The 60,585-nt window shown below is 44.2% G+C and overlaps 1 protein-coding gene across 1 annotated transcript; it reads right to left on the bottom strand.

Annotated features, from left to right (window-relative positions):
• Positions 1-12,562: 12,562 nt before the first annotated feature.
• F9 (coagulation factor IX) lies at positions 12,563-35,462 on the bottom strand. The gene is made up of 8 exons (XM_065556726.1): positions 35,331-35,462; positions 31,738-31,901; positions 31,376-31,400; positions 29,062-29,175; positions 25,942-26,070; positions 22,408-22,613; positions 17,439-17,556; positions 12,563-13,239 (listed from the first exon to the last, which is right to left on the bottom strand). The coding sequence occupies exons 1-8, from the start codon at positions 35,395-35,397 to the stop codon at positions 12,695-12,697; spliced, it is 1,368 nt and encodes a 455-aa protein (XP_065412798.1). The 5' UTR covers positions 35,398-35,462; the 3' UTR covers positions 12,563-12,694.
• Positions 35,463-60,585: the final 25,123 nt, after the last annotated feature.

The raw sequence follows: 60,585 nt of genomic DNA, 5'->3' as shown, positions 1-60,585 counted from the left end.
CTTCTGAGCTCACCAAAGCAAATGGGAGAGGAAAAAAGAATCCAAGCCAAGAGTTTGATCCTGCAAACGCTTTTAGACCGGCCAAGTGCTTGCTATCAGTCCCAGGGACTTTGTTGGTAATAAGGATTTCTGCTATGGCTGAAAATTTCAGATCAGTCTAAGCCCCATCCCTTGTATTAATTTCAGTGGAAAAAGTTCAGAACTTCTGAACACACACAATTCCCATTAAAATCAACTGGGACCAGGGCCGCCCAGAGGGGGGGCAAGTACGGCAATTTGCCCCAGGCCCCGGGCCCCGCAGGGGCCCCCATGAGTATGTCGGAGGCTCACCCCCGCCTCCATCTTCCCCCATACCCCGGCGCCTCAGCTGGTAAGGGGGCGGGGTGGCGAGCTGCGGCCGAGCGGCGGGAACTCAGGCCCCTGGAGACACCAGACCGCTGCAGCGCTGGACGCGGCGCGCTGAGGCTCCGGGAGAGGGGGTAAGCGGCATGGTAAGGGGCCGGGGCTGGGCACCCCCCCAACCCTATCCCCCACAGCCCTGACCCCCAGCTCCAAACCCAGCCCCTCTGAGCTGGGCACCCCCTGACCGCATTTCCCCACAGTCCTGAGCCCAGCCCCTGTGAGCCGAGCACCCCCCGACCCAGAGCCCAGCTCCCCACCCAGCCCTGGGCAACAGCATCAGCACCTCCAGGCAGCGACAGCCCATTGGCACCAACCATCACCATCACCCAGCGACAGCCCATTATGTAATTGCAAATGTATACATACCATTAAAGCATTTAATGTTTTAAAATAATGTATTTCGTGTATTTTCAAATTATTACAAATTAATTTTTGAATGTATTTCACTAGTTATTTTTTACATTTCCAAATACATGTTACTATAGTATTGCAACGTTTTTTATGGAAGGGGCCCCAGGCCACCTGAATTCTCTGGGCGGCTCTGTGTTTGTCCCGTCCCCCTGCCGAACCAATACAGACATCGAGATTATATGCCACTATAGTCATTGATGTATTCAAAAGCACCTTGAAGTATCTGCTTAGATCCTTGGTTTGCCAAACTGAACAGACTTCACCAATATTTGAAAATTAAAACAATGACATATTTCTTTTATACATTTCAGAAAGCAGCATAGAGCCTCCATAAGCTCAGAAGAAAATGATTCTGAACGCACCAGTCCTGTAATGTTGGATAGTATCAGCTCATCACCACAAAACAAGCCAAACCAAAGTATGTACAAGTTTGCAAGATCTTTCTGTGTGCATAATATTACACTGCAGTGTATTATATTCCAAACCAACAGCTGAAAAATATATCAGTTATTTAAACTAAGGCACTAAGTAACATATTTTCTTGCAGGTTGGTCTAGAATGTCACAATCTGTGGAAATCTGTGAAGGGCTTGAGGACTGGTCCAGCAACAATTACCTTTCTAATTGCTCAGACACAGAAGAAGAAGATGGGAGCCAGTTGTTTACTGATGCATATAAAAATGGTTTATTTCAAAGGCACTAAATAGTGTGTCTGAGGTTATCCACTGTAAGACTTCTCTTTTTGTTAAAATCTATATTTGCTTATGCCTTTTGTGTATTGGTGTATGCAGTGTTGTAGCCGGGGTGGGCCCAGGATATTAGAGACACAAGGTGGGCGAGGTCATATCTTTTATCTGTTGGTGACCTGAAGAAGAGTTCTGTGTAGCTTGAAAGCTTGTCTCTCTCACCAACAGAAGTTGGTCTAATAAAAGACATTATCTCACCCACCTTGTCTCTGTATATTGAATACATTTTGGTTAAGCTAGCTCTTGAAAATGCCCCCCTAAATGTTACATGTGCATATGAACCCTAAGTGGGATGTGGCAAACAAGACAAAGGATTTCTGGGGAAAATGGACACGGTTGTGCAGAAGGTGATAAAGAATGAAAAGTCATAATTGGAGCTGACTTTAATGGTCACTGGGGAGAGACAGTAAATGCTTCTAAATGTACCAGAGCAGCCATGGATTTGGCCGAAAGAACAAGGAAGGGGAAACTAGCTTACAGTGCACCCAGACGTGATTTGGTCTGAGTCATGAATGCACTTTTCACTAAGAAGGAAGAACATTTGATTATCTATAAGAGTGAAAGGCTGAGGGTGCAGGTAGGTTACTTCCTGATAAGCCAAGCTGAGCTGAAGAACATCAAAAACCTGTCAGGTCATCTTAAGGGGAAACATTGCAGCTCAGCATAGACTTGCTGGTTCTTGACTCTGGAAACGTATCATACATGAGAAGAAAATGAAAGTGTTGGAAAAGATCTCTTTAGAAGGGCTAAGAGAAAATATGACTCAATGGCAGAATCATATTGCAAGCAAAGCTCAAGAATGTGCAAAAGCAGGAGTCATTTTCTCCAGTTAGATCTGGTGGTGGAATGAGAAAGTTCGAGAGGGCGTCAAGGAGAAAAAAGTGGTTAAACAATGTCAAGCAACGCTCCAACAGCAGGATTTTCAAGAGTATGAAATGAAGACAGAGCTGGCAGCCACTGTGGCTAAAGCTGTGGAAGGCTGATAGGCCCATCTTGAAACAAAGCCGGTGAGAGAGAAATATACAGACTGGCAATAAGAGAAGTAAAGATATTGGTGAGATCAAGTCACTAGAGATGAACGTGGAAATATGTTAATAACGAGACCAAATTAAGGAATGGCAGAGAAATTACTTTGAAAGGCTTCTGAATGAAGAGAATCCAAGAGAACCATCCTGGTGATAAAATCACACCAGGATCTGATGGCACCAGTCCTTGAAGAAGTAGTTGAGGAAGCACTGGACAACATGAAAAATAAGAAAGCTCTTGGTCCTGTTGGCATACCATCAGAAGAATGAAAGCGCCTAGGGTGTAAACATGTCCCTGCTTGTCTCCTCTACTGGTCCCCAGTTTCAAACAATTTTGAGGGATTTTTTTTCCAAGCAGCACTGGGGTGGGAGGATTCAATCTGACCTCAGTAATTTTTTCCCTATTAATATTTGTTGTTATTGTGTGAGTGCTCGCCAAGGGGAACAGAGCACCGCCTGAGATCAGGACCGCTACCTGCATCAATATCTAAAGCACATTCGAGCGCTCTCTACAACTTGCAGCACTAGCGCCATAAATGTTCACTTGATGTACAGAAAAAAAATAAGACATGGAAGTCACAACAGTACCAGAAGAGAAAAGCATCATTTTTCTTCTAGATACTATCTGGATTCAGGAAGAAGAAGAAAAGTAGTTCTCAGCACCACTTAATTTGATTTTAATAGCAGGTTCTCAGTTGCTGCATGTATTACAGTAATTGTCTTTTGTAGATAAAAATGTGTTTATAGAAGTGTTAAGAAAGCAGGTTGCATGTGAATACTTATCTCCAACATTGTTGCATGATTGCTTATTATTATACATCAGCCAAGAAGGGTACCACTTTCCCCACAGCAGCCAGGAATAAAGACTGTTCAAAAATTAATTACACCGTGTTGTGGAACAGAGTTCTTGTGAAGTAATTTTTTTTTAATGTTAGTCTCCAGGAAAATATAAAGCCCTAGCAGACTGCAAGAAAAGAGGCTCGGAGGACCTGCTGGTTAAAAACGGGGATGTAATTCAACTTCTGCAGGAGGACGGGGAAGGGCAATGGTAAGTATTTTAGATTTCTTTTACCTTACCTCCAGGAACCTACAAGGTAACTATGCTCAATCCAATTTAACTCCGAATAGATCTGCTGTACCTTTGTTAGTGTGTGTACTCTACTGGAAATCTACAGAATTAGCCCAGGTCTGAACTGCAATCGTGGGGAGCTACTGCAGCTTGACTAGACGTTTAGATTAGTGAAGCCGCCTGAGTAATTACCCAGAGTTCTGTGGGGCAGGGGGACTCGTACAGTGTGCTTTGAAGTCCATGCTGTCGCGGCCTCGCTGCTCTGATATCTGAGCTAGCTAGATTAGAGCGAGCTCGGCTATGTCTACCTGAGCTGCAGCCACACCCACTGACTGCAGGATAGCCAGGCCCTTAGCCTCCTTACAAACGGTGTATTCCATTCTTCTTGACCTGGAAACTGTGATTGGGTTTCCCTTCCCTTCCCAGCTTGAATGAATCACGTTAAAATCAAACACGTTGCGAGAAAGACCTTTTTAAACACCTGATGTTTCTGTTTGAAGCCTTGGTTTGAAGGATGCTCTTTGCCTTTGTCCCCTCCCTGTCCTCTGCAGCTCAGCTCTGGGTCTTGTTCCTCTGGGGCAATTAATAATAGCACTTAGCAATTACAAGGCGTTTTTCTTCTTCAAATTGCTTTGCAAGCGTTAACCAATGAGCAGCGAGAGCGTCATCTTTTGGCTTTATTTAAAGCAGTGGCTTGCAAAGCCAGTCGGACGTGATGCCGATCACATCACTCCCGTGTGTACGGTTGGCTACGAAACCGATGTGCCTTAAGCATGTCAGCCCAATGAGCCATTGGCTCGGGGAGACTTTGAGTTGGTTTGCAAGGTAAGGATTAACAACTGACGTTCTGCTTTCAGCTGGGAATACCACCTGGGTAATTACCATAGCTGATGTCCTGCATGTCAAACTATTACACTCATTAGCTTGGAGGGCCCTCTTGTAATTTGACCTACGGTCTGGCTGCTTTTCCTTTTCAGGTTGATTTGTTACCTAGCTCTTGTCAGTCAGCCCTCAGAGCCCTCCCTTGAGTCCTGGTATGAAAGCAAGCTGCACCCTCATGCATCATTTCGTATATTTTCATGGGGTTGGAGATTGTGCTGTTATGAGAAATCTGAATTGTCGGGGCGCAGTGACTAGCTTCTAAGTGTGCAGACACAAATTGCCCATTAGAGGATTCCTGGCCCAAATCGTTGTGTTGTAAGGAAAGTTAAACTGAATGTTAGGAACATCAATATACAAAGCATCAAATCAGCGTTTTTTTTGAACAATCACCATTTCCCATGGTGGTTTTAGTGACACTGTGTCACGGAGACTGGCTACTGTCAATGTATGCTACAGATGGAGTTTCACCCCCGTGGGTGTGTATGTGATCATGGTGATCTCTAGTGGCTTGCAGTGAGTTCTAACAGCGTGACAGCTAATGGAGATGCTCCTTTATCTTCAGTGGGGATGGAGGTTGGGCGCAAAAGGTCTCGGCCTGTTTTATGGATGGGGAACTAAGACACAGAAAGATTAAGTCACTTGGCCAAGGTCACACAAGAAGTCAGTGGCAGAGCCTGGAGTTGGTCCCTGATCTGTTGGGTCTCAGTCCAGTGCCTTAACCACAAGACTGAACTGTGAGCTCCTGTTGTGACAGTGGATCTGTAACAGCTGGATATGTAGTATTAGACTTGAGGGGGGGGAAAGGTTAAAATGCCAAGTATGCATTGGACGAAATGACGCTGCGTTGCTCAGGATCAGTTGTGACATACAAGGCTAAATGATAGAGACATAGTCCGAACAAAGGATGGAAGCAAGGCACTCTCAAGTTCTCGTCCTGACTCTCACACTGCATCCCTCTGTGGCCTTAGACAAGTTGCATAAGCTCTCTTACCTATCTCACAGGGGAATCGTGAGGAGGAATGAATGGAAAAACTCTTACCTATTGTTAGCACACACTAGGTTTAATTTATCGTGTAATGAATTTCCAAACATGATTGAGACCATCAAAGCGCAGATCAGCTGATCAAGATGCCATATTTTGACACATTATTAAATAAACGATTTGACAGACATGGAAATATTAAGATCCAAATTTTCAAACACAGGTGCCTAATGCTTGTTGCCTCTATCCTATAAATGCTTATGTGCATGATTAGGCCCATTGAGTTCAATGGTGCCTAAATACTGATGGTGGGTGCTTTACTTTAGACACACAGATCTTTAAGCACATTCTTAAGTCCCATTGACTTGCTTTGCCGAATCAAGGCCACTGATTTGAATGTATTGTCTATGTTCTGTAACTTTTCAAAATGAATAATGAACATTGTGTGTAATAGGTCCCTTGCTGATATAAAGCTGTCCATGTTTTCCACTAATACATTTATCATTCAAAGGTTGGTGAAAAACCTGAACAGAAGAAAAGAAGGCTGGATTCCTGTCAACAGTTTGCAGATAGTAATCGGCGACTGTAGGTTTCGGACTGCCAAAGTCGCAGGTATCATACGATAAACATATATGAAATATTTTCAGAACTGGAATCAGATTTTTATAAACCATGGCTTGCATTTTATTTTGTGTATCAAATTTGGCTATGTAAAATTCAACAGAAAAAAGCAATTAATCATATGAAAGCCGTTCCTCCCCAAAGCTCACAAAAGTAGTACATGAAGCTGCTGCTCTATTTTGTTGACATTTTAAGAATTTGTTGTGATTTTTAAGACGAAGGCACTGGTAAAATAATGCCAAATATTTAAAAATGTAGATAATGCAAGAGCACTTGGTACTGTATGATGGGCGAAGAGATGGAGTACAGCCATTGAGGGATTTCCATGGCTGTTTTGTCTGCACATTGCTGCAAGTTTGGTCCCCTGGGTGAATATAATATCACCTAGGCAAAATCATGTCACTCTCTAAAAAGATATTCATGCCTGATCCAAAATCCTGAGAAGGGCGTCTTTCCATTGACTTTACTGGACTTTGGACCAGCCCGGATACAGCTTTGATAGGCCTCACCACTTTACTCACAGCTGACTGCTGGCTTTTCCTAGGAGACTGCCCTCTGTGTTGGGTTCTTTGTTGTGTAGGTCCTGCCTATTTCCCTTGAGCTCCTGCTTTGTTGTAGCTTTGCAACTCCTGGGCAGATGGTGCTGTCCTCCATTAAGGAATCTGGATCTTGAAGGTATCATGACAAGTACATACCAACCAATACTGTATTTGGCGACTAACCCACCATGCTGTGGACCAGTACTGGTTATGGCATTCACTTTAAATATGCCAGACCCAGCAAAGAGAGAGAGACTATACTCAAAAGGGAGCTTGCAGTAGCCAGACTAATCCAGTGGTCACCAGGTTCTTTTCATTCCTTTACATAACAATCATAGAATATCAGGGTTGGAAGGGACCTCAGGAGGCCATCTAGTCCAAAATGCCAGACTTGTAACCTGTCTGTAGTACAAGGTAAAGCAGATATTTCAAGTCCAGTCTTTCTATAGCCCAGACAAAGATGGAGAAAGGTTTATTAAGTACCTTACGAGCCTTACCCAGATATAAAATAGAAGATTTGGGAAAATCAGTTACTAGCCTGGGGGGCCGTTCGGAAGACTAATCCTTCACTCTCGTGAACTAGAGTTTGGTACAGCTCTGTAACTCACTGTAATTTCTGAAGCAAGCCCGTGCCTGCTTTTGGGAAGTCACTTTAATTCCTGTACTAAGGGGTACATTCTACCATATTGGAAATTCATGGCGGGATTTGCAAGTCGTCTGTGGATTTCTGCATTAAAGGGCAGCAAATCACTCTGTAGTGCTGGTGTTAATGTGCAGATCTCACAGTGAAAGGGGTTTCTAGACAGACATGTCCATAAAATACCAGCATTCAAGCACTTGCTTCCCCTTAGACTTAAACATGTGCTGTTGGGTTAAGGTGCCTTGTTCTAGCTATCAGATATTACATGGCCACATAAAAACGTTCCTCACTAAGGCTCTGAAGACCATTTCAATGTGTGCTGGAAGGTCAGTAGATAATCCAAACTACTATTCCACAATGGACCATCAAATAACATATTCTCTGAAAATCTCATCGGTAGCTAATATGCCAAAGGTCATGTAAGTCCTGTGAATCTTGCATCCATCTCCCGGCATGTCATCCCATGGCTTTCCAAATAAGAAAAAGGGGAAAATAAAGAAAATTTTAATTATATGTAATAATAAGGTTGTTTTTTTAAATAGTAATATGATTTTAAAGCTCTGTCCCTTTAAATAGCAGGAAACAGGGTAGAGTTATATCTGATTCCAAATGCCAGAGTATGTAACGGAAGTCTTTCCTATCAAATTCACATGCTCTTCTGTTGCTTAGGGACACTACATGGTTGTAAGACGCAGAGGTAGGATTTTCAGAAGTGTCAAGTGAGTGAAACTCAATGGGAACTGGGCTCCTAACTCCTCTAGATGCTTCTGAAAAATCCTACCACTGATCCGGAAATAATTCCATATAGGTGGAGACATTGCTGCCTGTATGGAACACCACTGAAGTGAACAGGGGGTGCGTGTTGCTGTAGGGGGTCTATCTGTGAGGACCTTCTTGCTAGTTTGAGGGCCTGTGTGTGAAAATAAATATATCCAGTTGTCTCCCTAGAGCAGGGGTAGGCAACCTATGGCACCGAAGGCGGCACGCGAGCTGATTTTCAGTGGCACTCACACGGCCCGGGTCCTGGCCACCGGTCTGGGGGCTCTGCATTTTAATTTAATTTTAAATGAAGCTTCTTAAACATTTTAAAAACCTTATTTACTTTACATAAACAATAGTTTAGTTATATATTACAGACTTATAGAAAGAGACCTTCTAAAAACTTTAAAATATATTACTGGCACGTGAAACCTTAAATGAGAGTGAATAAATGAAGGCTCGGCACAACACTTCTGAAAGGTTGCTGACCCCTGCCCTAGAGGCTGCAGACCTGATTTCCTTTTAACATACACTGTTCTCATACCAGTGTAGCTCTACTGGGGTCTCTCTTGATTTACACGGATGTTGGTGAGATCAGAACCAGGCCCTCCATATGTAAGGAAGCATGGCTGCACCCGTAATGTGTTGTATATATTCAAAGAAGAATACAAGTCTAAATGTCTCAATCATAGCATACATTGCATATTAAAATGGTTTGAATTTTCTGTCTTCTATAGTCTTGAATCTAAGCTTTGACTAATTTATGAGACTGATTAGTTCTGCAAATCTGACTGTACAATCTTAGACATTTTACATTTGGACCTTTGCACAATAAGTGTTACATTAGCTTAAGGATCTGGTTTAATGAGGGTGTTCATGTATATGGTATATGGTTTTCTCTGTCTGCAAATTTAAATGAGCTATATTGTATATGTACTTGTAAAAATGTGTTAAATCTATATTTAAAAAAATTTAAACATTGTTAAATACATTCATATGAGAACATTTAATTCTGTCTAACGAATGCTGAACTTTTACTTTACAAAAATAGTTTTCATTTTGTTGACTGTATTTTCTTTCTTCATAGCAGCCATAAAGCCCTTACACATATTTCGACATAAAATAATACAGATCGATATTATAAATGAACTGATTTGTTTAGTGGCGGATAAACTGGTGATAAGAGGGACAGAGGTCTCAGTGACAGTGCTATAATGCTAAATATAAATCCTTTGTCCTTAATCTTGAAATCTTCAGTGAGCATTGATCTGTATCACAAAGCTACCGTACAATTTGGCACATCTGAAACTTAGCCAAGAGGGTCCTAGGACTGGAAAAGTAAAGATATTGCAGTTCAGAGTGGAAGAATTTTTGGAAGAGTTGTTTGGAGAAGCTTGGATAGCCCTGGCCTGCAGTATGGAAACCCCTGATTCAGAAAAACACTGGAGCATATACTTGATTCCTATTGACTTCAATGGAATTAAGCACATGTTTAAGTTAAGCATGAGGTTAATGATTCCCTGAATTGGGGCCCATATCTGGCCCAAACTAGTGTCTATTAAAACAACAAGGAGTCCGGTGGCACCTTAAAGACTAACAGATTTATTTGGGCATAAGCTTTCGTGGGTAAAAAACCTCACGTCTTCAGATGCAACTTTACCCACGAAAGCTTATGCCCGAATAAATCTGTTAGTCTTTAAGGTGCCACCGGACTCCTTGTTGTTTTTGTGGATACAGACAAACACGGCTACCCCCTGATACTGATGTTTGCAGCATTTCATAGATGCAGCAGGCCAAAATTATAGTGACTGGTGCTTTTCAGAAACGATGCTAAAATTAGCTCAGTTTAGATAAATACAGCAGCTGCATTTAAAGAATAGCTGGAGGAAATATTTTGCTTTCTGCCATAGCGTGGAGCGATGGTTACCCCATATGAAGTATTCATTTGTTTCATCCGCTCCAGCATAGTTGTGTCATGCTGCTGTCAGTGACAAGAAGGTGGCAGTCAAGCTCCCTTTTGAACACTGCTGAAGGGGGAAGGGAGAAGCCAGCTAACAAGTTATTCAGCATCCCCTGAATGTGCCCTTTGATCCATGCCATGCCAGGATTGCTGTGGGATTACTGTATTGGGGGAGTAACACATGATGCTTTCCCAAGGCTCTTCACTATACAGCGTGCGGCAGAGACCTTGTGAAATGTGCACGAGCCATAAGCGTCCAAGCGATACAGTGGACATAAAGAAGTCTTATTGACCGTGGGTCCCATCCCCCGCTCATATTCTGCCTTCGTGAGGGAAGGAAGCCGGGATGGCGGATGGTCATGCAAATCAAGAAGTATTCCTTGGACAAGCATTTTCTGTCATGCTTTGGCCAACGCCCAAAGTAGAGCTGTGTGACAAAGCTTGTACGTCACCAGCATGTGCCGATCACCGTCCCGTAGGAGTGACAGCACAGCCTATGGAATTTTATAGAAATCACTGTTTTTCAGTGGAAACAAGGAGACAGGAGTTAGTGATGATCTTATTTAAACTTCCCCTCAACTATATTTATTTCATTTCCCTTGAATTTGGGAAATACAAGTGCATAGATAAACAAATATGCAATTAACCAAGTGAATCAGATCAAAATTTGCTACACCTCTGTAGAGGTCTCAGAAGGCTCTGTTTAGTTTAGCTCCATCAGTTCCTAAAGCAAATCCCTCTCTGCCTCCTATGGGAAGGGGGCACCCTGGATGGACTCATGAGGCCTTCTACATGACCCAGGAAAGCTACGGCCATTTCCGCTGTCCAGGGAGAAGAGAGCTGTGAAGGGACACCGTGGAGCTGAGGTGAGCAGGTCAGGAAGGTGGCCAGTTGATGTACAAACAACATGGGGTTGGTGGGTCCTGTAGCCCAAAGCAACACAAAGATAGGAGCAGCAGGTTGCATCCACCAATGTACCACCCACCATGGAATGGCTTTGCTACTGTTACGACTTAAGCCCTGTCCTCTCTGAGTGTGCAGTAGCGCCCTTTCACTGAATCAAGTATTAGTTTAGATATCTAAACTACCAAGAAAACGATGCAAAACCTCTGGATGCATTCATCCCACATCTCAACTCAGTGCGCGTTCTTTAGGCGATGGTTTTGCTACAACTGAAATGTGCTGCCACACCAAAGATTTCAGCCCTAATGATAGAGTTGTATTTAGTTCCTGTAACCATAAGCAACTAATACTTCCAGCAAAAATTGAATCCCATACTTAGAATGTGCATTACTTTATTAGACAGGTACTTGCACAACACAAGGCTTTGTTTTATTCTAACAGCCAGTGACTCGGCAGCATTTGTCTGCTTTTTCCAGTTAAGTAGCTAAGGATATTCTGAGAGCAATGAGGAGGTGAATCTGGAGGCTACAAAAGTGGGTGGAACTTGGTAAATTGTTACCCAAATGTTCACTTTCTCTTCTTGTGGCTGAGCGTACGATGCTTCAAAATTTCAGAGTTTAAAGGACAATATTTTTACCCCTTTTAGATATTCCATCGTCAGGTTTATCTATTAATGCTTTTAGTGTTAGAATTAACCAATGATGCCCAAAGCACAATAATGTCTTAATAATGTAAGTGCCTTGAGTCCGGGGAAGATCAAAGGGATATGACACAAGACTGGACAAAGGTGTTTATGTTGCATGAATAGATTGAGTGTATTGTGCAAGAGCCTGATTGATTCGAGAGGCAAAGCTATCATTCATTTGAATAGGAACAGCAACAGACCATACAGACCTAGTCCACTGCCCCCTGGAATAACTAGAGGACTCCTACTAGGGGGCTGTAAAGCCCAGATCCTCAGAGGCACCTAACTCCCATTGTTTTCAATAGGCGTTAGGTGCCTAAATACTTCTGAGACCCTGGGCCTTAGTGAATTAAAATGTTTTTAAGGTTAAAATCCCATTGAATACAAAGTCCAGATTACTTGCTTTCCCATTGGAATGACATCTATTCTCAAATACTTACAATCCTCCTTGTTCTATCATTTATGGGTATGAGCTTTAAAACTATCAGGCCAGTTCTTCCCATGGTATAAATAAATGTGCATGGGTCCATTGAAGTTAATGGAGTGACATCAGTCTACACTAGCAGAGGATCTGGTCGCTAGTTTTAATTAACTTTGAATAATACAATGAATGTTAAGTTATGGAGATAGAGGCTATACAATTATCTTTTCATAACCTTGAATCAAGTCTCGGCAGAAATCAGTATCACAAATCCTGCAGCTACTTTCACGTGAGTTTAATAGGTCTGTGCTTTCAGGTTATTTTACATCATGAGAACCAGTGTTACACGTTAATAAATCTCCTCTGCTACAAACAGGCGACACTCAGTGACTTCGAAGGTAGTGGCATGCTCATGAATGAGGGTAGAATTTGGCCATTTACAATGAATGCATTTTTTTCCTTTTTAACCACACGTACTCTCAACTCCCTGTGTAAATATTTATCTTCAAAGAGAAAAATTGATTCTATGAAAATTGTTTATTAAAATGCAACATTTTAAGAAAAACAAATTAGGGTTTTTTTACACTCACCAACATCTCCTAATCAGCCAATCCACAGAAAAGCAATAGAAAGGTTTAGCTCTATGTTGATTAACCTTTTGTTCTATCTTTTATCCACCTGACGTACCTTGATACTCTGGTGTAGATACCATATTTGCCCTTCAACGCACACTCTTCCCCCCAGCTGGTTATTCCAGTTAGAAACCAGGTACCTTCTATTTCTGTGGTATGAGGGCCCCCGCTGTCCCCTTCACAGGTATCTTTAGCCTCTGAATGGTAACCAGCACAGAACATATTCTGTAAGATAGAAAACGTGCTGCTTCTCATGCACGTTGCACGGTCAACGAATGGGACTTTCAGAACCTGTAGGACTGTGGCCACCCTTCCCCGGAACAGCTGGCTCCCCCAGCCACTCACAGTGCCAGTTCCATGTTTGAGGAGGCTGTTGGTGAATTCCCTGCTGGCGATGCAAATGGGGGTGACGTAGCTGTTGAACTCCAGCGGGGTCCCAAGCTCTAGCAGTGCTATGTCATTATGGTGCTTGTTTTGGCTGGCATTATAGGTGGGATGAGGAAAGATGTTCACCACTTGGCGATATTGCTCGGTACCGTCATTGACTTCCGTGTTGTGTTCCCCTGGTGAAATAAACGTGGTGCTTTTTACAATTACAAGCAACCTGTGGGTGACTAAATACACTATCAGGGTTAGTAACTACACATACAACTGATATTTTTACTGTCACTGAGGCTCAGCTGGGAGCCAAAATGTCATAAGTTCAAATCCCACCCTGGGAATTGGCTCAGACCCAGTGGTGATATTAGGTGTGCTGTCTGTCGGATGAGACAAGGTTCACTGTGCCTGTTACTGTATAATCTATTTGTTGCTATGTGTTTGTGTCACTGCAGTCTATTAACAGATCTGACTAAGGCCCTGTTCCTGCAAAGGGAGAGGTTGGCAAAAACTTGCCAACTGCAGAACTGAGGCCAAAGTGTGTGATGATCTCCTCATCTAGGGTCTGATCCTGCCCCCTTTTGAAAGTGACTTCACTGGAAGTAGGATCAGATCCCCTAGTGTCTGCCCTGCAAGGAGTAGGAAACCAAATCCCAGTGATAGCTCGTAAGTAGTTTCCTTATGCTATGTGAGAGAGTCCCGTGCTGCAGGATCAGGTTATGAGTTATGTCCCTTATGGTGCAAATGTAACCCATTGATGAGTGTGTGCTACAGGCTCCCTTCTGTGCCGATCCCGGGAGGCGATGAATTGGTACAGTCCCCAAATCCAGAGCCTTGGCTCTTTTCTTCAAGCTGCAGCAGCTCATACTTTGAGCTCTAGAGGTGCCTGATGCAATGACCAGCCTCTTGAGGTGACAGACCAGGGACTGCAATGAGCTGCTATGGTCTGAGATAATGCTCTATAGCTGAGGGCTCTAACAACTCATATCCTTTGTGGATCAGCACAGAGGGGAACCTGCAACACACACGCACCAGTGGGTTACACATACATCAAGTTTAGCTGCCCACGTTGAATGATGTATCAGACCAGAGACGGTGGCCGCCCAGCTAAAGATCCAATAATACTGTGTTAAAACCCCCCCCCAAAGCCCCCCAAACCAGTTGGGGCTAACCCTGGCCTCGTAGCCAAAATGTTCTGTTGGGAAATAGGGGGTGGTGATCCAAGTTTTGTAGCGGTTGGGATAACAGAAGTTGGGTGATTCTTTGCAGAGTTGTAAGGGGGAGCGTTGTCCTTGGATTTTACAGTCTCCCGAACCAAGAATATATTTATTAGCAAACAATACTCCAGACCCACAGCAGCCATTCTGTATCTTTGCCAGAAGGACCGCGCCCCCCATAGAGGTAGATGCAGGGAGTTGTTGCCAGCAACTGGACTATTAGGCCCTACAAAGGCAGTAGATACAAAGTCTCTGTTCCAAAGCCCGTCTTTCCCAGCTCCTGCAGATCCCCCTCCCGCAGCTTCCTACACTTTCCTCTGCTGAGGATAAAAATCAACTGCAGGGGCTTTGCTGCTTAGGGCTATTGCAGCTGATTTTTTGGCAGGCTTATCCTGTCCTTAAAAGACAAAAAAAGGGGGAATTTGTCAAGACTTCAGGTGTTTTGAGGCTGCACAGTGTTAAGATTGATCAGAGAAGTCCTTTCCTGCCCAAAGGAAAGTCTACCTGCCCAGGCAGCTTGCTAACTAGCTCTGCAAGGAAACCAGAAGCAAAATCACTTCCCCGCCTACTGGGACCAACATCCTAAATCTGCAGGTAACTCGGGTGGGATGGAGGGGAATCCTGAGACCTGATCAATAGCTTGTCACAAGCAACCCACTTCTCTTTTTTGTGGCCCAAAGTGGGTCGGGAACGTTTAGCCTCTGCCTCAATCTTCCTCCGAGCTTTGCTGCAGTCTCTAGAATCTGAGCTGTTCTGTCTGTTGTATTCGCAGTGCTTCTGCTTTTAACAGTTTATTGGCTTCCTGCTGAGCGTGCCACGAGAGAGCCTGAAGTCAGACCATCAGTCAGCTCTCTGTGTTCTTGTTAATGGTATTGTCTGACTGGCAGCTTTGCTCACTACCCTGTTTCTGAGCCACCCTCATTGGGTGTGGGTGTGGGTTGTTTTCAGTGCATTAGGATATGAGATAGAAATGAGGGAGTAGGGATTTCTTTTCAGATGACATTACGAAGCTGTAAAAATAAGACACATATGGGGGAGACTTTGAGGGGGTTTTTTTCCTATTGGTTTTTCTTATTGATATTGCTGCATAATTGTTGCGGGACAGCCTGAACATATACCCTATGTGGGGGGTAATTTTAACGCCTTTCTTTTTGTTTGCTAAATATTTCAAGGGGGCGCTATTGTGCTATATTTACAGCTAGGTGTTTGGCATGGATGGAGGGGAAAGTGCAAGGTGCTTGATGTGAAAACATCAAGTCACTGGGAAAACCTGCAACCCCAGATTTTTTTCCCCTCTTTACTTGGTACCTGTCAATAAAATCCACTCCAGTAAAACCCAGCTGTGCTCCTGAACAATCATCCTCTATCTCAGTCAGAGGGGTGTGAAACATTTGTGATGAAATTAGAACTGGATGAACTTGCAACAAAATGCAAACCCAGAAACAGACCCATTTCCAAGCGAAAAAATGGGCCCTTCTAACATGAAACTGTTTCCGCTGTATGAAGAGCGGAAGTTGTGTATTCGCAGTTGAACAGATACGCTCTATCACCCTTGTGAACTTTCAGGGAGGCAAAACTGGCTGAAAGTAAATGGTAGAAAATGTGGCACTCAACCTTCTGCAGACCCTAATCCTGTGCAGGGGCAACCTGTACTGCATGGAGCTCTGCTGAAATCAGTCCCGGGGGCTTTTTGTCTTAAGCCTTTTCGACAATCCCACTCTTAATGTCTGAGTTGCTCCAAATTAAGTGACAATTAGAAATATACCCAGATCACCTAACTTTTAGTCTGGGTGTGTTGCACGTTTCAATTGAATCGGTTTTTATTGGCGGCTGCTACTAACTAGATTTGTGTCCCATGTGCTCAGCAGTTATAATATGAAATAGACACTTCATAAACAACTTGAGGAACCTGACTTGTGAGCCATCACCTTTTGACCCTGGCCAAATCCCTGCCTTAGTTATGGGGCCCTGCGTTGAATTCTCTTCAGGTTTCCCATAGGCAATCAATGAAAGCCGAGTAGCTGGCCAGGACGGGGACAGCGGGATGAGGGGGGAAATAGCTTTGGTAAAGATGCAATGAAGTCATTTTGTGGATGTGTCAGTTTTGGCCTGTCTACACCTCACAGTTCCTCACATACAAGTTCAGTTCTCTACTTCAGTCCATAATTTCTACTTTCTGCAGAATTTCAGTCTTTACAGGATCCATTTCTGCTTCTGCTGCAGAATCATTTGGATCATTGATCCCTCAATTAACGTTCAGATCTGTGTGACGTTTGGCCAATGAACAGTTAGTTTTAGGAAAGTTTAAGGCCTGACAACCATGGAAGCAGAAATGCAGTTTTTAGCTGCCGGCAAGACACTAGTTGGTCAATGGAGCTGTGCGGCACACTGCCACCGATAGGCCTGTTTTAGTCCCATCCGCTTTATAGCCACAAACGCGGATATCCGCGGAGCATTTGTGTGGATGGGACGTGCATACAGATTTTGTATCCACGCAGGGCTCTATTTGTCAGGTATTTCATGTTCTGTGTCAGCTAAGGCTTCTGAGGGGAGACTTGTCATATTCTGACTGGTGGTTTTCTGGACTTTTGTTTCACTAAAGTGAGACCCCAAAACTCCTCCCTTTTAGGCCCTGGTTGTTGGGAGCCATGATCCTGGAGACAACACTAAAGCCACCTGAGCTTACTCTTCTAATTTACTATGGGCCCGATTTTCAGTTGGCGTAAACTGCTATAGCTCCATTGAAGTCCGTTGACTTTAATGGAGCTAAGCCAATTTATACTAGCTAAGGACCTGGCCCTACATCTTTGTTTTCTATAGTCAGTGGACACCTTAAAGCCTGTTACATTACAACTCTAGCTGTACCGTGGCACAGTTGTCTGGCCTGGACAGAGGCATCCATGTTCTCATACAGTTTGTACGTACAGCTGGAGTGGGATAATGTGACTATGAGGCTGTAACACAACTCTTGTTCCCTACCTGCCAAAAAACATGTTGTCCCATCAACCTAACAAACAAACCCTGCTGGAATATGGATGCTAGTCACAGGTCTAGGGGAAGCTTTGCCATGATAAACATGTTCATAAACTGGATATTTTAGTTAGCCCATTTTAGTTAGCATGCCTAACTGAATATCCACGAATGCATTCAGACTTCCTTTTGCTTACCTGCCACGACAGTAATCTGTGCTCCAGGCTCAATGCAGTGCGCTGCTGTTACGATCCATTTTTCATTGACAATAGACCCTCCGCAGAATCCTACTCCATTTCTACTCTGCAAATGAACCTACGGAGAAAGAAATCCAAGCCTTGTGTCTCACACAAACCAGTAATGAAGAGAAATCAAACATCATAGGTCTATTAAGGGAGCGGACAAAGGGTGAGGAACAGCCACTGCTAAATGGTACATGCAAAATTGACACCGTGAAAGCAACCACCCACTTTCCCGCATGTTCAAAGACAATTTCTGAGGAGTTCCTGAGCATCCTTCCTCCCCTCTTGAGGTATTCCTGTCCCGTCCTGCTGGTTTGACCACATTTCACAGGACAACCTTACCAATGGCTAAATACCATCTCCCATCCCTCCTCTGGCTAGGTCATGACAAGGGGAAACCAATCTAACACCACGTGAAGTTCAACTCCCCTCACAGTCATTCCAGACAGACTCCTGAACAGGTTATATTGGACACCAGTGAGAATAGTGGCAATGGACCAGCTCCTCTGCTAGCCTAAGGCAGGTAGGTGCTGCGCCAGTGGTAGCCAGCGGACACAGGCCTACATGTTTTACATTCCAAAACTTCATTTCAAATTAAATATGCAAACTTATTAGGCACAATTAATTTAGAAGAGGGATTTCCCAACCATGTTGTTCCTTAAATACCACACGATCGCTACTAGAGACCAGCTTCCTTCTGTAAGTGTACCTGCTGCCTCTTAGCCCCGAGAAGCAGAATGTTAAGCAGGAGAGATCAATACTTATGACTAAGAGAAAGAAGCCTGCATACTACAAGAGGTTTGCACCAAAGAGGATCTGCTCTACAATTAAAGATCAATACTTTGTATCTTGCAGGTCTCTGTTAATAAGGCACAGGATCTATTTGTACAGATGAAAGATAAATGTCCCTGTTAATTCCAACCATGTTTTAGTTTGGCAAGAGATATCTCTAATTAAGTTAATTGTAGACTTGAAGGTACCTAGCCACTGGAGGGCAGCTATAGATTGAAAATTACAACACTAAACCAGCTACTTAAATATCAGGCTGCAAAAGTATGAACATAATTTAAAAAAAGTATTTGCTACTGATTTGAGATGTGACCCAAACTAATCTCCAGATCCAACTGTCCCCAAGAGCTGAGACAGTTTAGATGAAGGTCTGAATTCTGTGTCTTGGGCCCATGTCCATTAGCAATGTCTTAGATTTCAAGTGACGTTAGAGGCCTTCTCTAACATTAATCAGGCTGTTTGTGCCAGTCCATCACGGAAGTTACAGCACCATAAATTCTTGCCCAGAGCTGGTGTAGCGGTGCATGTTGTTAGTCGTTCTGGGCTACCTTTTCCCTGTGTCCTTGTCTGTCTCAAGTAGACCAGCCCAGGTGTGGGGTTTTCTGCCCAAAGTTATCCATTGCAGCCACTAGAGAGGCTTCTCCTTCAGCTGCCAGGGGCACTGCCTTTCTTGTGCTCTCCAGCTATCTTCCTGCATGGAGTGATTCGCTCACTCTTTAGAAACCATTCCTCACCAAGAACTCTGCACAGAAACGTGTGAGCGTGTTGGAGAGAAGAGAATATTGACCAGAGAAAGCTTGGGGTGGTGGGGCGGGGAGGAAGAAGTGGAGGAGAGAGAGTAAGGGGGAGAAAAATAGGTGGATCCAGAAGGCAACTCCACACTTGAGAGGGTGGGGAAGAATGCCCCAAGGAGTAAATGGAATGGGGACACAGAAGGGGGAGATAGCTTTTAAAGAACCCAAATGGAACACCGGACCACTCAGAAACACACTGCAGGAGGTAGCAGACCTTCTGACCATTGCCAACTCTTCCAGGGTAGCAGGTCTACTAGCTACTTCCCCACATGATGGTGATAAAAACTGGGAACGGGGAGGCACCCATGTTTAGGGTGGCAGGAGAGTTGCATGGCTTGGTAAAGGCCTCTCTAGAGTTGGATAAGCATCAGAATTTGAAGGGTTTTTTCCAGTCCTGTGTGGTTTCCCCCTTACTCTTCTTAAAGGTGTATCCTACCGTGGTGTCTCCTGTGTATGATTTTATGTCACTGAGATGAATCATTGTGTAGTGGTGTATCATCACCATGCAACATATGGAGCTGGAGAATGTAGGGCTTTGAGCATCTCTGGGCTGGTAGTCGGAGCAAGACTGCAAGCTTGGTCATTCCTGGAGACGATGGGTCTGTTTTTTTCCCTTGATTGCACCTAAATGGCCCTGACATCTGTCAATTTTGGATTCCAATGAAGAAGCTAGTGTCAGCTTGTTTGTGACCATCTTTGCTCATATAAACACAATTGTTTTGCTGTCATCCTTAAGAGGTGAGGCAAATGGTCACTTCTGCCTGCTGCTAACCTTCTAACTTAAACCCCCTTCACGTCTCGGGTTCTTCACCAAAGGTGTCTCTGCCTCTTACTGAGCTCTCGTTTTCGCTACCTGGCTTCCTAGAAACGCCTTCTTAAGAATGTCATTGTTCCTCTGTTTGAGACAGGGTTAAAATACCTCCACTTGATCTGCCTGAGTGAAGATTTTATATCCCGTTTTGTGCAGCTTCTAGTCATTGGTCTTGCAATTGATACCGGCGGTGCTGGAGCTCAAGATATCAAAAGATTGTACCTCATACTGATTTTATTATTTCATTGTTTAGCTCTCTCAGCCATCGCTGGATGCATCAACCTCATCAAAGCCAGGATAACTGTGGAAGTCTTTGAAAAAGGTTCCATTTAGTAACAGTTTCTTCTGCACCTCTCTTCTGTTGCTCCTTGTTTTTACAACTGTTTACACAGCAGTTGGTGGGTGGAGTTTTATTTGTATTTCCCTGGTCCAGACGTCACAATATTTCTGTTTTATTACATCCCTGTTGGTTTGGATGGAGATGGTTGTGATGTCACTGTGATGTTGCAGTCTATATGATTTTATGAAAGTATGCTGATGAGTGTGAATATAATGTAACTAAAATATGCTTCATGCAAAAGGTCTCTTGTAAGGTATCATTACAAAGCTTATAATCAACTAAGTATGGTCATCCTATTTGTATAAATGTATCACTCTTGTATCTGAAACTAGAACTATGAAATATAACTCTGAGGGCCTATTGTAATTATGCAAAGTGTGGGCCATTAATGGTGGTTTGGAATCTTGATGGCTCCCATCAATCAGGACAATTGACTGTGGATGGCTCTGTTGGCAAGCAGGCCTTTCTGTGAGTCAGGCTGGGAGGAATGAAGGCTTGGGGTCTTACAGTGACATGTGATCATGTCACCTGAACTGGAATCCATCTTTAAACTGGTGTTTTTCCATTGAGAAGGAGGGTGGGAACCCAGAGGGACAAAGGATTCCCGCCTTACGCAAAAGATATATAAGTGGGTGGAACAGAACAAATTGGGCAGCCATCAGGAGAAATCCCCTAGCTACCACCTGAGCTGGAACAAGTGCTGTACCAGGGGAAAGGATTGTGCCCAGACTAGGAAGGCGTCCAGTCTGTGAAAGAAAGTTATTGAAACATCTCTGAGGGTGAGATTTTATCTATATTCAGTTTTATTACTGTACTAGGCTTACACTTGCGTGTTTTATTTTATTTTGCTTGGTAATTCACTTTGTTCTGTCTGTTACTACTTGGAACCACTTACATCCTACTTTCTGTATTTAATAAAATCACTTTTTACTTATTAATTAACCCAGAGTATGTATTAATACTTGGTGGGGGGGCAAACAGCTGTGCATCTCTCTCTCTCAGTGTTATAGAGGGCGAACAATTTATGAGTTTACCCTGCATAAGCTTTATACAGGGTAAAACGGATTTATTTGGGGTTTGGACCCCATTGGGAGTTGGGCATCTGAGTGTTAAAGACAGGAACATTTCTTAAGTGGCTTTCAATTAAGTCTGCAGCTTTGGGGCATGTGGTTCAGACCCTGGGTCAGGGTTGGAGCAGACGGGCGTGTCTGGCTCAACAAGACAGGGTTCTGGAGTCCCAAGCTGGCAGGGAAAGCAGGGGCAGACGTAGTCTTGGCACATCAGTTGGCAGCCCCCAGGGGGTTTCTGTTATCCAACCCGTCACAGTCACAATATCTGTTTGTGACTTCTGGTGAGGAATAAACAGATGGAGTAGATAAGACTCCTTCAAATATATATAGGACCAGTTTGTCTGTTGATGTAAATTATCATAGCTTCATTGACGCCAGTGGAAGTGCACTGACTTACACCCGCTGAGGATCTGGCCCAATCTGTGTTCTCATATAGGTGTTCCATGGTAAGAGAGGGTGAGTAAAGAACATATTTAGATGATGCCATATGTGTGAATGGCACTCGCCAGACAAAATGAAGTCTCTGACCCAAATCTAAGACCCAATCTTGCAAGTCTTGGCAGACCCTTCTGGAGCCCCCTCAAGTCAGTGGGTTTCTGCCTGGGTGCAGGGGTCTGCCCATGTGGCTCAAACTGCAGGATCAGAACCTTAAATTGTAAATTCTGATTCATTCAGTGACAGTATCATGAAAAGCGGCCCACAGTTTAGTCTGAAGTATTAAAACATGGCTCTGTCTCTTCTTCATTGTGAAGTTGTGCCCCAAAATGTCAACATGTCTCCATAAATTTTGCTTGATTGGAAAAGTCTTCCCCTTTGGCTGCTTGTAGTGAAGTGCTTGGCGCGCTCATGTATTATTGTGCCAGCAGCCAAAACTGGTTGGATTGTCCCATTTGGACAAAGATGCAGTCACTCTGTCTCCTAGCAAGTTCCCAGTGTGGCCCTGAATGGGGCAAAGTATGTTGCTACAGCATAGATAATGTACATGGGCCAAAAGACTCTGAGATTTGAGGTGTGTGACACTGGCTTCAAAGAGCATATAGAAGAAATCCTTCTGTGTACAAAATGACATGAGAGCAATCAAGTTTAGCAGGATAACAAACAGGAATCAAAAATCCAGTACCTGCCAAGGAACTTCACCTTTCCCGCTTTCCACTCCACCAACGACTCGTGTAACTTGCTTAATGATGGGTGTGATTTGTGTGGTATTGTCTGTTGCTTCGTCGTGATCATCGGTAGAATTGTAGTACCACTTGTCAAAGGTGTTCATGGCTCGGGTGTTCTTGCTTTTGGATTCGGGAGCTGTAATCCTCCCACATGGAAACGGCACTGTGAGAAGAATGCAGCTTCATAAGGTAGCACTTCAGCTGGCCATGCATCATATTAAGTGTTATTACAAATGAAGTGGCAAAACTGGAGCTAAATGTTTCACGCATCTCATCGGCAGGATGATGAAGGAGCTCCAGGGGAGTGGGCTGATTTAAGTGGTTCATGTTTGTTTGTATTAATTTATGGAGATGTAAGTCGCTCTCATAGTCAAATAAACACAACAATAAACTCCATCCGAAGGTCAGAAATAGGAGCTCCTTGGTAGTGCAAGCACAAAGCTTTACCAGGTTTTAGAAATCAATTTTGAGGACTTTAAAATGGAAAAAAAAATCTGTGTGTACGTACACATGGGGATGTGATTAACTCAGGCCTTTACTCAGCATGGTACTGGCATATGCCTAACTTTAAGCATCAGAATAGTTCCATTGACCCAAGGGGTCTACTTGCATGGTTAAAGTTAGCATGTGCTGAAGAATCTGGCTGAATTGGGGCCTCACATGGCATAACTCTGTTGTAAAGTCCGTGTCATCAAACTAACAGTTTAATTAAATGTATTACAATTATTAAAATAAAAATTGGCCATGGTTCCCGGCCAATGGGAGCTGCAGAGCTGGGTCTTGGGGCATGGGGCAGTGTGCAGAGCCCCTTGGTTACCCCTACATGTAGGAGCCAGAGGGGGGACATGCTTCCAGGAGCCGTGTTTAGCCATGGCAGACAGGGAGCCTGCCTTAGCTCTGCTGTGCTGCCGACCGGAGTTTTAACGGCCTGGTCAGCGGTGCTGACTGGAGCCGCCATGGTCCCTTTTCGACCGGGCGTTCCGGTCGAAAACCGGACACCTGACAACCCTGCCTGCTATGAAGCTTTCCAATGAGCCCTGCCTCACAGTCAGAGACTGTGGACCACGCTGTGAACGGGAAGCCTACAAGCATTTCACTTATGCTGTCGACCCATGGTGGTGGCCACATGCAACCAGGCTTCCTGGAGATCGCCACTCTGCATCCTCTGTGTCTAGCTGGTTCTGCCTGCTCCCCCTTCCAACCCTGTTGTTCCTGTAGCAATGGCAGCTTATACTCTTTACCTGGATTACTAGCTAACTGCCAGGAGTCCTGACTCCCAACAATTGTTGCTGCCAAAGAGATGGTGGGGGATCTCGAATAGGAGGGGCAATGCCCAGGGAACAGTCTCTCTCTGGAGATGGTATCCACATTCTGAATAAGTTTGAGAGCCTTAGTAGACGAGGGGAAGGGACATTAATTGTGCCCTATAGTGTCAGATCCCTTCAAACCAGCTGATTTTGGACTCTTGCTTGACATCTGGTTCTACTCAGTAAAGTAGTAATGCAAGTACGACATTTCTTACCCAACAGATCTGCTCCTTGTTTGTATCTGCTCCTTGTTTGTATCAAACTTGGTTACTTTCATGACAAAAGGAATTGCTTACTATTTCTTGCTCCTGTTTGCTCTTCACTGTTCCTGTCTTCCACTCTACCAAACAACCCACATAATTCCCAGTTACAGGTTCTATTCCATCTTTTGCATGAGAGTCAGAATTCTTTTAGCAAAGTTCCTATCAGTTATACCTGTGCAAATCAGCTTGAAAACAATAGGGCCACAGAGAAACGGCTGATTTTGTCCGGCAAAAACCTCTATCACTGATAGCGATGCACAAGAAGGAAGCTTATTTTCTTCTGCGGTGTTCAGCTTGCTTACCAAAATGACGGCTGTACATGTGCCTGAGATATTCATGGTAGGCAGGTTGCAATAAATCAAACACTTAAAAAGGTATTGAGGAGTTTGGGAAAGCCTACTGGGTGGTTTGGAAGATCAGAATTAGAAAACCAAGAAAATCAACTCTCCTGTTGCACATATAGAGAGAGAGATTTCTCCCACTGCGCTTGCTTATTATAACTGACATTTCTATAGCAACTAACTACAGTGCAGTATAAATACAGCATGTGTCTGAGCTAGAAGAGCATGGAAATTATACATGCATATGTAAATATTTTACAACCGATGAAGGTGAGAAGACTATTAAAAAGCTGTTGATAGATTAGTAAACGCATTTTAGAGTTTTGAAAAACAAGTTGGCATTTCTAAGCACTTTCAATGCAGATAGTTAACTGTTATTTTCAATGGCCACATCTCACTTACTTTATATGAGGTCATATCTTTTACTACACCAAGTTCTGTTGGTGAAAGAGACAAGCTTTGGAGTCACATAGAGCTCTTCTTCAGGTTCACCAACAGAACTTGATCCAATAAAAGATATGACCTCACCCAGCTTGTCTCTCTAATATGCTGTGCCCAACATGACTACGACCCCATTGCAAACGGAGTTAACTGTTCTTTTCAATGGCCACTTACTTCTCACTTATTTTATATGCACAGCCTAGTAATATGGTCAAATCTGGGAGATGTAACAAGATAAAGTTGTTTCATGATGTTTTTCAAAGTAAAGTTTCTTTCTAAAGTTGCAACCGTGAAAATCCATGTATTTCCTTTTAACCTCCTTAATAGTAGATTTAGGTTGCATATTTTAGCATCAACTGCATGTCTTTTTCTGACTGTCAAGTGGTGGAATAGAAATAGTACCCAAAAGCAGCACGAGCTTGGCATGTCTCCAGTGAAGACTTCTCAAAGAACTTGTAGGACAATTCCCCATGATGTTCAAAGATGGGATCTAGCCCTGTTCTGTACCATCTATGGGATGTAGCCCATTCTGACTGGTTGTAGACTTTCTCCGTCCTGTCTACTGTAATCAAAAAGCCCATTGCATCCCAAATATGAAGAACGTGGGATCAACAATGTCATAGCTCTTGCTTGCAAGAACTCATATGACATGTATACCGGTGGGCATGGGAGCAGCTGGACACATGGCTTTTCCCTCTAGAAAGTTAGGGGTCTCGGCAGAGAATGTTGTAAGGGGGTCATACTGGCGCATTGACAGAGGAAAAGTAGACATGACCTATAGATGGCCACCTGAAACAAGCAGTGATCCCAATGCCTACTCTTAAGCATCCCATTCCTGCTCTGTAGAGTGGTGGCCTTAGTGTGGCTCTATTTTTTCTCTGTCTTGTTTGGGGAAGGGGTTTATGCCACTAACTGCGTGCATGGCCCTTACCTGCCACAAAATGTCCATGGCTATTGCTAACCTGCTCTACTACACATTTCACGACATGCTTTATGAAACAAGCAGGCTGAGAGCTCCAAAGCCACCAAGGGGATCTAGAGGCACTTGTCCCATTCATTTCAATGCCATTGTGTGCCTAAATACTCCCGGAAGCTTTTGAAATCTAAGCCCAAATCTTTAAATCATTTTAGAACTTGACCTGCAGGGTCACAGGATTTTCCATCTCCATTCAGTTTATAGCCAACTGCACAGGAGCAAACAACTTTGCGGGGTGGGTCATTGGTGCAAAAATGCTTGCATCCTCCATTCTTAGTAGCACAGGTTGAATCTGAAAAAAATTAAACCAAACCCATTAGACACTTTAAAAGTGCAATAAATGCAAAGCTGAAAATGACATCGATTAAGGAGCATGTCGCTGAGCTGTTTACTTAGGACCTAGGCTGGGAGTAATGGGTGGTTAACCCTTCTCAAGATGAGGCCTTTAGACTCCAGCATATAAACAACCCAAACTGTTGCATGGCAGAAGCAAATTTGCATCCTCCCTTCGTCCAATGAAAGCACTGATCAGAATACGCTACAGTCAGAAATTTTGCCTGGTGTGTGTTAAGGGAACCGGAGTTAAGAAACCCATTTAATCTGAAAGCATGGCTAAATCCCTTTGTCTGCCTTGAAAATCTCAACCAGAGTATCTAACCCATGCACTTCTCCAAGGAATATGTGTACAGCTTATGTGAGTCCAAGAGGTTAAAGCAGGGGCAATTATTTTTTTGTCACGGTCCAAATTTCTTCAGCAAGGTATAGTCAAGGTCCATACAACGGAGAAAATAATACAAATAATAATAATTAATAAGTAAATAAAAAGATACGGGGTCAGTCAATTGCATCTGGCAGTCCGGATTTGGCCAGCGGTCCACCTATTGACTACCCCGAGTTAAAGCCAATCTCCCCAAAACTGCAAATGTCTGAGCTAGAACTGGATGAAACTGGTGGGAAAATGTATTGTGGAAAGTCATGGGGAAGTGGTAGCATCTGTGGGTCCCCTCATTTCTCTCTCTGCTGGAGAGTGTTTTGGCTGGTGGACTCCGGTCTCATTGCTGATCCACTGAACCTGAGGCCTGCCCTGCACTCCCTAGCCTCCTGGCAAGCTATCAAGGAGACTGGTTTCCGAGACCTGCTTTGCAGTATGGAGAGGGAGCAGAGTCCGCTAGGGCAGCCTCCTTGTGGGCTACAACAGCACCAGTTCTGACACCAACGACGTCAGAGAGATTGAGGCCACTCAGAGTTTCGGAGCTCTCTGGGACTTGGCAGATCCCCTTGGAAGGGTTTGTACAAATATTTGTACAATATCCCGTGGATTCCCCACCACGCTCCTCCTCCCCGTCTGTCTTCAGTTTGGATTCAGGTGACCAGATGCCAGGTTGAAGGGTGCAGTGTAAACCTTGGGATAGACCTCTGATTTCAGATTGGTGTGAACCCAGAAACTCTAAGCAAAAGTTAGTTTAAACTGCCAGGTTTTGCATCATAAATGAAGAAAACCCACAGATTTTCCATGACACAAACCATAAATCCTCCCTGATCGAGCCCAGCTTTTGATGAAACTAAGCTTGGAGCCTATAATGTGTAATGCTGATGCCTCTGGGTGGGTCCTTGGCAGTGGATCTTGTTGCACGTGTCTCTACTGTCTAAGCAAAGACTCAGCCCCCAGCTTCAGCCACTGACACCACACTAGGGGTGTCAGTGTTACAGATGGTGGCCTGGATAGGAAATTGAACTGGGACACCTCTGGAGCTCGGGATACACTTCCCCAGCCAGGGGGAGTATGTAGGCCATGACAACTTGATGTGAAGTTCTGTTTCCCCTCTAGTGGAGGCTTGGCCAAGTGGAGACGGATGAGCCTGCTACAAAGGTAGCTAAGGGAGTTGAGTCTTTTAGCTCAGGCAGTAGAAGCTCATGCATTAAGATCCAGAGGTCCAAAGTTCGATCCCCACTGCTGACGACCAACCCAGGGGCATTCACGTTACACTCACATTTTGTCGTGAACATTTTTGATGCACGCTCCCCTTCGCTTTTTCTGTCTTTCGGGAATCTCATCTTCCCGGTGTCGAAAGTGACTAGTCAACAGACTTGCTTGTAATTCTCAGTGAGTTCTCAAATAACTTCACAGTAGATTAACTTCCCTCCCACTTCTCAAGGACACATCCATTTCTGTCGTCATGCTTACGTGATCGTTTACTATTTTTATAAAGTCACTTCATTTCTATTGCTATTTTAGTCCCAGTCTGACATCCACAAGAAGACTGCGGTGGCTTGAGACCATTTTATATTTGCTGCAAATTTAAAACACTCTTCCAGACCCGCACCTCTTCCCGGCCAGAGTAAAAACACAAGTAGAGAGGGAACCTCTGCTCAGTGCTTCTTCGTTACACTGGCTATACTGGATCAGAGGATGGGCAGGAACAATGAGACAGAGAGATCCTAGCTCCTAAAACCATTAGTGATTCTATTTTCATAATCTCCTGAGCCCTTCAGGAGAGTATTGGCATTTTGTTTGTCTTTGGACTCACAGGGTGTGTGTAGTTGATCATTGCTCATTGTCAGACAGGGCCCCCTGTGTGCTGTGCATGAAACTGTTGGGCAATACTCAACCCCCCAGCACTGTAGCTCGGATCCTGCTCCCACTGAGTCAATGGGAAAACTCCAGTTTGATTTATGTGGATTTTGGATCAGGCCCCATTCCTCTCTATCTCCCCAGGAAGTTGAATGGAACCAGGGGGTGAAATCTTGGCCTCGTTAAAGTCAATGAAAATATCTTGTATCTTCTCTTAATTAGGCTCAGGATTTCACCCATGGAGTTAAATAGCCCTGACTATTATAATCATTACAGGAAGGGCTTGTAATAGGGAGAGAAAGGAGGTTCCTGATTAAATATTTCCATTGGCAGACATGACATTACTGAGCAGGCTGTGAATCTGATTCTCATTTATAATATGTGATGGCTGCCACCTTGGCTAACACTAGGGTTTGAACCAGGGAACACCAAAGCGAGAAGTAGAAGTTGCTTTAGCATGAGCTAAATAACCAATCCTTACTAGCGGGGTGGGGAGGGTAGCATCTCCTCTGTGGATTGGGTCCCGAAGGAGAGATCTGTAACACACTCACCAAGGGGTTATACCTGAGTGTTGCGTGGTCACTTACAGCAGTGCAAACTGGTTATAAAAACCACCCAATGAGAATGGAAATTATTCCCATCTACTTTGCCGAGGTCTAAGGGACTACGTATGGTGCAGGGCAGCAGAGAATCTGCCCTCTTGGTACATACCTAGCTCACAGTTCCTTCCTTCATACCCTGCCGGGCACCAACACACGTAGGAACCGATATCATCTGCACAACGGGCTCCATTTTTACACGGATTTGGATTGCACTGGTCTCCATCTTGGAAATGAAAACAAGATCAGCTAATTAGCAGACAAGGGTATTCATCACTTTTGCGACTCAACAGTGAGTGTTCCCCCACCCTACCAGGCTCAGGATAAAGAATGTTAAGCTAAGCTTGGACCTGAAATCTTCTTTTTAAGGGAAAAGTTAGATTCTGGAAAATCATTGCATAACAAATGGACAGAGCAGCAATCCTGTGGTGACCTCTGCAGCTGCATTATGCACAAAGGTCTGATTATGGCATCAAACCTGACCTAACTACAGTCTTTGGTGTGTTAATTCCACTGACTTTAGTTGTGCTCTGCTCAATTCTCACTAGTGTGAGATCAGAGACTGCTCCTACGTCTCATCCAGCTTAGAAAGCTGGAGCTAGGAGGTGGAGTTCCTTGAGAACACGCGGAGCCAGCTGGCTCCAAATTAGGGGTTTTTGTAAGTTCTCATCTTTCCTTGAAGAAGACTGTGGCGTGGCCACCTGGTTTTGAGCCTTTACCGTAAGACCCTGAACTTTAGGTTCAAGCTTTTCTCCTTTTCTGTGAGGGCTAGAAACAGACTTCTTGAAAGAAATGAAAGCCGAGATTCTCGTGTATTCCTGGGAATCCAGCTCTAAGGAAAACACCAATTATCAGAAAATTTGCAATAAAACCCGGGGACTTGGCAATTGGATTAGTGATGCTGAATCTTAAGGAAATAAACTCTTAAAAGACAGAGCAAAGCCGAAGGAGAAGGAGAAATGAAGAGTGCCCTGATGCCTTCATGTTACACCAGGAAATTCAGCTGTTAATGCTTCTTCCTCCTCTCTCTCCTTCCCCCTCGTTCCAATGCAAACGGGGCAAAATATAACAAATTACAGAATGTCCAGCTTGCAGGCCAGGGACTGGGTCTTTTGTCTCCCGGTGGCTTGTGCAGCCACTTATACTGGTGCAAGTCAGTGTAAAACTCCACCTCAACGGCATGGTGGAGTTTTACACCCACTTGTCACTTACAGCAGTGCAGACACAAAGCAGCAGAGAATTAGGACTCAAGCCTTGGAAACTGCCCAAAGGTTACTTGTGTGGTGCAGAAGATGGCCACTTACAGCCAAATTCACCGCTGGGCAGCGTATTAGGCCTGTGCATGACTTAAGCTCTCAAATAGGGTTTAAGTGGTGCCTGGGTGCTTGAGCTGCGTCTCTGCATGGGAGTGAATTTCACTCATGCAGCACAGATGTTGGTACTAGCAGCTCGTGAGCTGGACAAGTAAAACATGCACAGTGATAAAAAAGGAGACCGTAAGATTGTTTTTGTTTTTTTGCAGCAGGGTCATTAGTTTCAATGATAGAAAAACAAAATACAGTATCTCCGTTTCATGGCGATTGTTTTTTCAGAGGACAATTTAAAAAGGCAAATGTAACATTTTTATTGTACAGTTTGGACTGACTCGTGTGAGTTATTTAAGAGTGGCGATGTTCTGTATGCTCAGCCAATCTACAAAGCTGAAACATCCTTAGTTTCATATGTTTGGTGTTCATTTAATATATTTTTTGTGTGTGGGTGTGGGGGGTAGTTGAGGTTAGGGACCAAGGAGTGAAGAGACAGATTGTAAGTGTGAAGCAGAGCTGGACAAGAGATGCAAAACAAGTGTTTCTGAGCATTGGTTTGAATTCCGAACAGCTATCAGTTTTGGCCACATTTATAGCTCTCTTTAATACACTGTTTCCAAGCAAACATGATGTGCTCATACACATGTTTATAGAGGGGCCATTTATAGAAAGAGTCATGTTTGCATGTGAACAGGGCGTTTGCTACTGGGCATTTGTCTCAAACCTTAACGTTTCATTTTTCCATAGGAGCTGAAACATTCTCCATGGTTTACACGACCAATCACACATCACAAACTGCAAGTGGTCGAGGTGAACTCATACAGTGAAACTTGTTCACACAAGCTGTTTGAACAAATGCAAATAATGAATAGCCTCGTAAAAACCAACACTGTGAATTATCTGCAAACAGAACAGGGGAAAGAACTAAATTGGGGGATATATTATTCATCATGCATAAATTTGACCAGCACTACTGTAGAACCTATTCCATTAAATGGGAAATATTCTTTCAATGAATACCTGTACCTCCCATTACTTATAGGCATGTACTGAAAGGTGAATACAGGATGACCTTATGGTTTTTATGTATGTGAAATGTGGAGGAAGCAAATCTCTTACCAATATACCCTTTCCAAAACTCCATCTACAAAACAAACAAACAATAAAATGAATAATTTCTCTTGATATTTAATTTGAAAATTAAATTACAGAACTAGCAAGAAGTAAAGCCCCCAAAACTTTAGGTAAGGGATCCAAATAGAAAGGTTTTAGGGTTAAAATCCCTTTCATGAAGTGGGTCAGCACAGGCATAAGTGCTTATGCGAGACTCGCATGAACATAGGTGCTCTGCTGGTCCATTGCACAGGCTGAATTGCACCCTTTGGGAAAAGAGGCTTTTTCCATGATTGTCTCCCTCCTATCTCTCCCCCAGGACGTTCATAATGGTGGGGCCGGGGTCATTCTGCCATAATAACACTCACTGTTTTTTCCGTGTTTTCAAAGACTTCTCGCGCTTCTTCAAAACTGCATTTTTCTTCCTTACATTCTCTCTCGAGGTTCCCTGGAACAAACTCTTCCAGTCGATTTGAATTATACCTCTTCAGCCTGCGCAAGATTGAGCTTGCTTGTTCATTTTTGATAAAAACTGTAATAAAAAAACCCGTAGACCATAGTTACAGGATGGTACAGTCCCCTCAACGTTTTAACTGTCATGTTTAAGTGCTGTGTTCTGAAACACCAGGCTTTCCGTTCCTGGGTTTTCACCACCTAGACACCATGGCTATGGGCATATTGCACACGCATAGTAAAATTCTAATATAGCGTATTCCATTTCCTGTATACGGAGGGTACCTGTATAATATAACTGTGTCCACACTAGGAGCTGTAATGGTATGACTATATCAGTCAAAAACCCACACCCATAACCAAAATAGTTAGGCGGCTACAAAGGGCGAGCAGATCTGCTTATTAAAACAGAGAAAGTTCTTGGTCATCTACTTGGTCAGCCAAATTTTCAAGGCTCTTTCTTATGACTAACAGGCTTACAGTGAAAGACGTCAAAACCTCTCATGGTCACTAGATGGCGCTGTCAGTTCTGCTTGGGGTTAAAGTTGGACATTAAGTTTGTGAAACCATATTATGTAGCTTCTTGTTCATATAAGGTTTATACTATAACGGATTTCCCAGAGAATGGGAGTAAATTTCATTGGCCACTTGAGACTTGGTGAGAGAGAGAAGAAACTGATCATGATGACTAGAAAGGGAACTTGTGAGGACTGGTAACAGCCAGACAGAATCTCTATTTGCTTTTAGAAGGCTAGTTTCTGCTCTCACTTAGTGCCCAATTAAACGCCCCTTGAAGTCATCCGAGAAACGCCCCCTGACTTCAATAAAGCCCTTATTCCAGATTTATACTTTGACTCCATTTGAGTTCATTGGAATTACCATCCTCACTTACCCCCTGTAACGGAAGGCAGGAATTGGCCCTTCTGCTGGAGCTCTATCTGCAAGTGATTATTCTGACTGCCAACTGTTTTTATAACAGTTTAAACGACTGCAAAACAAGTCTACAGTTCTGTATTCCTTGAGCTGACACGTGCTTTCAATTAGCTATGAAAATTAAAATCTTGATTTTAACAGAACTACCTTGCCCTAGGTCTGAATGGAGTAAACAATTCTATTCTCCCAGAAAGCGGGTCTGGTAGAGAGTTGTGACTATTAATACAAATTGTCCGATGGCAATAGCTTGGTTTGTGTTTAGGGGCGGGATCCAAAATTGATTTCCCTCCTCTTCCTTGAAGTTTTGACCATTGACCAGTTCACACTTAAAATGCAAAGGCGAGCACTGTCGACAGATCGCCCGGAGCAACATCAGTACGAGTAAAGACAGTTCTATCTGCCACCGTACCCTTTGCAAACAATCCGCCCCTTTTGGGGGTGACTGTGCTTCTGGGGCCTGCCATTTTGCATTTGAACTGTGCAAAGGGTCCAGTCCGGTGCAGTCCAAGACGTGGTCAGCTCCGTGGGCTCAGAGACATGCTGCTTTTTTCCACAATTAGTCTCCAGACTAATTACCCAAAAACTAGAACATCAGTTGCAACATTTTCACCTTGTATCTCTTCCGGGACACTTCTAGCCAATAGGAATACAGCAGGCACCTGTTCCAATTAACCTACGTGCACCAGCTACAGATGGTAACTCGTCAGCTGCCTCATTAAAATATAGCGCAAAGCATCCCTCTAACTCCAGCAACTGCCATTCTGCCATTCCAGCTAATGCAGCCATGTCCTGATGCTGCAGAATGCTTTAAAAAACAAAACAACACAACACCCTGGACAAAAGGCGACAGGCTCACTTGGAGAATGGGCATTTTATTCCATCCCCAGGGAAACCTCTGGCTGGAGGCAACTGCCACTAGCTAAGCAGGTGAATCTGAGAATCAATGGAGAGACTAAAACAACGAGGAGTCCTTGTGGCACCTTAGAGACTAACAAATTTACTTGGGCATAAGCTTTCGTGGGCTAGAACCCACTTCATCAGATGCATGGAGTGGAAAATACAGGAGCAGGTATAAATACATGAAAGGATGGGAGTTGCCGTATCAAGTGAGAAGTCAGTCTAATGAAACAATTCAATTAATCCCAGGGGAGGAAAAATAACTTTTGAAGTGGTAATGAGAGTGGCCCATTACAGACAGTTGACAAGAAGGTGTGAGTAACAGTAGGGGGAAATTAGTATTGGGGAAATTCAGTTTAGGTTTTGTAATGACCCAACCACTCCCGGTCTTTATTCAGGCCTAATCTGATGGTGTCCAGTTTGCAAATTAATTCCAGTTCTGCAGTTTCATGTTGGAATCTGTTTTTGAAGTTTTTGTTGTTGAAGAATTGCTACTTTTAGGTCTGTTATTGAGTGACCAGAGAGACTGGAGTGTTCTCCTACTGGTTTTTGAATGTTATGGTGCCTGATGTCCAATTTGTGTCCATTTATTCTTTTGCGTAGAGACTGTCTGGTTTGGCCAATGTACATGGCAGAGGGGCATGACTGTTTAAATACACTTTCTCTGTGCCTGGGTCTATGAGGTTTCCAGTATCCAGGTCTAGCACAGAATTCTGTAGTAGGCACATCTCACGGGGTATGGGAAGAATATTTTGCCATGGTTTGCTTTCAAGGAGTATCGCAATACTGTGCTTTAGGCTCTCAGCTCTAATCAGTGAGTAAACACACTGGAAAGAATATTTTATCTTCCCAGCTAGGACAGTGTGTCTGGTTTGAAGTGAAATAACAATATAGTGCTCTGCACCGATATATAGTCCCTTCCACCACCCCCACAACACAGCACAAACATGGATATAACCTCAGAACCCCACCGGGGCGGGGGGGAAGGGGGGGTTAACCTCCCTATGTAGGACTGGGTCCTGCTTCCATTGAGGTAAATGTTAAAAACGCCTTTGATTTCCTTAATGCAGGATCATGCCCCTGGACATGAGGAAAGATAGGCAACAAATGGTGTGATAGTTGGTGCATCAGCCTCACTTGTATTAGAAATGTCTGCTCTTTGGCCAAACTGTTCTCTTGCATGCTCATAATCTTAGTATAAAATATGGCATTTGAATTCAGCCCGAATTTGGCATTTAAACAATCGTCACAGTAGCAAATCCAAAGACCCTGTCATGTATTTATTGGTCGATTGGACAATTTGTTCTGGGATTCAAATACACCGTAAAAGGCACAGACGCTCATTTGTAAATCTCTCTTCCTCTGATTATTTTATTTGTATTAAAATGGCTGAATCTAGAGCAATTCCTTGACATTAATAGTCATAAAATAAGTAGCAGAAAAGTCCCATTCTTTAAATAAAAAGCACATCAATTAATTTTATCACCATAAAACCCCTATTTTTTTATTCTCAAGAGAAAACATACTTTTAAATGGAGAATGGATAAAATTCAGCAGTCTTACTATGTGAATTTTGTTGCTGGTAAATGATTTATTCCTTATCAGAGGACAGAAATGTTATCCGATCTATGAGAGCAACTAAAAAGCAGAGGACTTGCTAGGTTTAAAATGAACCAACCTGTACATTCGGCACTGAGAAGAGATCCCAGAAGACCAGTGATGATCATGAGAGAGATTTTTGCCATTTTTGTGTACCACGCAATCCTTTTGCTAATGAATTGTGCAAGTATAGAGAAGCTGGATCGATAGTTCCAAAGTACAGGCCCTTGTTTGTTTACTTTGGGTAACCCTTTAATTTAAGGTTCCCAAATGTGCATTTGACGAGGATTCTCTGAAATGGTAGCTTGGATGTGAAAGGAGGAGAAAGCACCCCAACCTTGCACGGGATAAACCTATTGCATAGTTTCAAACCCCAAGAAATATTGTGGGCCAGGTTAGGTGGGTTTATATTTGCTGTTGCCCATGTAAAAAACCAGCCACAGAGCCCAAGTTCCAGAACCAGTGGCAGATTAACGCATGGGCCCACAGAGCCCGTGCCCAGGGCTGCCCAGGACAGATAGAAGGTCCAGGGCTCCCCACAGTGGCCTGGGCTCCCTGGGCGCCTCTTACCACTGCCCAGCTCCGGCTTCCAGCCTGGCCAGGGGGCACAGGGCCGGATTAACGCAGGGGCTTTAGGGGCTGCAGCCTGGGGCCCCGGCGAAACAGGGCTCAGGCAGGCTGCCTGCATGCCGTGGCCCCACGCTGCTCCTGGAAGTGGCCGGCTGCTGGCACATCTCCGCAGCCCCTGGTGGGGGGAAGGGGAGGCAGCTCCGCGCACCCCCAGTACCGTCCCCATAGTTCCCATTAACGCTTGCGGGGGTGGTGTTTGCAGGCCTGGGCAGCGCACGAAGACATGCTGTCCCCCTCCCCTAAGGGGCATGCAGAGACGTGCCAGCAACCGGCCGCTTTTGGAAGCGGCGTGGGGCTATGGCATGTAGGCAGGCAGCCTGCCTGAGCCCTGCTGTGCCGCCGGCCGGGAACCACCTGTGGTAAACACCTCCCTGCCGGAGCTTGCACCTCGCACCCCCTCTCACACCCTAACACTCTGCCCCAGCCTCGAGCCCCCTCCTGCACCCAAACTCCCTCCCAGAGCCCACACCCCTGACCCGCTCCTGCACCCCAACACTCTTCCCCAGCCTGGACCCCCCCCTGCACCACACTCTCTCCCAGAGCCCACACCCCTCACCCTCTCCTGCACCCCAACACTCTGCCCCCGCCTGGAGCCCCTGCACCCAAACTCCTTCCCAGAGCCCACACCCCTCACCCTCTCCTGCACCCCAACACTCTGCTCCAGCCTGGACCCCCCCTCCTGCACCAAACTCTCTCCCAGAGCCCACACCCCTCACCCTCTAGGGAAGCTTGCTGTAATGCAAACATGAGAAACTGAGTCAAGCCCAGAGGTGTGTACTAAATGCCCCCAACTAACCAGGCAGAGCAACACCTACTGAAAACTTTGAAACAAAGAGTGAGATTTTTCACCCCCGTCTGGGTAAAAGGGTCAGGGGATTGAAGTCCATGGCAAAATTCCTAGTGACTTTATGGGGCCAGAATTTCACCCTGGAGCAACATAAACACCAGTTCCATCCAGAACAGGACTCCCCTGCTGCAGGCACTGTAGAGGACTGCAGTAAGGCTGCTTTCCAAGGACCCCCCCAAAAGTCCTGGTGTAGGCCAGGAGCAGGGCTGGAGATGGGAGGGGTGTATTGGGGTCCGGGACAAGTTAGCGGGACAACACAGTCTTACTCAAAGTATCTAAATAGGAATACATGTCAAAGTAGGGTGACCAGACAGCAAGTGTGAAAAATCGGGACAGGGGGTGGGAGGTAATAGGAGCCTATATAAGAAAAAAAAACCCAAATCGGGACTGTCCCTATAAAATCAGGACATCTGGTCACCCTATGGCAAAGGGGATTGAATGTGATCTTTAGGCCCCTTTCTGTTAGTGCAGAACCCTGCAGCCATGTGGAATCCGGTTGATTTTCCAAATTGCAGGGCCTTGATCAGTAATTGGTTCCTTGTCCTGGGACCATATATACGCTTATCTTAACTGAGCTGATAGTATTGTTAAACGGAGTTGTAATCTAATACACTGTCAATCAAATAACCTGCCTTTTAAGAGCTACAGTCTGCTCTTTTTACCCAGGAAACCCTTGTTCTGGCCTACCTTTTTGCCAGGAGTTTGCCCCCCAGAATAGATGACTAATGTGCTCATGATTAACACTACAGAATCAGGTCTCATAATTGTGGCACTGAGTACTGGTATAAGTACTGGTTATTCCCCTCTAGTTGGCACTGGTGCGGCCATACCTGGAGTATTGCATCCAGTTTGGTTCCCCAACTACAGAAGGGATGTGGACAAATTGAAGAGAGTCCAGTGGAGGGCAACAAAAATGATTAGGGGGCTGGGGCACATGACTTACGAGGAGAGGCTGAGGGAACTGGGGTTATTTAGTCTGCAGAAGAGAAGAGTGAAGGGGGATTTGATAGCAGCCTTCAACTACCTGAAGGGGAGTTCCAAAGAGGATGGAGCTCGGCTGTTCTCAGTGGTGGCAGATGACAGAACAAGAAGCAATGGTTGCAGTGAGGAAGGTCTAGATTGGATATTAGGAAACACTATTTCATTAGGAGGGCAGTGAAGCACTGGAATGGGTTACCTAAGGAGGTGGTGGAATCTCCATCCTTAGAGGTTTTTAAGGCCTGGCTTGACAAAGCCCTGGCTGGGATGATTTAGCTGATGTTGGTCCTGCTTTGAGCAGGGGGTTGGACTAGATGACCTCCTGAGGTCTCTTCCAACCCTAATCTTCTATGATTCTATGATCAGAGATCCCGCTTTAAATGAGAATATCTGTGCTGGAATGAATAATAGACTTAACTGGCACTGTAAAAGATGTCCAAACCTAAAGATTTTAAATCAGGATTACATTTTAAAGAATATGTTTGTTATGTGGGGCTATTACCTCTCTGTATCAACTCTAATAACTTTGCTAGAAGAGAGGAAGAGCTGCGACTTTTCCTTTCATGACTTTTGAAGGCAGATGAGCTTTGGCAAGCAAGCCCGGGTCTTTGCAAAGCAAGATGGATATTCTATTATTGTAATTGTTATAGAATTCTGGAGAGCATTTCACACAGTAATAAGCACTCACAAACAGGCTAACTGGATTCCATGTGGAATAGAATATGGATGCGCCGATATGGCGGAGGCTGGAGAATGACCTCTCACTTGCTATGAGGTTATGATGGCCCTTGGGTTGTTGTAAAAGTGTTTGAGTTTATGAACCGTGAATGCTGTGCTCTGTGTCCAAAAAATTAAAAATGTTCCTTCCTGCAGCTGATGTGAGAGACATTTACGGTTGTGGAGGTGTTTTGGTGTCACTTTTTGAATTATGGGAGAACCGATAAGCTGCAGATTAAAACAAGAGGAGCTAAAATTGAGTTATGGGTTTGTAAAATCTGTTGCCCTTTGCCAGCAAAGATCATTTATTTTTTAAGACGTGACATTTCATCTCATTTGGTTTTGCAGTGTTTGAAATTGTTTGTGTTTGACATAGCCGGTAGGGTTTCCAAGGGACCATTATCAAATTTCCGCTCTAGATAGATGAGTTAAGATGTGTTAATGTGTTTGTGATGTAAATTGAATGCAAAGTAGAGAGGATAATAATCGTCACTCATTGTCTGTGTATAAGAACATGAAAATGTGGGAAAATAAGTGAGAAGCAAATTGGTATAAAACAGTGAAACAATACATGTTGCACAGATAAAAGGAATGTGCAGAATAGCCAACTCTAACAAACAAAGGACAATTAGAGTCTCATTATTTTAAAGGTTTTTTAATAAGAACATAGTTCTATCAAATTATTTTGGTTTATGGTGCATGTTTCAGTTCTAATAATATTTGCAACATTAATGCTAATTAATCTCCACAGAAAATGCCATCATCATTAGAATAAGCAAGGCCATTAATCTAAGCCATTGAATAAGTCCACAGCAACTACTATCAATTATTGTGGCACCAAATGAAAATAATGAATTTATCTTTTATTTATTTCATTTGTAAACAAAATCCCCAGTACTGGGATTTGCACGACACCATAAGTACTTTGGAGAGCAAAGCGTTGTTGTTCTGTTAGATCCCAGCAATGAAATATTGATCCGGCTTAATTTTGACTTAAAATGGTCAAGTTCTCAAAGGGGGTCTACTTAAAATTCAGAATTAACTTCAGTGCTCTCTCATAACTGAGATCTCTGTAATAATTACAGCTGACCGGAGGACGATCATTCCATTTCGTGGCAACTTTTGAGGCTTCAATTTTTGTTCCACACTGGAATGAAAACAAAATCTTGTGAAGGTTTTCATGAAACAGAACTGGGTCAAAACATCCACTTTTGAATCAAAAAGGTCAGGTTTTTGATTCAGGTCTCTCTCTCTCTCGTTAGAAGTGGAATTTGGAAACAGTCCTCTCATCAACCTTGTCAAAATCGATGCATCTCTGCAAAATAGTGTTGGCTTTGAGGAAACAGCACGTCAATGAAAATGTTCTGACCAGCTCTTTGTGGAAACTTAGTAACATTAGCTCTAGTAACTTTACTCATTAAATTATCCTTTATATAATAAGGACACCTTGCTGTCTGCTCACCTCCTATGGCTATTACATGCTTTCAAGAATTTTGTAGAAGAGCCTCTGGATATTGTATGTGGAAAGTCTTTTCTAACTGGACTAAAAATATAATTTTATTCAAAGGCGGCATTCCCATCTGTGGCGATTTATCATTGTTATTATTTTAAATCTTATGGTCATTATAATCCACTTGGGAGGTCAGAGAAGGCTAATTCTCATGAGGGTTGTTGGGGTGGTTGGAGAAGAGGGAGAGAAATCGCTATAAGTTGATGGACCACATTGCCCCCTATAGGAGTTACACTTGCATTCATGGGGTGAAATCCTGGCCCCACTGAAGTCAAGAGGAGTTTTGCCATTGACTTCAATGGGGTCACGGTTTCATCCAGGGAGTTTATAACAGATTGCTCCCTTGGGGCAATAGGGATGAAGTCAGCATGGCTGGGCCCATCCCCTGAGGTGAAATAGGAAGGGTTCTGCCCCCTACACCTGTAGCTCTCAGGAGCCTTTTGGAGCCCAGGGCCCTTTGTTCCTGTGCTTTCACTCTACCACTAGAGACCCTCCCAGCCTTGCTTGGCTTCCAGGAGATCACGGCTCCAATGGAGCCATTGCCAAGGCTCCCTTCCTGGCTGCTCCCCTAGAATGTTCCGGGGGGTGAGGATTTCCATGCCACAGAGCGGGAAAGCGGGTATTCAGTGCTGGCAGAGCAATCATTAAGGCCATGGCTTCCTGGAAGTGCTAAGTCAGCACCCGCAGCTGGAGCCAGACTTTTGAAAGAGCCCAGCATGTTGGGTGCATATTGGGCACTGAGCAGTTCCAAAATCTGTCCCCAAACATCCCAGGGGAGCTGCTGGGTGCCCAGTGCTTGTAAATCTGGCCCTACCTTCCCTGCTGAAATCCTGTGTGGTTTGTTTGAGAGGAGGCCCCCGAGGCATGTGGCCGAACATCCCCTATTCTATCCTGTCCCCTGTGGCACACCATGGAAGTGGTACAATGATGCCACAGAGGCAGAGCTCTCCTCCTACTTGATGCTGTGAGTAACTGAGCTGTGTAAGGTGTGTATAATGCTCAATAGCTCCATTATAATCACAGGTGTTTTTAAAAAGCTATCCCAGTCAATGTATTGGTGCAAATTCTACCTTCATATTAGGGCCTGCACCTGCTCCTTCTTAAAGCCCCATACCAGTTTCACACTGGGATAGCTCAGTGGCATTACTCCTGATTTATACTGCTGTAAATGGGAAAAGAGCATTGGACCCAAGGGGAATTAATGTAAGAACGGCCATAGTGGGTCAGACCAAAGGTCCATCTAGCCCAGTATCCTGTCTGCTGACAGTGGCCAGTCCCAGGTGCCCCAGAAGGAATGAACAGAACAGGTAATTATCAAGCGATCCATCCCCTGTCACCCATTCCCAGCTTCTGGCCAGGGCCGGCTCTAACTTTTTTGCTGCCCCAAGCAGCAAAAAAAAGCACCGCCCCGCCGAGCCACCCCCTCCTCCCCGCTGAGCGCTGCGCAGCCGGAAACACCCCCCGAGTGCCACGCCCCGCGCCGCCCCCCCGCCGAGCACCGCGCCGCCGGAGCCCGCCCCCCCCCGCCGAGCGATGTGCCGCCGGAACCCCCCCCCCCGAGCGCTGCACCCCCCGCCGCCCCCCCCGCCGAGCGTGGCGCTGCCCCCCGCCACCCCAAGATTGGCCGCCCCTTACCAGGTGCCGCCCCAAGCATGTGCTTGGTTGCCTGGTGCCTGGAGCCGGCCCTGCTTCTGGCACACAGAGGCTAGGGACACCATTCCTGCCCATCCTGGCTAATAGCCATTGATGGACTATCCTCCAGGAACTTATCTAGCTCTTTGTTTAACCCTGTTATAGTCTTGGCCTTTACAACATCCTCTGGCAAAGAGTTCCACAGGTTGACTGTGTGTTGTGTGGAGACATAGGCGCCAACTTTCTCCGGTGCCCACGTCCCCCGCCCCTTTCCCCGCCCATGGCCCCTTTCCCCGCCCATGGCCCCACCCCGACTCCACCCCATCCCCGCCCCCATTCCAACCCCATCCCCAAACTCCCTGCCCTAACTTCGCCCCCTCCCTGCCCCTATTGGATCCCTTCCCCAAATCCCTGCCCCGGCCCCGCCTCTTCCCCCAGTGTGCCACGTTCCCCTCCTGCCCTGCGAATCAGCTGTTTCACGGCGCAAGCGCTGGGAGGGAGGGGGAAGAAGCAGAATGTGGCGGCGCGCTCACAGAGGAGGTGGAGGTGTGCTGGAGCATCCACCAATTTTCTTCCATGGGTGCTCCATCCCTGGAGCACCCACGGAGTCGGCGCTTATGTGCAGGGCCGGCTCCAGGCACCAGCCTACCAAGCATGTGCTTGGGGCGGCACCTGGAGAGGGGCAGTGCTCCGGCCAGCCGGGGAGAGTGGGGCCGCGGCCGGGGTCTCCGCCCTCCTTCTGGCGCTCTGGCCAGTCGGGGAAAGCGTGGCCCCAGCCGGGCTCTCCGCCCTCCCCCGGCACTCTGGCCGGCCGGGGAGAGTGGGGCCGCGGCCGCGCTCCCCGCCGGGGGGCTGGGGGAGGCGGGAGGCTTTTTTGCCTAGGGCGGCAAAAAAGCCAGAGCTGGCCCTGCTTATGTGTGGAGAAATACTTCCTTATGTTTATTTTAAACCTGCTGCCTATTAATTTCATTTGGTGACCCCTAGTCACCAAATACACTTGATCAGTTGACTTCAGTGGGAGCAGGATGGGTTTCTTACTGCTGTGCCAATGTGTCCCTGGTATTATTCTAAATGCCTGAATTTAATGTAGTTACACAGTTGTCAGAGAGGGCAGGTTTGGGGCCAACATATTGGATCTAGAAGCATACACCCTGCCTTCTGAGAAACAAGGGTGTGTTAACTAGCGGATGGTAACATAATTCTATAGACAGAATGTCATGCACACTTATTATTCAGCTCAGTGACCGCTTCATTTGAGGCTCAGGGCCTTATGCAGAACAGCTCTATTGCACAAATAATGAAATTATAAAAAGACAGCACAAGAAAAGTATTTCCATTTTAATTTCCTAGCTTTACGTGTGTGTGTTGACTATAGTGACCAGATGTGTTACAGCTTGATGATATGACAATCCTATTAAAGGATTGTACAAAATACCCATTCTCTCCAACGAAACACGTGTTTGTTTAAGAAAATAAGAAATTTGTGTTTTCCTTCTAGAACAGCGACAGTATATAACTTTGCATTAAGTGACCAACACACACACTGTTTCTGGACAACAATGAAAAAGTGTTGCTTGATGTCCGTCTCTCCCCTATGTCTCTACTCAATTGCTTTAAGTCTGTGGCTTTTTTTCCTGAGCAAGGACTGCAAGATGTTGTACAAATAAACACGCTCACCTTGCTACCTCTCTCAGTTCGTTACTGTCGCTATCATTTTGAAGGACAGCCTTTCTGTTGCAATGATTAACATACCGGGGCAAATCATCGAGTGCTGTAAATTGTCAAAGCTCCATTGACGACAATGGCAAGGTGTATATTTGAAGTCAATGGGACTAGGACAGCTCAGGGGTTGCCCCTCGCTCTTACATCCGTTGGAAGATATAAACGAAAAGGGAGGTGCTGGACCATTGCATTGCTGCATGTAGCTGAGTGACCTGATTTTGTGTGCTTTTCTTTCGCAGTGCATAGCGGTCTCACAAGAGGCACCTTGGATGAAGTTCACTCCTGGGCAGAGGGTTTGCACTAGTTCTACGCACCACTGAAGTCCCACTTACACCCTTAAACCCTTTCAATGACGTCTGGGGCTCGTGTTGTCTCCTCCGCACAGGGGTGAATCTCAACCCCAGTGTCTAAAATATATAAAATCACGCTCATATATGGGAAGCAGAATCCTTATCCTCATGCTCTTCGTTTTGCCGATCGCTCCAGGATGGGGAGTTCACAAATTTAGGTGGCTATTGTCACCCATCTTCTCTTTGCGCTGATGAGGAGGCACTTAGGGGAAGGAGAAGGTTGTTTTCAGTGGTGCAAGATGGCAGCCACTCCTGAAATTCCAGTGATGCTGGTGTTCAGTCAGTTTATATAAAAATAAAGAGTTGGCTCATAGCTCTTCCGCATTTGAAAGGCTTATTTCCCCCCTGCCCAGCTCAGGGTTTTTATTCCCTGCCCTGGGCATTGTTCTTCTGCTTTTATGTGGAGGTTTCAGTGTTTTGCCAAGAAAGAAGCTCCCCTTACTGAGTTCCCTCAAGAAACATCTCTCCTCACTAGGTGCCATCCCTCCCATTTTATTCAGGTTTTAATTAGGCTTCAGGATGGGCACACCGTGCGAACTCTCCTTTCATCTGGGAGCTCCAGTGCTGTGAGATATTACAGGAAGTGAATAACTGTCAGGAAGGAGCTCAGTCACCGGCTCTGCAGAAGCAGAGAACTGCTTTGAAATGTTCTTTTTCAAAGATGCTGAGCGACAGTCAGAAATGGTGAGATGGGCAAAAGATTCCCAAGGAAAAGGGTAAACACAATTATTAATTCATTAGCGTGACACATTTCACTGTGGCTCTAATAACTGCCTATTGGGTCTATTTTTGAAAATGTCTGATCAGGTTTCCTTTTAATTGTCTTTTCTGGAAATAAATGCAAGGCTGGGTTGGATCCGTTCCTACAGGGTTTGAATTTAGACCTCGCCGTTCCCACTTGCTTCCAAACACTGGGATTAATTCAACCTGGGTATGAACAGGTGAAATGCCACCAGAGCCCACTCCGCAGCTCCCAGATGTTGACAGGACTCACAGGTCATCAGGTCTGAACTTGCCCAGCATTTTTTAACAATTATTTTCTAAAAACCTGTGAGCTTGGCACCGTATCTCGCAATGTCCTCCAGGGGTTCCTTGTATGTTCAGTAAACAGGCTCTTTCTGTTTCTAATTGGCATGAATGTGAACTGCCTCCACCCGAATTCTGGAAATTCATGTGAAAGATTTCTGATCCTCCCCTTTGTCCATCAGAAAAATCCATTGGATTTATATAGCTAACACTGTGTCCAGAAACCCATGTGAGACAGATACACTGTCAAGGGCAACATCTTGCACTTAATTAAAACCCTGTATGATTTAACGTTTGATATCAAAAGCATCATTACAATAAACAAGCCTGATCAGTATATAAGTCAATGACAGTCAACTTCCTTTTAAAAACCTATGGGTCAGATGCTCTTTTGGGGTATCTCCATTGACTGAATTGGAGCTAACTTCATTTACACCAGCTGAAAAGCTAGCCCATACAACTCATTTGACAGAGATGGTCTAATCCCATTATGACAAGGACCTTGCCTTTCTTTGCTAAATGGTAGTAGGGGGTCACACATTTTATTGCTTCTGGCAGCCGAGTGCATGGGACACGCCAGGGACTCCTTGCATCCCTCTATTCTCCATTCTCCCCCATAAGCCACCTTCCAATCTCCTTCTATTTCAGGGACTCTCTCCAACTTCTTAGCGGGAAAAGTGGATCCCAGAACTGTACAGGCCTTGCTGACACCTTCCAGGCACCTGGTATAGTTTGGAGGTCGGTTACAACAATTTATAGAGTATACAGTTGGAATCCATATAATCAACGAGGCAGACATCAGTTTTGTGTGGTGGCTGGTGAGGGTCTTGATAGGCAGAAGAAGGTCCAGAATGGGATACAGGGGCAGATACAAGAGTCTGGATCCTAAACTGGCTTAGGCAGATGCCCCATACTTGTGGAGAAAGGGTTAATAGCAGCCCTGGGGAGGCCGCGCAGCAGACAGCCAATCAGAGAGGGGCTGCAAGGAGCAGCCAATCAGGGCCAAGCAGGCCCATATATAAAGAGAGCTGCAGGGCAAAGGGGGCAGTTCCCTCTTGGCAGCCCAGGAGAAAGGACTGGGCCCCTGAAGGGCTGAGGGAAATTGCCAGCACCCTGGACAGAACAGTGCTGGGCCAGGTCTGGGGAGCGAGAGGGCGCTCTAGTCTGACTGGCTGAAAGACTGAAGCCTGGATACGGGAGCAGAGAAGGTGCTAGGGCTATGGGGAAGTGGCCCAGGGAAATGGATGGCCAATGTTGAAGGAGATGCAGCGCGTGGCTGCCTCCTAGAGGGTCTCTGGGTCAGAACCTGGAGTAGTGGGAGGGCCTGGGTCCCCTTTCCCCCCCACCAGCACTTGCCACTGAGGGGAGTGGCCAATAACGGGCTGCAGTTTGCCACTGAGGCAAGTGGCTAGAACCTTGGGCTGCAGTTGGCTACAGAGGCGAGTGGCTGGCCAGAGGACTGCTGCTCCCCCAGAAGTGGGGGAGAACGGAATGGGTCATGGCTGGAGGACTGTGTCCTGAAGAGGACATCGCGATCCTTGAGGAAACGCGGGTCTGGAGCAGAAGTGACGGCGGCGAGACACCACCGGAGAGGGCGCCCGTGAAAAGACTGAGCTAATTCCCAGAACGACCAGCAGGCGGCACCATGGTGGTGAGTCCCACCCCGTTACAGCACCATTGACGTCAATGGAGATCTACTGACACCAGTTGAGTATCTGGCCCAAAGTTGGTATTTGGAGCCTTAACTGTACATTTCCTGGGATTCTAGTGTATAGGGTTATTTAAATTACAAATTTGAATAATTTCAAAAGCTACATTCCCAATTTACCTTAACAAACTATTTATTCCATCCCATCCAGCTCATTTAGCAATTAAAGCTGCATGACTCAATTACAAATATACCATTTCTGAGCTGGCGTAATACTGAGAATTCCTTAATTTGAGTCCAGTGTTTTGCACGCATGGAAATGCAACCACTTAAAAAGCCTAATATCTGATCTATTTGTGGTTCCCCCCCTCCCCTCCAAATTATAGACTTTGAACAAATGCATGAGTTCCGCAGCTCAGACTTATCCGCCACAATTTAAACTATGATCTAGTTTAGACATTACAAAAAGGCATCTCCCTAATGCTCTTGATGGGTGCTTTTTCATATAGGCTTTTTTATCTTGAAATATAGTGTCAAACTAGCTGAAGAATAAAGAGTTTGCAATGTGTATCCTACATTATGAATTCTGCTTTAGACAGGTAAGTGCTATATATACTCTATCTATAAATAAATAAATACAGGACTTTGAGTGTTTCTCCTCAAGACCTTTATTCTTCAAGCTTAGGTTGCACAGTGGAAGGAATGCACCATCGGGACCTCATCTAGCAGTGCCATGAATTCCTCTTGCTGAGTTCTCAGTATGCTGAGCTCGTCTTGAGTTTCTCACAGACACAGAGCTAAATGCTACCTTCCGTTACACCACTGCAGCTTGGTCGATTGGACAAGGGTTGCAGCATAATTGGAGAAACTGGTCTGAAGTAAATAGGATGAAATTCAATAAGGACAAATGCAAAGTGCTCCACTTAGGAAGGAACAATCAGTTGCACACACACAAAATGGGAAATGACTGCCTTGGTCGGAGTACTGCGGAAAGGTATCTGCGGGTCATAGTGGATCACAAGCTAAATCTGAGTCAAGAGTGTAACAGTATAACGCTCATCAATTGGACCATATCACCACCTCTCTTTGAATTCCTCCAATGGTTCTCTGGCTCCCACCATAATGAGTTGAAGGCTCTTCCCTATTTACTGTTATTTACTAAAAGGTGTAGCCAATTGTTTGACGTCACTCATGGTTCATTCTTTAAAATGTTGAAGGGACCCAGTAATTGAACTTAGCCAAATGTATTGTCTAAAGACAAAGTACACCTCTACCCCATTATAACGCCACCCGATATAACACGAATTTGGACATAACGCGGTAAAGCAGCGCTCCGGGGGGGGGTGGGACTGTGTGTTCCAGTGGATCAAAGCAAGTTCAATATAACGCGGTTTCACCTATAATGCAGTAAGATTTTTTTTGGCTCCCGAGGACAGCGTTATATCAAAGTAGAGGTGTACTACAATATGAAAAGGAGAGCTACATACCCAAGCAAGTCTTATCTCACAGATTGTTTCATGCCTTACACAGAAAGCATGTTTAAAGATAGACATTTCAGCTAGTTGTATTTATAGGATGGGTTTACAAATTACAAAACTCGTTATACATCACTAAAATCCAACTCACTAGTTCATAAGTTTCTTCACTTGTTGTTTTGTTCCGTATTTTTCTCGTCTCTGTTTTCGATACTACAGTCCAAACCAGTTGCCCGTAAAGATACCTATACTAGGACAGAGAGCAAATGTATCTTGATTTTGACATATTTTGCATTTGCTAGTGCCAAAGCTGACTTCAGCTTTGCGAAGTATTATGGGATACTAAATCTGAGTGAACAAGAGTAAGCATAATACCCTTTAATTATAAAGCTTTCTGCTAACATAATATATAATGTGTAACACTTTAACGCGGTATGCAACATGTATAACATATACACACTGGTTAACACACTCCTCATTCCCATTCCCTGCTCTGCTCATGGTACTGGCCTCATTAACCTATTACTCTGCTTGTGACTGGTTACACGGAGACAGAAATTAGAATCTTTTGTTCATTTTGTTGCAACTTCATTTGGAACTTTCACTTCAAAGCAGGAAATCCCAAAGGCAGCCTGCCTTGGCAGTGGTGAAAGGGGGGAAGCTATAAGCACCCCATCAGGCTCAAATCCAGAGCATCCTCACACGTTCTGGAATTAACCCAAGGCCCTGTTGGGTTGATGTTATCCTAACACAATGAACCCTCAATCCTCAGTGATGTATTTCAGATCTGAGTTTTTGCTTGGATTCATCTGTTATCAATAAAGCCTTTTTCCTCCCCATTTTAATTTAAAAAACAAAGATCCTGTGTGTATAGTAGGCATTATACACACAGGATTTCTATCTAACTAAGGGTGAGATTTTCAAAATTGTTGGCTTAATTCCGCTCCCATAGAAGTCAAAGACAAATGTTTTTGAAAGATCCCACCGGTAGTGTTTTGATTCATTACTATATAACGTTTTAATATATTTTAATAAAGGTGGATTGAAGAATTAGTGCAGACTTCAACCCATTTATATTGCTTACAACTGTTCCCAAATATTACCAAAAGAATACATTGCAAAATCTGCTACTTCACATAAATCCTTATAATAGCTACCGCTACCTCTGCACGCTGAATGATGTGTGATCTCGGGTCCCACTGCTACTTCTCGACACTATTCAATTTTATTTTCTCAGAAAAAATAATACCAAGGACAATGCAGGAAAGAATTAAACCTCCCCTCTGAAGCTCACACTGCATACGCTGTTAAGGGTCACCTGCTTCAAATGTTAGTCCTCACGTGTATTTTTCCTCAAGTTTTTAAAATTACCTTTTTGGTCACCCTCATGTAACATTCCCTGAAATGTTTCCCCATTATAGCTCACTCAGACCTTTTAGGAAGACAACCATTTATAGCTGATACCGCTTTGGAATTTTCTGCATTATTCATTGACTTCAAATTGAGAATAATTGTTCTGGACATTTTACAAAATATTTCCAATGTCACCATAAGCTTTTTCCATTTACCAGAAGGTTAAAAATAAGGAAGACGTAAGCACAGATTCATATTTATTTATTTCTTTATTTTTATGACCAGAAGGGACCATCATGATCATTTAGTCTGACATCCTGCCTAACACAGGCCAGAGAATCTCATGCAGTAATTTCAGCATCAAGCCCATAAGTTCTGGTTAAGCTATAGTGTGCCTTCGAAAGATATCCAATCTTGATTTAAAGATTGCAAGTAATAGAGAATCCACCCTGTCCCTACATAGATTGTCCCAATGGTTAGTTACCCTCACTGTTAAAAATGTGTGCCTTGTTTCTAATCTGAATCTGCCTAGTTTTAGCATCAAATCATCGAATATCGCTATATCTTTTTCTGCTAGATTAAAGAGCTATCTACTACTGTAAATTTCTACCCTGTGTAGCTACTTGTAGACTGGGATCAAGTCACTGCTTAACCTTGGATAAACTAAACAGACTGAGCTTTAAGTCTCTTGCATGTTTTTGACAGTTTCCAATTTGTCCATCTTTTTTTGAAGTCTGGACCCAGTATTCCAGTAATGATTTCACTAAAACTATAACCAGAGGTAATACCACCTCCCAACTCCTACTTCATATTCCCCTGTTTATACCCAAGAATCATGTTTGCCCTTGTGTCAGAGAGGTAGCTGTGTTAGTCTGGATCTGTAAAAAGCAACAAAGAGTCCTGTGGCACCTTATAGACTAACAGACGTATTGGAGCATATGCTTTCGTGGGTGAATACCCACTGACACGAAAGCTTACTCTGTAAGGTGCCACAGGACTCTTTGTCGCCTGTTTGCCCTTGTAGCTCCCAGTATAATTCTGTAGCTCACGGTCAATGGGTTATCTGCCATGATCCCCAAGTCTTTCTCTGAGTCACTGTTATAAAGATTCATTCAGCCATCTTAGAAGTGTGACTGACATTCTTTGTTCCAAGAGGTCTGACCTTGCATTTGGCTGTGTTAAAATGCCTGTTCAAATAATTCAGCTCAGTCTATATAACTATCGTTATTGACCGCTCCATCCATTTTTGTGTCATTTACAAATTTTATAAGCAATTATTTTACTTGTTTATTCCAATCAGTGATAAAGATGTTCCTGATGCATTTAAAGAACTTTTCCTTAACACTACTGGTCATATAATTGTTTTCATTAATACCCTTAGCTTTCCATATTGATTATCTGCATTTAGTAACTGCTGACTTGCACTCATTCCTATATGCTTCCTGATCTTTCCATTTAGTGTATATTGTTTGGTTATTGCTGCTTGCATCTTCCCTCTTAGCCAGGAGAGTATTTTAATCAAAGAAGACTTCTTTCGTGCCTGTGGAATTGTGTGTGTTATATCAAATAAAATATACTTAATCCATTCCCAGTTATCAGTCAAATTTTTATGTTTGTTTAAATATTTTCTCCTGCTCAGTTTTCCTCAGTTGTTTTTGGCTTTTGGAACCCGGACTTTTAAAAGCCTCAAGTGTATATGTTACTGGTTGGAACTATATTCTCTTTGCATATAGTAAGAGAAATTAGAACATGATCACTTACACGGAGGTGACCATCAGATTTAGTTCAGTGGATCGATTCATCTTCATCCATCAGAATGAGATCAAATATAGAGCTACCGTGAGTTGGTTGTAATGCTTTTTGGGTTTAGAAAGTCATCATTTTTAAGCAAATTCACCATTCTCCAGGCATAACCTCTCAGGCATTAGTGGTGGGGGGGTCTCTCTATTTAAAGTATTTGTCTGGCCCCCATCACACCTCACAATCTTTAATGCATTTATCCTCACAACACACCTGTGAGGGAGGGCAGGGCTATTATCCCCATTGTACTGAAGAGGAACAGAGAGGCTAAGTGACTTGCCCCAGGTCACACAAGGAAGTCTGTTGAGGAGCAGGGAATTGAACAGGCTACAGCCCTAACCATTAGAACATTCTGGTCAGATTGCTTGGGGATTTATATTGTGGGCTATGCTATGTTGTACAAGTTACCAGTGTTGATGTGAAACTATTATTAAATAGCTAATAGTAATCCCTCTGTACAGTGTGTATCCCAGTTTGCCAAATGCTTCTCTCTCACATAGCTGAGCATTTAAAAACAGAATACATTTTTACTCCTGCTGAATGTTCTGGAAATACGTCCCTGGATTTATCAGGGGGAAATATAGAACATGGCAACTTCTCCCTTGCTGCCTTCTTTCCCCCTGGAATATCAAATGGTACATTCCAATCTTTCACTGTTCATGTGGAAGGACTCCTGTTATTTTGAGGGGCTAATGCATTGAAGGCTCTGATCTCCACCCTGTTCCTCACTTAGCAGTCAGGCTAAAACACTTTGCTCCTCTCAATGTCACTTAGAGGAGGCAGCCTTACATCAACTTTCCCTGGAGTCTTTCCAATCACTCAAGCAGGCTTTGCATCCACCCCACTCCTCCCGAGCACTACCAACCTTCAGCTAAGGTCCTTTCCAGCAGTCCTCTTTCTGTCCTGAGGTAGAATAGACCTGCTTATTAGTATGAAGTCCCTTGGATGTGGGAGTTGTATTGTCTATTTGTCTCCTCAGGAAAGATGCCCCGAACTGCTATCTCCTTTCCAAGCAGACGTATTCACAGCCTTGGCAGGACTTTGAAGCTAATGTGATTCAAGCTTTTGAGCTTGAAGTTAGGCCCTTAGGTTTTTACTAGACACCAGTGAAAATCAGGCTCTCTGATGCCCTTGATTGAGAATATTCATAGTCACAGGACCATTATCAAAATTTTATCTGATATTTTAAAAATTTACAACAACTATTTTTGGGGCGCAGAATTATTTTCTCTAGAATATTCTTCTGGTCATACCCCATTTTCCACCGAACACCTGTTCCAGTTGGGGTGGTTCTTTTTGATGAGGACAATTTAACTGAGAACGAAATCCTTGGGTTTGAAACAGTTTTCACTCTTGAATATTAGAGTCTGTAGCGTATAGCAATAGGGTAGTATCCCTTTAACCAGTTTAAATGGTTTGTGAGCCCTCTAGTGGTTCTCCCCAGAATCTATGGTTTTGAAAGTGCCAGAAACCAATCAGAGCAGCAGTGTGTATGGAGCTAGGCCTGGTATGTTTGGATATAGTTAGTAAATGTGGTTATTTGGAAGCCAACTCTCCCCATGTGGTTTTTTTCATATTGTGTAAAGAACAATAACCACAACAGTCTGATTTTAAAATATTATCATTAATTGCTAGCAGGAGTGACCAAGACAGTCATGTGAATGTTTAGATGCATTATTCAGAGTGGCCACTAGGGGACATATAGTTAGGAGGCAAGAGTAACATGAAATAAAGTCAGTCTTGCATTCAGCCGGACCTGTGTGTGAAGTGAGGTGGTGTGGCCCTTTATGGAAGCAAACTGGTCTTACTGCAGGCTTAGCCTTTGCTTCGTTGTCCCTTACTTTCCTACCCTCAATCCCGGTTATGGTGAGTCCAGGCTGAAACAGCAGTGTGCGAGAGAGATCTATAGAACAGCAGAGATGGCTATGTATGACCTAGAACTTTTTTTTTTCCAAATACCACCCCCAGCAGAATTCAGTTCTCTGCACTCCGAGGGTTGGACACTCTGGGTAAGGTTCCATCAGGTGTCTTCAATCAGAGAAGAAGCCAGTTAATACCCAGCTCTATAGAATAGGACCTAGAGCAGAGGATGCTGTCCTTACTGAAGCCTCACAACTGCTCAGGTGAAATAGTTCAATACTGGGTAAATATTTCATGCCATGCCATGTGATTTTTTTTTTTTTTTGAGCTGACACAATTTGACTTATGCAAGCAGGAAAAGTGTGAGTCAGTGAATGATTTCGTAACAGTCTGTACAACCCAATCAAACACTAGATATCAGGAATGGCAATATACAAAAACCTGTAGGAGAACACTTCAACCTCCCTGGCCACACAATAGTAGATGTAAAGGTAGCCATCTTACAGCAAAAAAACTTCAGGACCAGACTCCAAAGAGAAACTGCTGAGCTCCAGTTCATTTGCAAATTTGACACCATCAGATCAGGATTAAACAAAGACTGTGAATGGCTAGCCAACTACAGAAGCAGTTTCTCCTCCCTTGGTGTTCACCTCTACTGCTAGCAGAGCACCTCAACCTCCCTGATTGAACTAACCTCGTTATCTCCATACTGATTTATACCTGCCTCTGGAAATTTCCATTACTTGCATCTGAAGAAGTGAGGTTCTTACCCATGAAAGCTTATGCTCCCAATACTTCTGTTAGTCTTAAAGGTGCCACAGGACCCTCTATTGCTTTTTACAGATTCAGACTAACATGGCTACCCCTCTGATACCTAATCAAACACTGTGACCATGGAGAAATGAGCAAAGAACTTATCAGAAACAGGCTTGTTGCTGTACGACTGAAAGACTGCAATTACAGTATCAGACTCCAGAATGATCCTAACCTTACACTAACAATCACTAAAAACATAGTCCTCCAAAGTCAGTACGTAGACAAGCGACTGACACTCCTTGGGACTAACTTTGAGGAGGACCCTGCAAGAGAAGCCATAGACAAAGAGAGGACAATATCCCAGGAAGTCCAGAAACACTACCCACCCAGCCCAAGTACAAGCAGAAAGGAAATCCAGAGAGGGCTATACTAACATGGTGCATAGAAAAGGAATACAACAAGAGCATGAAAGAATGCCCAAGGGGTAGCAAGCTACCTCACAGCAAGTGACTTTGTCCATCAAGGGACACCAAATACAGGAAATGTCTCAAACAAGGACATTATGCAGCAGTCTGCCAATCGAAGACCATGGCAGCAGCTGTCTTTGAAAAAGAATGCATAACTTGGAGTCATAGGAGATGACCCAAAAGAATCACCATGGATCTCCACGATCACCTTGTGAGAGTATGAAATAGACTTCAAAATTGACACGAGTGCTGACGTAACAGAATTACTGTATAGGAGGGTGAAATCACTAACATGTTGAGAACCAAAGATATTAAAAAGCCTGGGAAACTCCTGATTAAATGTGAAAGAAAAAACTTTGGTCACTCTAAAACTAAGAGAAAATTACATCCCAAGAGGTCTAGGCTGTGGATAGCCTATGCACTGCTCTACTTGATCACCCAGTAATCACAGCCCTAGGCCTGGTTATAAGAATAAAACCAGTCACCATGTGCCTAGAACCTGAGATCAGGAAGGGGTTCACACAATTATTCAAAGACTGGGGAAGCTAGAAGGAGAATACCACACAACTTTTACCAAAAGCAAATGGATTGAGCCCTGCAGAACTACTGTTTGAAAGGAAGTTGAGGTCCACTGTCCCAACCATTCCTTCCCAACGAGACTGTTGTTGGCCTGATTTCTCAAGACTATAGAAGACAGAAGCTCAATATAAAATCCATCAGAAGAGGGACTTTGAGAGGCACCATACAGTCAAATCCTTGAGAGTACTGAATCTAGGAGATCACATCTGAGTAAAAAATTCTCAAGAAATGGGACAGTGCAGGGAAGTGCCAAAATCGCTTGATTCTTCTTTACAAGGGTGCCTTGAATCCTCTATCACGGGATAGGTAACCTATGGCATGCATGCCAAAGGCGGCACACAAACTGATTTTCAGTGGCACTCTCACTGCCCAGGTCCTGGCCACCAGTCCGGGGGGCTCTGCATTTTAATTTAATTTTAAATGAAGCTTCTTAAACATTTTAAAAACCTTATTTACTTTACATACAACAATAGTTTAGTTATATATTATAGACTTATAGAAAGAGACCTTCTAAAAATGTTATAATGTATTACTGGCACGCGAAACCTTAAATTAGAGTGAATAAATGAAGACTCAGCACACCACTTCTGAAAGGTTGCCGACCCCTGCTCTATCAGAATGGGTGTCATCTTGGTTCATCGGTCTACCCTGTCCTTGACAGGGTTGTTTGTGTTTTATGCTGATATTTCATTCCTATAATGTTGTTCTTCAGTGAAAAGTGTGGATAAACGTTTCTCACCCTTCTGTGATGTGGTATATACCCCACACAGACACTAAAAGAGTTAACTGGAGCTAGAATGCTCCATGAAGGGACCTGGTTGCACCAGGGAGGTGGGCCAGGAGCAGCTGAAGACGAGAACCAGCTGGGGAAGGAGCTGGGTGGAGAGCATAGAGAGAGGAAGCCCAACTGAGTAAAGGGCTGGAGGGAAAGAACTCTGCAGAGTTATCTGGATGCTAAAAGGAAGGGCCTTGAGAGAGGCAGGTGTACAGTGAGTCTGGGGAGGAGCTGTGGGAAAGGACCTGAAGGAAGGCCAAGAAAGGAAGAAGTCCAGGGAAGCAGTGAGGACTGTAAAGGTGCAGATCTTGGCTGCTTCCCACAATGTTCCTGGACTGGAATTCAGAGGAGACAAAGGGCCTGCATTCCCCGACTTGTTGCTGCGGAAACACCTGGCTCAAAGGGGAGAAGAACTGTTGGATTTGGAGCCAAATTTCAAGAGAGAAAGCCCTGGGGAGGTATTGCTCCACACAGGAGCAGGAGGAAAACCCTACAGAGCCTGGGAAGGGGCAAAGAGTCTGAGCATTATGTTTGTTTGAGTTGAGTTTACTGCACTCTTTGTTTACCCTGCAAGGGTTGGGCCAAACGTGACCTGGCCAGAGGGGTGAGTACTGAGAAGAGGCAGATCATCACAACTATTGGCAGGGGTCTCTAGGGCAGGAGAGTTTGCTGTGCCACCAGGAGGCACTCTAACTATGGTCCACTCTTCTGTATGTTCCCTTTTTTCTCAAAGGGAGATGTGGTTTTAGTTGTGAATGTTTGGAGCCACTATTCATGGTAGCCACTAAGGAGACATATAGTGAGAGGTAAGGGTCTATGCACAGAGGAAATAAAGACAGTCTGACCATGGTGTTTCTATAGTCTCTACAAGGATGTCCTAAGCACTTTCGAGACATAGAGACCATCCCTTCTGCTGCCTTAAGGAGCTTGCTCTGCAGAATGGACAAGTACACAAATGTGAGAGAAGGGTAACAATTGGGATGTTACAAATCAACAAACTTAACTATAGGCTGCATGACAGAAGAACTTAAAGGGGGAGAGGGTGGAGACCTTGGGATGCGTTCAAACAGGTCACGCCAGGCATTAATTTAAAAATATATATCTACTTCTGCATACTTTGTATCGTCAGTCAATTCACAATGTGCTAGGCCCAGAAGTGCCAGCTACCCTGCTGCCAGATTTCCCCATTACTCCACACCTTGTATAATCACCTTTACACAATGCAAAGTCAGGAAAAAATGCTGTTATATCACGGGATTGTTTTACATTCACTTTGCATCAGCACAAGGTGCAGGGCAACAGGGAATGAAACTTCAGGCTTCAAATACTTTCAGTAGGTGGATCTGGGGCTCCTGTCTCATTGCTAGGTAATATTTCTGAATGAATCAGAGGTGACTTAGAGTAACTCACAACACTTTTTGAAGTCTCACGGTCTCAATCCGATCTGGGTTATGGCCAACTCACTGAGGCTTACTTCTAAAGCAGTTATTTATAGACTCTTCTCCAGCTCAGCAGTCTCTTGTGAAAGTTTCTGAACATCAGCTCTTCAAGCAATCAGCATAAAATTAAAATTTTCAATTTGAATGGCGAACAAACAGGTTAAGGAAACTGCAATGTTATCCAACAAATCCTTCCTTTCCCGGGAGGCTTAGCATCTTTAAATATTAATCATGGGTGTCTCTACTCTTCTGTAATCTTAAAATACTCATTCTAAGATGGAAAACATTTCATTTGCAAAACCAAAAGCAAACGCCAATATAATTTCCTACGAAGCCCCTCGAATTCATATTATAATTAGGTTTGGAAGGGTCAGATTGTTATCGGTAAATGTCAAGTTCATCACACACACACACACACACACAACCAAAAATATTTCCATTGATGATGATTGAAATTTTCACAGAGGTAAAGTAAGAAAAATACTGCTTGAGAACTTATTTGCTTACAGGAAATTTTGAGATGTGGGGTTGATGCACCCTCTGCCCCCAATAATTTCACACCAGTGTGAACGTTTAAATTGATAAACATTAAAAAGCTTAAAAATAAGTATCAATAGTCATCAAAATGAAAAACAACCCTGAATTCTGCCAAGCCTAATGGAAAAGGAATAGGTCTTTAATTGTTTTCTTCTGTTTAAGAAATATAATAAAGATAGGATGGTATTTTTTTTCCAGCTCCTGTTGTAAACAGACCGGTTGCCCTACTCAACTACAAGTGTTGTGGTGCTTTCTTAAGCCTGTAAAGTCATGCATGTCAGCAACTTTACTCATGCGAGTTGTTCCATTGACCACTTGCCGAAATGAATATTCACGTGCTTACGCCATTGCAGGATTGGGCCCTTTAAAATTGTTCCACAGCAAATTGCTTGTCTGAATTGTTTTAGTCATATAGCTAAAGAGCGACTTGAACCTGAAAAGCTTTTTAGCTCCCCCCACTGGTGGAAAATATTAAATCGATGTTTTGTACTAATAATTTGGAAATACAAATCTGAAGATACTTTCCCCACCCTTGTTCTAGCATAGCAGGCTGGCCTGGAATGACTTACTTTCTGTACTTTGTCTTTAAAAAAGTTTAAAATCTTAAACAAAAATGAATCACTTGACTGCAGGCAATGAGATGTCTGTGTGTGAAGGGTGGCAACACACGAGAAGTCCCAAGAATGTACTGAGTCTGACCTTGAATTGAATAAACATTGTTTTCTTGGGGGTGAAGGGGGGTGGAATTGCTTGCTGAATGCATCTTGAGAGATACCCTAGGCATGATTAGTCACTGCTTTTGTATTTTCCTTTGAACTTTGTAGTTGTGTGTGTCAAGTGCAATATCGCTGATAATCTGTCTCCTGTGAAGAGGAGCAAATGAAGAAAACCTTCAGATAAAGTGAAACTTCTCATGGAAAACTATAGTTTTAGGCTCGTGTTTAATCCTCCATGTCAACTAACTGCTGCGGTGTGCTTCAAGGGTATGCTGTGTTAACACGGGTGGTGGGACCATACTCTTCATTTCTCTGACCACTGATGAATACGCTTAAGAAGTGTCCCTTACGGAAAAGTCCTAGAAAATTCAATTATTATTTGTGTTACTGCAGCATTTAGAGGCCTCAACTGAGAGAGGGGCTGCAGAGTGCCAAATTCCATACTAACACAGGGCAAGACACTGTCTGCACCCATCGAGTTTATAATCAATGTAGACAGGGTGGGAGGGAAAACAGACACAGAGAGGTGAAGTGATTTGCCCAAGGCCACATCATAATTCAATGGCAGAAGTGGGAAGAGAATCCAGGTTTTCTGAGGCCAGTGCAGTGCCCTACTTTTGTACCACACTGAATTCAATAGGAATAAGACCAACATGGTCTACAGAAGTTTACCTAATAGTTTATAGAATGTAATAGTGAATGATAACCTGTCTCTAGCCATCCCGCAGTAGGGATATAATTCTCCATTTATCCTATAGGACAGATTCAGGTGGAAAAGTTATTTTTTCAGAGAATTCTGTGCCTTCATCGTTGCTCTGGCCAATGACAAACCCATCAAAGGCAAAGACTAAATTGGAATGTGAGCTAATAAAGCAAAGAACAAATAACCCTGCATCACAAGCTGAGATGATGGGGATAAGAGCAATTAATTTTAGAAAGAAATGCATTATAGGCTGTAGCCTATATGATATGCTTATCCTGACCCCAGGAAGGTTAAATACCCATTACCCACATAGAATTTATATTCCCACTAACTACACATTTCATAAACAAAGTGAAAACTAGCACAGAGAAGAGTGCACTGGACAGGATGCTTCTAGCTCTCTCATTCCTGTCTCCATAGTCTTTTTCCCTCTGTGTGCAGAGGTGCCAACACTGGACTGTAGCAGGGTGGTCACCCCGCTCTTGCCCGGAAGGGCTTAAAACAGCCCTGGCAGAGGGCTGGGGCAGGGGGAAAGCTAGGCTGATTGGGGAAGTAGGCACAGCTGGGAGCCATGCCCCAAACAGACCACAGCCGGCCCCTATAAAAAGGCTTTGAGCCAGGAGCACAGTCTCTCTCTAGCTGTAGAGGGAGGGACCTGGCTGCAGGGACCTGAGCAGAGTACCTGAGTGGAGCAGGGCTGGGGAAAGGCAGAGGAGCTGGGGAGGCTTCAGCCTGGGAAGCCCCAGGCTGCGGCCTAGCAGAAGGCCAATGGGTACTGGGGGTTGCAGAGGGCAGTGCAGGGGTAGGCAAAGGCAGCAGGTCCAAACCCAACCTTGCCGGTGATGAGTGGCTGATACTGCAGTCTGCCCCAGGGCAGTAGCCAAGACTGAGGTGAAGTGGGGATAATGGGTGGAGGTTCCCCTGGGAGGGGGAGACCCAGAGCAGTGAGGGGTTACTGCCAGGGGGCAGCACCCCAGACAACAGGGCACCGGGTCCGGGAGGGACACGGGCCAAGCGGTAGCGGGACAGCAGCCTGCAGAAGGCGCTCCAACGGCTGGAGAGCTAATTCCTGAGATGACCAGCAGGAGGCGCTGCAAGGGTGAGTCCCGCGCCCTTACACAGACACAGATACCTACAAGAAACCAGAGTATTAAACCCATTTCCTTGATTGTTTGGGGTTGGAGAAGGGAATCATCGTAATCTACAATTTTAGCGAGAAATTGGTGTACTGTATTATTCACCTACATGACCGCCCTGCTGAAATAAAAAATGCAGTATTAAACTGAGCACCTGCCTTTTTCCAACCCTAGCTACTGCAGAATATTTAGGGCCCCAGTCAAACTGGATTTTGAAAGCTAGAACTTTGTTTTTCTTCTTTATATTATATTTGTTTTCTGGTTTCTACTAAAAAAGGCATGGCAAACTCCTGCCAGCCACATGGGAAGACTGTGCATACGTTGGTAAATAGGACATTTGTTCTCAAAGTTATTTGCTTCCTTGTTCAATTTGTGCATACAAATTCTCTAATGTGAGATCCAAACAAAGTGCCATTTTGTTTTCCAGGCGGGCTTCAAGTCCTCCAGAAAGTTGTAAGGTTTGATACTCAACGAGGAAACCTATGGTATATTCTGGCTCTGGAAGTGATCACAGTCACCAAGTTAAAGGCCAGAAGGAACCATCAGAGTGTCTAGTGTGACCTTCTGTATATCACAGGCCATCAATACCATCTAGCACCTGCACACAAAACCCAACAATGGAAACTAGACGAAAGTATTACAGCCCCCCAGAAGACTAAATTAGTATGCGGCAAGCAG

This window comes from Chrysemys picta, chromosome 9, assembly GCF_011386835.1.
Source record: "Chrysemys picta bellii isolate R12L10 chromosome 9, ASM1138683v2, whole genome shotgun sequence".
Lineage (NCBI taxonomy): Eukaryota > Metazoa > Chordata > Testudines > Emydidae > Chrysemys > Chrysemys picta.
The sequence above is the reverse complement of the archived record's forward strand: the minus strand, read 5'-3'. Positions and strand labels throughout refer to the sequence as shown.

Bases quoted from the DNA above. Each gene is read 5' to 3' on its own strand.
- F9 (XM_065556726.1), bottom strand. From the start codon at position 35,397: ATGGCAAAAATCTCTCTCATGATCATCACTGGTCTTCTGGGATCTCTT. The intron at 31,902-35,330 runs GTTGGTTCATTT...TTTTTATTACAG, and splicing joins TCTCAGTGCCGAATGTACAG to TTTTTATCAAAAATGAACAA. The intron at 29,176-31,375 runs GTAAGAGATTTG...TTCATTTCCAAG, and splicing joins GTTTTGGAAAGGGTATATTG to ATGGAGACCAGTGCAATCCA.